General features: G+C 44.7%; 3 protein-coding genes across 6 annotated transcripts; 1 reads left to right on the top strand and 2 right to left on the bottom strand.

Moving 5' to 3' along the window:
• Positions 1–14598: 14598 nt before the first annotated feature.
• Positions 14599–18677, bottom strand: LOC136513593 (uncharacterized). Of its 4 annotated transcripts, none has more exons than XM_066507565.1 (3): positions 17557–18677; positions 16169–16253; positions 14599–14809 (listed from the first exon to the last, which is right to left on the bottom strand). In XM_066507565.1, exons 1-2 carry the CDS (start codon positions 18674–18676, stop codon positions 16201–16203), a joined length of 1173 nt encoding a protein of 390 aa, XP_066363662.1. In that variant the 5' UTR covers position 18677; the 3' UTR covers positions 14599–14809; positions 16169–16200. The 4 variants fall into 4 exon arrangements, 3 of the variants coding, with proteins under 3 accessions (XP_066363662.1, XP_066363661.1, XP_066363663.1); XR_010773389.1 differs by lacking the exon at positions 14599–14809 and adding an exon at positions 14868–15289 and having other exon boundaries at positions 16149–16253; XM_066507564.1 differs by lacking the exon at positions 14599–14809 and adding an exon at positions 14872–15289.
• Positions 18678–29433: 10756 nt separating this feature from the next.
• LOC136512790 (caffeoylshikimate esterase-like) lies at positions 29434–34881 on the top strand. Its single transcript, XM_066506786.1, has 8 exons — positions 29434–29659; positions 29997–30096; positions 30475–30507; positions 33278–33424; positions 33660–33790; positions 33877–34014; positions 34138–34236; positions 34350–34881. The coding sequence occupies exons 1-8, from the start codon at positions 29639–29641 to the stop codon at positions 34761–34763; spliced, it is 1083 nt and encodes a 360-aa protein (XP_066362883.1). The 5' UTR covers positions 29434–29638; the 3' UTR covers positions 34764–34881.
• Positions 34882–34985: 104 nt separating this feature from the next.
• LOC136512791 (UDP-glucuronic acid decarboxylase 4-like) lies at positions 34986–40082 on the bottom strand. The gene is made up of 6 exons (XM_066506787.1): positions 39161–40082; positions 37107–37254; positions 36140–36219; positions 35961–36044; positions 35786–35860; positions 34986–35595 (listed from the first exon to the last, which is right to left on the bottom strand). Exons 1-6 carry the CDS (start codon positions 39785–39787, stop codon positions 35278–35280), a joined length of 1332 nt encoding a protein of 443 aa, XP_066362884.1. The 5' UTR covers positions 39788–40082; the 3' UTR covers positions 34986–35277.
• Positions 40083–71783: the final 31701 nt, after the last annotated feature.

Here is a 71783-nt window from a genome sequence, read left to right as displayed (position 1 = left end):
ATTTACTTTTCTGCATTTGCTTTGCACTTAGAAAATAAAATAAAAAATTCATTATGAAATCCTAAGCCCCATGTGAATAATTCTACCTGCAAGAATATTTACTATGGTGGCATAAAGATAAAAATACCATGCATGCATTATGTCAGAAAATAAAAAAAATGAGATAGACATCCTATTAGAATTCTGTCACTTCAAAAATATTTCCTATCCCAAGAACAACTAATCTCCGAACGGCAGACCGCTAACTCTATTATCATAATCCATTCTACGAGTTTTGGTGTTATTGTTGGTATTTTCGCAGGATGATACATGAGATCAAGAGCAAGTACACCCTACTGTCTTCACCTTGCTCCACCAGGAGTACAACTTCCCGATGGATGAGAAGGACATCCACTGGTGAATCCGCTCTGAGAAGTGCAAGTTTGAACAACCATACCAATAACCAGCTTGGGGAGGGGCATCCCTATGTATCTAGATAAGTATTTCTTTCCTTTTTATTTTACTATTTCTAAGTTTGCTATACAATAGTAAAAACGCATAACTAAAAACAAAACAAAAATTTATCAATGTGTTAGCTATATATAATGAGTGATCTAAACATAAAAATAAAATAAAAAGTGTGTGTCTAGTTTTCTTTAAGTTTGATTTTTAAGATATTAATAAAATAAAAAGAACTCTGAAGATAATCTCTTGGAATGAAAATGATGAATAGTTGTTCTGTTGTAATTCCTTTTAAGTACCTAGTTTCAACCTTTAATTCTCCCGAGTTTTGGATAGAACTATTTTGATATAAGAATTTACTCTGAACTCGAACTCGTGGGTAGCATATGCTTGATCTAAGTCTAGGTAATTGACGGATATGATATAAGATGATCTAAGCTGCTGTTTATCTTGTTCCAAGTGATACAAAAGTTCTAGAGATTTCTTTTGAAAACATAAAAATGCTTCATGATGAGTTTCTGTATGACAAATCTTGAATTCCTACCGGAGCCATATATGTTATTTAGGCTAGAAAAACTTCTACTCATATATGCTGCTTGTTTTACATTGAGTTAAGTCAAGCTTCCCTTATGAGAGGTTTATCATGCTCTTAAAATCAAGATCACGTACACACCACCCACATATGCACTACTCCTACACTAGGGGTAGGCACAAAGACATGTCATTCCATCTAGATCCACGCAAAAATGTTTTACTCCTACACTGAGAGTAAACACCAAAAATATGTTTGATAGGATTTTGCTCCAAATAAATGCTCCAAGTTTTTGTTGCTAGCTCTCGAAAGTTTTGCTGCAAAAGAAAAGAAGCATGGGGCTATGCAAAAGTATTCTTGAAAAAGAAAAGAATTGATTGAGAAAAAAATGGACAAGTGTCCGAGAGATATCTAAAACAATGGGTGCTTAGATGTCCGCTTGAAAAAAGAAGAAGAGATGAATAAGATAGCCTATGTTTTCTTACAAATATTTCCAAGTTTCAAAAGAGACATGTGTTTTTAAGGAGCATTGTAGAATTAGGAGAGCCACCATAAATATCCACCACATAGCCATACACATGCACATCTTGATTTGATTGTATGACTCAATTCTCTTTGGATCCGAGGTTTGACTTTACAATACATGTCTTGCAAGTATGCTCTTTCATGCTTTTTCCACTCCTATGAGCTCCACATAAGCCTTAGTTGTAGGAAAGGGAAGGCATAACATCACTATTACCTTGGTGAGGTTCAACAAATACCACATATATTGAGAGACTTGAGAGTGTCATACAATGGAAGCTCTAAGTTTTATTTTAAAAATCTATAAAAACTCTAGAATAATGGTTGAGCAAATAACTTGAGACATCATGCTTGACTTGATCATTCTGCCTTTCAACTGCTCAAGACCCAAGTGAAGGCTAAGAAGCCCCATGGTTGAAGGTAATATGGGTAAGTTTGAAAGTCAGATAAGTTTATTCTAATCCAGAGAAGAATTCTTGTTTGAACGCATGTGTACTTTTGAGGAGTGAAAACATCGAAGAAACTACTGATCCATTACTGAGTTTAGCATTGCTCAGGGACGAGCAAAGGTTAAGCTTGGGAGAGTTTGTTGATGTTAGTTAACAACCATTATGAACCATCAATATAATTTCTATAAGGGCATAAAATGATTACCAACATAGATTTAGGGGTTCAACTAACAAATTCCATGAGTTTTGGTGAATCTGTATTTTCAGCTAGGTTTATTCATAAATCCATCAAGGTGGATCCAAATGGTAGATTTAATCACAATTATTCGCAATGAAAATAACTCTAGAAGGTTCTAGAGGACTCTAGGAGGCAAACCACCGAAGCAGAGGGCAAGAGGCAGCCATGTGGGGCCGGCTGGCCCCTGGGCCCACCTGTCAACCCCTGTGTTGCTACGTCGGTTCTCCACCGCCTTAGGGTTGCATCTATGCCATTCTTTCAAGTCGGTTTGATCCGATGGCTCAGGATTGACGCTCCCCCTATATATATATCAGCCCTTGCCACCCCTGGGGCATCAATAACCCTAATCATTCAAGAGATCAAGAAACTCTGATCATCCTCAGAGCTCCACCATATTTTAGGGCATAGCTAGCTAGGCCTGATCTTGTCAAGAAGTGTGGCTTGGTATAGCCCCTTGTATCCTCTTTTGCATCTTTCATTATTCATATATTTGCTACAATTGATTCGATATTGTTCTTAATATTATTCATGTTTCTAGTTATCATGTTCATCATTTACTTTGATTATATGCTTAGTATAGCTAAATTATCATTATATTCAAGCATAAGTCCATATAGCACTCGCTCCAATGTACATGGGGTGAGTGGTCAACATTGTGTAAGCGTGGTGCTTATACGTTGTTTACCTGCGGATGCACCCTATATTCTAGGTCATGTGATAGATCATGAATGTGACACTCCCGTTGAGTCCTTTGTAGTCCACTCCCCGAATATAGGACAAGTAGGATCTAGTTACGAAGCAAGACATGCTCTGTTCTTGATCTTCCTTAGTAATATCCTTTATGTGTAGATATGAAGTTGATCTTAGCCATGACTATTAAGTGTAATTGCACTAATCAGTGTATGCTTTGATTTATAATTAAGAATGACTTAGGAATTATTCCTCTAATTTCTACTTAGCAATGCTAATGCTATAGAAAGGAGTACTATGAGCGATCAATATCATTTATCATTTGCCATTCATATATATTTATCTCAATATATTCCAACTGCCCATCCTTCCCTGTGGTAAAAATATAAATAACAATACCTGGAATACTCCCGGATAAAATGCTACAATGGTAAATTATTTGTGCGCTTATAGATCCCCCTTCATATATATATATATATATGTGTGTGTGTGTGTGTGTGTGTGTGTGTGTGTGTGTGTGTGTGTGTGTGGTGTGTGTGTGTGTGTGTGTGTATGTATGTATGTATGTATGTATGTATGTATGTATGTATGTATGTATGTATGTATGTATGTATGTATGTATGTATGTATGTATGTATGTATGTATGTATGTATGTATGTATGTATGTATGTATGTATGTATGTATGTATGTATGTATGTATAATAAAATACTAAAGTACTTCTTAGTATCATTCTATTAATGTTGTTAGGTAGTACCAATTAGCATTTATGGCATCATAGCTAGGGATGACAACTTAGCAAAAGTGATATTAAGAAATGTCAACAACATTAGGTGGCTACTTAAACAAGTGACAAGTTAATAAATACCAACAACTGTTGTTTGGGCCGACATCGGCTTCGACTTTGTGGAAGCCCTGTCGCGCGTCGGAGGGAAATCCATCAATCTAATGGTGGTCGACCGCTTCACCAAATATTGTCACTTCATTCCCTTAGCTCACCCCTACACAGCAGAGTTGGTGGCATAGGCTTTCTTCTCTGACATTGTACGACTACACAGTGTCCCATAGTCCATGGTGTCGGACCACGACCTAGTGTTCACCTCCACATTTTGGCTTGAACTGATGCGCCTCCTAGGCATGAAGCTACATATGACGGCAGCCTTCCATCCCTAGTCGGATGGCTAGACAGAAGCAGCCAACCATGTCATCATCATATACCTGCGGACTGCGGTGCTTCATCGGCGATCGCCCCGATAATGCAAGGCTCCACTGGCTGCCATGGGCTGAGTACGTCTACAACACAGCATACCAGACCTCCCTTGGTGACACCCCCTTCTACGTGGAATACAATCGGGACCCCCGTCCATCCGCTCCTACGAGCCCGGCGAAACCCACGTGGAGGCGATGGCAAGGAACATGGCGGAATGAGATGAATTCCTAGCGGATGTTTGGTACCGGTTGCAGCAAGCACAAGCAGTCCAAAAGCTCTACTACGACAAGGCACGCCGTGTCACTTCATATGCGGTCGACGACTGGGTGTGGCTCCGCCTCCGCCACCATGCCCCAACATCGCTTCCGCAACTGACGACAGGGAAACTCTGGCCTCGCTACTTCGGTCCCTATCGCGTCATCGAGCTCATCAATGACATCGCCATGTGCCTCGTGCTTCCGCCGCATGCCTACCTCCACAACATTTTCCACATCAGCTTGCTCAATAAGTTTGTGGGCACCCCTCTAGACGCCCCACCGTCATTGCCAGGCATCCACCATGGCGTTGCAATCCCAGAACCAAAGTGAGCGGTGCGCGCCCACTTGGCTCGCGGCGTCCACTAGGTCCTCATCTAGTGGAAGGGCGAGTCCCCTGCCTCGGCGACTTGGGAAGACGTGGACTCCTTTGTCGACCGCTATCCCGTATTTCAGCTCAAGGACGAGCTGTTCCTCTAGGGGAGAGAGATGTCATGTGGGGCCACACCTACATAGGGAGAAGGCACGCAAGGGATGAGCGGAGGGCCGCGGCCACAGCAGCACCGTAGCCTCAGTCCAGGCGCATGGCAGTAGATCCAGTCTAGGCGCATGGCAGCAGACCAGTCCTGGCCGCACGAAGTAGTCCAGGAGATTTGCATGGCCGATCAAGGCCTAAACTTAGTAGTTTCGTTCTCAGGCTATTAGAGAACAAGTTCTATTTATATTCCTGTAATGCGAGAGCAAACGCAAGCAATATGAATTACCCAAATTCCCTAATATTTCCCTTCTTCAACAATCGAGCGCTGAGGGGTAAAACCTTGCCCCAACACCACTGATCGAGACTACGAACTACGTAGCCGAGGTCCAGCTACCCTATCCCTCGGCACCCTTGACACTTATGTTTTGGTTCTGCTCCTGGGTTTCTCATGTTTTTATCTTATATAAATATAATATAAACATTAGAAACAATAATAAATGTAGTCTTATGGGCTTTCTAACCTTTGATCCTTCTAAAAACAAAGATTCCTACCACCATACTACTTAATCCTTTTTAGAGACGGCCAAAAACCATTTTTTGAGGCAGGCAAAGCCTCCACCTCTAAATCAACGCCAATGACATGTTAAGAGACAACCAAAAACCATTTTTGAAGGCGGGCAAAGCCTCTGCCTCGAAATCGACACCACTATCAACAAACATTTACAGAGGTGGCCCTAACGTCCGTCTCTACAAATAGGTCAAAAAACACTCATGGGAGCCCGCCGCTACCGCTCCCGTGTAGCACCACCACCGAGCCCGCCGCTGTAGCTCTCATGCTCCTTGATCTGCTACACTCATCTAGAGGGTGGCTTGATCTAACCGTCGCCACCGTGCTCCTCAAAGTAGCCATGAGATCTGACGCCCCCACGCGTCTATCACCACTGGGAGATGAGAGAGTGAGATCCAAATCTAGGAGAAATGAAGAGAGAGCTCAGAGATGAGAAGGAGAGCTGGTTGTGAGAGAGAGAGGAGAAGGAGGAGAGCGTCCATACCCTAACTCACGTATATATACATGAACATAGGTAATGGGCCTCTTAGGCCTCAAGCCTTTTTCTGAGATGTGCATCTTAAATTGATTTATAAAGGCGGATGTCTTTATGGTGTCTCCATAAATGGCCTGACCACCTCCACAAATTATTCAGTATTTTGGGAGATAGGAGCACTTTATGCCCGCCTCTGTTAATCAAAAGGCTTTGTCTCTATCGATGTGGGACCCATGGGATACCCCATAAGGAAGAGAGGAGATCTAGTCTGATTAGGATTCCTCCCATGTAATCCTAGTAGTAATATTACCTTGTAATCCTACTAGGACTCTACATTGTAAACCGACTAGGACTCTAGCCTCCTGACTATATAAAGAAGGGTAGGGCTCCTTAGATCGGGAGGGGCAGAAGAGAGTTAGAGACAACACTTTACAATCAATCCAGCGCAAAGGCTAACGCCGACTGGACGTAGGGCTATTACTCGATTACGGTCGAGGGCCCAAACCAGGATAAATCGACTATCTCTTGCGTTTACCGTCGAGTTCTGTAGACGATGAAGCCCGAACAAACTGCTCTAGGTACCCCCATGGTAGGCTATCGGTGGTGAAACATCGACAGCTGGCGCGCCAGGTAGGGGCTTTCGGTGAATTTGCATCCGAGAGCTCGACAGACCTCGATAACATGATCTTCTCGACGGGATCAACCTTCATCTTCAGTTCATGGATCTACGAGGTAGGCGACGATGGCAAGCTCCAAAGCTGTCTCCTCGAAGATTCAAATCACCATGAAGACCTTTCTATTTCGGCGACTATGACAGATCAACTCACCGGAAGATTTGCGCAGCTCATGGTGTCCAATCCAACTCAAATTTCACGACTTTGCGCATCCAACTCAAACTCAGGCTCCGCATCCAAGATGGAGTCTTACCCGAGTTCTTTCGAGAAACCAAATCCTTTTCCGACAGGGTTCCAGAACGTGGCCTCAACCTATCAAGAATTCAACTCGGAGAACATTCAGAGTTCTCTCGAGAATAATCCGAGTTCTTTTCTGGTGGGGCTCCAAAACGCGGCATCAACCTATCAAGAATTCAACTCGGAAAGCATTCAGAGTTCTTTCGAGAATAGCCCGAGTTCTTTTCAGATAGGGCTCCAGAACGCGGCCTCAGCCTATCAAGAATACAACTCGAAGTACATTTAGAGTTCCCTCAAGAAGTCGGGTCATGGTATGACTACGTCAAGTTGTCCGAGCCAGGGGTAGGCCAGTTGTCCAGCTGCATCTCGAGCCAGAAACAAGCCAGTTGTCTGACTACTCATCACAGTTTCTGACTACTTTGGCTACAGTGACCAACTACTCGACAGCTCATGTCTAAGTACTCGCAAGTTGATGCTCGGGGGCTACAACCACTGGGGTCTCCTGAGCGTAAAATGTCATGATCGCGCGCGGCATCGAATCATCATAGATTTGGGCTCTCCCTTCACAGCTATAGAATTCTAAAGTTGGGCATAGGATTGTGGCTTCGGCATAGATTACGCATCAGTCGTACATCTAGAAGCCAACGGATAGGTAGAAAGGGCTAACAGACTCATACTAGCCGGATTAAAACCAAGATTGTATGAAGAACTAGTGGACCATGGATCCAAATGGATTGAAGAATTACCCAAAGTAGTATGGGGGCTACGAACTCAAATAAGCAGAGCCACTGGATACTCACCTTTCTTCCTAGTTTATAGATCAGAAGCCGTACTACCTATCGACTTGATCTGGACGTCACCAAGGATAGAACAATATGACAAAGGAGAAGCAGAACACACCCGAAGATTAGAATACGATAGTACAGAAGAAGTCAGAGTAAACGCTACCCTTCAATTAGCAAGATACCTCCAAGGTTTAAGATGCCACAACAAGAATACCTAGCCTTGATCACTCCAAATCGAAGACCTAGTACTAAGAAGAATACAAAAAACTGACGAACGCCATAAACTACTCAGTCCATGGAAAGGTCCTTTTATTGTCACAAAAGTCACCGGACCAGGCACGTACAAGTTGATAACTGAAGATGGAAAAGAAGTCAATAATACATGGCACATCAGCCAACTAAGAAGATTCTATGCATGAAAACAACTCAAGGAAGAATATATATACAAGCCACAAGAAATCAACGTTCATGATCAATAAAAATGGTGTTCCTCGACAACATATGTATTATTATGGCTTTCCCAAAGTTGTTTTCACTAAGCATATCAATGTTCATGATCAATAAAGATGGTGTTCCTTGACAACATATGTCTTATTATGGCTTTCCCCTAGTTGTTTTCACTGAGCATACTGGCCGAGAGCAAAAGAGCTGAAAAGATGCTTGAGCCCACCGATGAGGGTAGCTAATAAGCTAACACCCGGACCAAAAAGCAAAATGGCTGAAATTATGCTTGAGCATACCGGTCGAGAGCAAAAGAGCTAAAAAGATACTTGAGCCCGTAGATGAGGGTAGCTAATAAGCTAACACCCGAACCAAAAAGCAAAATGGCTGAAATTATGCCTGAGCATACCGGCCGAGAGCAAAAGAGCTAAAAAGATGCTTGAGCCCACCGATGAGGGTAGCTAATAAGCTAACACCCGAACTAAAAAGCAAAATGGCTGAAATTATGCCTGAGCATACCGGTCGAGAGTAAAAGAGCTAAAAAGATGCTTGAGCCCACCGATGAGGGTAGCTAATAAGCTAACACCCGAACCAAAAAGTAAAATGGCTAAAATTATGCCTGAGCATACTGGCCAAGAGCAAAAGAGCTGAAAAGATGCTTGAGCCCACCGATGAGGGTAGCTAATAAGCTAACACCTGAACCAAACAGCAAAATGACTGAAATTATGCCTAAGCATACCAGCTGAGAGCAAAAGAGCTAAAAAGATGCTTGAGCCCGCCGATGAGGGTAGCTAATACGCTAACACCCAAACCAAAAAGCAAAATGGCTGAAATTATGCCTGAGCATACCGGCCGAGAACAAAAGAGCTGAAAAGATACTTGAGCCCGCTGATGAGGGTAGCTGGTAAGCTAACACCCGAACCAAAGAGCAAAATGGCTAAAATTATGCCTGAGCCTACCGGCCGAGAGCAAAAAAGCTGAAAAGATGCTTGAGCCCGCCGATGAGGGTAGCTGATAAGCTAACACCCGAACTGATCATGAGTTGTTTTCGCAACTAGGGAAAGGGCCAGATGCTGGCCACACCCCAAGTTAAGCAAAAAGCTGAAAACATGCTTGAACTCACCGGACGAAAGCAAAGAAACTGAAGATGCTTGAAATCACCGGTCCTAAGTCTTTTCAATACTAAGAAGAACAAAAAGGCAAAGATCTACATACCCCGAGTTGTTTACATGGTGTAGATGAAAGCAAGACAAACACTCGAGAAATCAAGGGACTCTGACAAGACAACGACCTACATACCCCGAGTTGTTTACATGGCGCAGATAAAAGCCAAATAAGCACTCGATAAGTCAAGGCTCAGATAAAAGCCATACAAACGCTCGACCTATCAAGGAATTATCCTACAACGGATGAAAGAACACGACCACTCTAAACTGCGGATGCACGCCACGCCCAAGAAACGACTACTCAGAAAAAAATTCTGATCACTTGGACAACTCATTTGAAGAATAAACAAGGCGAAGACATCCAGGCAAAGAAGACATCAACAAAAATAAAGAATCTTCATTCAAAAAGAAGTATAATATCCTATTACAGAGGCTGAAGTACAAAGGTCAATTACATCAAGCATCGTCATCAGGAGAAGAAATATCAATATTAAGATTATCCACAATCCTCCTGGCTAAATCTTTAACCTCGGGCTCTACCTTTTCAACGGCATCCAGATATTCTTGACTCTCGGCTTCCTCTGCAATCTTGGATAAAGGCACCTCCGGAGCAAGAACCCGGACCTAGGCAAGAACATTTCTGGTACATAGTTGGGCGCACCTCTTCATGAACTCCTAGAAACGGGTCGGAACTTGAGGAATAAACTGAGCCCAAGATTGACCATCATCTGTTGGAGTCCGGAGGAGATCGGCTACTAACTGAAATGATTTCCACAAAGCATTCCAGTTCTCAGTAGCCGTCGCCAACTTGTCAGTCAAGACTTTAATAGTTTTTTGGACATGCACAAGATCCATGTCAGCTCCACGCCTAATCAACTTGGCAAGCGCGAGTTCTTCTTCAGCACGAGTAATTACCTCCTCAGCCCTGTTGTGACTGTTGCGAACAAGTATCTTCATTTCCTCAATACCCTCCGAGAGCTTCTGTTTGTCAACTTGGAGAGCTAGACCAGGCACCAAAAAACAAGTCAGCAAAAAGGGAAATTTGAATACAAAAGGAAACAAAAAGAACCCGCAATACCATTGCACTCATTCTTCATGGCCTCCACATTTTTAAGGCCTCCTGGACAGCAGCATCCCTCTGCTTTTCTGCCTCAACCACCTGGGCATGGAGAGCCTATTCCTCCCATTGGTGCATTTGACGCTCGATCTCCATCTCAGCCCGATAGAGGTCAAGCTCTGTTTTTAGGGCACTAACCTCAGAAGATAACTTTTTCTCGGTTTCAGACGAGAAAAAGAAGCCGGTATGATCCCGAGAAAAAGACTAAACAAAAAGAAAGAGAGAAAAAAACAAGACATAAGAACAGAAGAAAGACGAACATCCAAAGAAAGAACTTCAGAAAAACTTACCTGGAGTTTTTCCCCAAAAGAAGTCGCAAAGGTTCCCTAGGCAGCGGTCAGCTCTGACAACCAATGAGTGGCATCGAATTGTTGCACCACATCATCATCCAAACAATGACCACCAGTAGTAAGAGGAGCAGAGGGAGAAGCTGGCCGATGTGAAGAAGGCAGGACCAGGACCGTATCCTGGGAAGCCCCGGCTACCCCCTCAGATGGAGCCACCGCCATGGCCAGGGTCACCCTCGGAGTCAGCAAATCCGCAGCAGCGTGATCACCAGGGAACCCTGTCTCCCTCACAGCCACCTCACCGACCGTACATTCTGAGTCCTGAGACTCAGCACACAGGGGCGCACCAGAGGACTGACAAGAGGTCGACTGAGGGTTAAGGGAAGGCGAGGGTCTACAAGATGATAAGGAAACTCGACGATAAGAATATGAATCAGAAAAGAGGAAAATAGAAGCAAAGAAACATAACTAGGATTCACTCACTTAGCTATCTTCTTCTTCATAAAACCCCCAAGACCAACAGAAGACCTTAGAGGGGGAACTATACATCTGACAACAGCAGACTACCAGAGAATATGCCAAGATCCAGTTCTTTTTTAATAAAAGAACTCAGATATATGCTCGGGGGCTGCAACAGGAGAGGTTTTTAGTTCTTTGAACAACTCAGATTCAAGACCCTCCAACTCTTTGTTCCAAATAGCAAGAGGCTCGGGGGCTACACTCAGTGAGTGCACTTTTTCTTCAAAAAAGCGCACATCACTCAGAAGAATTCTTCAAGACAAGAGTTTTAAAAAAACATAAGATTCAAGACCCTCCAATTTTTTGTTCCAAATAGCAAGAGGCTCGGGGGCTACACTCAGCGAGTGCACTTTTTTCTTCGAAAAAGCGCACGTCACTAAGAAGACTTCTTCAAGACAGACCACTTCAAGGCCTCAAGACAAAAAGAACCCAGACCGAGCTATATCCGAGTTCTTTTTTATAAAGAACCCAGGTATATGCTCGGGAGCCCTTCGACGAAGAATCAGAGCAATTTCAAAACAAGACCCTCCAGCTCCTTGTTCCAAATAGCAAGAGGCTCGGGGGCTACACCCAGCTAGGTGTGCTTTTTTCTTCAAAAAAGCACACACCACTCGAAGATTCCAAGAACCGCTATATGGTTTCACTCAAGAAAGCACTCAAGCGACGCTTTTTTCTGCTCGGCAAGACCTGGAGGAACAAGATAAGGTTTCTAGAGTTCAACCATGAAGTGCTCGGGGGCTTATCGATGCGGGACCCACGGGATACCCCACAAGGAAGAGAGGAGATCTAGTCTGATTAGGATTCCTCCTATGTAATCCTAGTAGTAATATTATCATGTAATCCTACTAGGACTCTACATTGTAAACCGACTAGGACTCTGTCCTCCTGACTATATAAAGGAGGGCAGGGCTCCTTAGATCGGGAGGGGCAGAAGAGAGTTAGAGACAACACTTTACAATCAATCCAACGCAAAGGCTAACGCCGACTGGACATAGGGCTATTACTCGATTACGGTCGAGGGCCCGAACCAGGATAAATCGACTGTCTCTTGCGTTTACCGTCGAGTTCTGTATACGCTGAAGCCCGAACAAACTGCCCCGGGTACCCCATGGCAGGCTATCGGTGGTGAAACATCGACAGTCTCCTGAAATCATTTTTATATTAGTGTGTTGATATAGTTTTGATGAGCTACAAATTTTATTTTTATTAGAATTTGGATCAGCTGGTGGTCTAACTAATCAAACCATACAATGAAATTTTAAGTGGTCTATTGTCCAATCCCGTCCAAATAAACGTGTCTCTAAGTTGTACTAATATACCACTGCAATCATTGATGAGTAGAAAATCTTGATATCTTTTGTTATACTCCATCTATACTAAAAAAATAAAGTCGTTTTGGATAAGATTTGGGTCAAACATTGAGAATATAAATTATAAATAACTTTTAAGTTGTTGAGTTTGGAAATATGAAAACCATATGAATAGATTTGTCTTGAAAAATAATTTCATAAAAAATACATATATAACTTTTTGATAAATATTTTTATAATATTAAGGAGTTAAAGTTATGCTTTGGAGACCGTATCGTTATCCAAAACGACTTCATTTTTTTTAAGTACGAAGGGAGTAGTCATGAGCGAACAGACCAATCTTGATATAATTATCTTCTTGCCGACTTTATTTAGAGATTAGAATTACATATTTGCTACCGAAACAGAATATGATAGGAGATCTGCTCGACTTGTTGCATCTCCTATATCAGAGAGAGATGATATCTTGCTCTAAACATTGTATAAAACGCACGAGGCAACGCCCTTCGTCCACAGGATCCACATCGCGGGGCCTCTCTACTGCCAAGGCGACGGCTCGAATGCGGGGGCATGGCCCCAATGTGATTGGGCCCAATTGATTTCATCCTCTCTTATGGTGATTTTGTTTAGCAAAAGAGAACGCAAACGTTATTGCGCGCGGGGTCGCGCTACTGCCGAGCGAGCGACCCCCTGGCACGCGGCCTGGCCCACGGGAGCGAGCGACCCTCTCGGCCTGGCCACGCTGTGCTTTTTTCTTTTTTTTCGTTTGTGCGGCAATTTTTTCCTTTTTTGTTTTATTTGTTTTTTTAGTATTCTTTGCATTTTTATGTTTTTGGTGTTTGTCAATTTCAGTTACAAGTTTCATTTTTTCATTATGTATTCTTTTTTTAGTTTCATTATTTCGCTTTTTTTTCATTGTCTCTTTTAGTTTCAGTTTAATCAGTTATGTTTTTTTTATTTTCATTTTTCGGTTAATTTTTTTGTTTCGGTTTTCAGTCAAGCTTTTTTTAAAATATTTTTTATTTTCAGTTTTCAGTTACCCATTTAGGTTCGAATGCATTCCTAAATTATACATATTAGTTGTATAATAACTTACCTTCTAAATTGGCACATTTATGCAATGTTTGTTCTAATAATTTGCTCTAAATTGGCACCTTATGCAATGTGTGTTCTAATAATTTGCTCCTCAGGGTGCCGCTTGCCTTATTTTGGGTCGCTACTCTTGTCTTTTCAATAAATGTCTCACTAATTTTCAGCTAGTCATGTTTCTCGCTTCATATAGTGGGTTTTATAATAACTTGCTCCTCTAGTTGGCATCTTATCCAATGTTTGTTCTAATAATTTGCTCTCAAGTTACAGCTTGTTTTGTTTTGTATCCCTACCCTCATTTTTTAATAAATGCCCACAGTTGACAGCAAGTCATGTTTTCTGGCATTTTATAATTTGTTGTATAATAACTTGCCCCCTAATTAGCAGCTTATGCAAATGTTTATTAAATAATTTGCCTCTCCATGTTGCAGCTTATTTTGTTTTGGTCTCTCTCTTTATAGGTTAGTACCTTTATGTATATAACAAATTTATATATTTCCCTGGTAATAATCGATATGCATACCATGTAAAAACTTTAGTATATTTTTGAGTAGCAAGTTTAGTATTACATAGTAGCAACTTCTTTCATAAATCTCCTAATACATTTTTACACATAAATTGCTACTAAAATAAAATTATTTAAAACATAGGCAAGTGAGGTCTAGTTTTGGCAGACATCATGCAGATGGAAAGGAGTGGCTGCCTATCTGTCGATGGATGGTTGCGTGGAGCGAAAAAGGAAAGGGTGGCCAGGGGAGTGAAGCCGGTCACGCCGGTGGAGGGGGGTCGTGCGATTTGCGACAGCACGACCCGTCGTGCTTTAACCGCGTCAAAAAAAAAAAAGAAACAACTATTTTAAAAGAGTACGTCTGGAACTACCATCATGTTTGCTTGATCGTTTCTGTGGCTTTATAAACTGACTGATGCTGTTTTGTTATAAGAAAAAAACAATGTATTATGACTGATAAGCATTGATACAATCAAGCGAACAGGGTGTACATTTCTACAATAAGGTAGGTCACACCACGTGTACTGGTGTGATTTAATTAACACGCTAGCATGTCCCACGATCACTTTCCACGTGCATTAATGTCATAGCGTGACTCAACTGGCACGTTAGCATCTTTGCCGATGTATGCTCAAGATGAGCAAATAGACTAGCGAGTTGTTCTTCGTTAGCATCCATGTCTTTTTTATCCTTCTGCTCTTCCATGTTTGCTAGAATCCAGCTCACAGCTCAGCTAGCGTGGAGCTAGACCCTGAGACGCCCTAACCATACCCCTGAGCCTAGCGCAAGGTGGAAGAAGCACCTGCGAGAAAGGGCCACCTAGTAGCGACAGAAGCGGGCTATGAGAATTGTCAGAACAACATCCATCTGAAATCCGGATTGAACAACCTGACATTGTCAGGTACAAGCACGAACAGGCTGCCAAAGCTGATCAAATTTGGATAGCAGGGCAGACCACCATTGAATTGAACAAAATCAGTCATCACTGAACACTAATAATGCAATAACCAAATAGAGCAGCAGTTTCCGTAGATTATATATCACTAAATGTAAATTTAATGGATTCAGTAAATGAGACTATGACTCTGTACATCGAACACAAGTACATCATTGATACATAGGTATCAGTGCAGCAGAAAACGCTGACTAGCAACACAACATACACGTGGGAGAAAATAAATTTGCATCAATTGTTCAGCCAACATGACAATTCACCAATTTAACGGGGGGAAAGAATCTCATGGTTGTTTGACATTACGTTTCATTTCAGTTATATAGTCTCTACCACCAATTCCATGCCTGGAAGAAGAACTAATCGAATGAACCAATGAAAACAAAGAAAATCCCAAACAATAAGAGAGTAATAGTCTCAAGTCTTAAACCTATTGTCATATGAGAAAATTATGTGAACAGTAGTCATATAACTGCTAACCTAGTAATGAAGAACATGTATAAACTATGCAGCCATCACACAAAACAAAGTTATCCACAAGTACTCTGGAGAAGAGTGTTTCACTAGTTCCCAATGAAATTAATTCAAATAATCATAAAAACTGAGAAACATCAGTGAAATATATAAGGATTACTGGTTAGAAGAAATAAGTGCCTTGTGAAACATAAACCAAGCAGCATCTCCAAACCAGTAAAAGTGCAAACATCACTTGCAGCATGTAGTCCACAAAAAAAGTTTTAATTACAGCACTGCTACTACATAAGTTAATACGCAAGCCTCAGTTACAAGTTTATGATTGCAGAAGATAATGATAAATGAATAAACTAAAACAGCAACTTGAATTGACCTACTCATGCCCTAATAGGATGTTCACACTACTGGAAAAAAAAATAGAAAAAGAAAGCACCATGGAATGATTGCACACAATGAAGGCCAAGCAACGAACAAAATAACTTGATCACTAAACACTTTTTCTCAGACACAAAGGAGAGCTGTGTATTATTTCACCAATATAAGAAATAAACTTGTAGGTTAAAGGCCCTAACAGCCTGAACAATTATACGAAATGAAGCCTGTTTACAACTGAAAGATATTGATATAAACTACAAATAGGTGATGGATTTCCTAAGCATTTTGAACATATATTCTACTAACATGCTGACAAGAAAAATAACAAACACAAAGCAAAAGATAAATTAACATCACCTGTTCAAGAAACACCTCACCTCAGTTTACAAGATATATTGGGACAATCATCTCATGTATTGTTCAGCATTTCAGCTCTATAATCTCCATCATCAATGCCCAAGCCTATGAGAAGAACAAGTCCAATGAACCAATAAAAAATAAGTAAAGCCAAATTGATAAAATAGAGAAAAGGTTTGCTAATTAGATTCAGCTGTGTAACCTATTAGCTTTTATTACAAGGTTAGAAATGGGCAAGAAAACGGGCCACATCTAATGTCAAGTACACTGTACACAGTAAATCACTCTGAACAATAATACTCACCTACCTAATGTGCAACATGTTTAGCCAGATAAACATTAAGGCAACTACAACTACTTTGTTCTAGCCATTTCAAATGAACCTTAACTAAATAAGTTCAAATTAAGAAACTTCAGAGAAAAACAAATGAGAACGACCACGTAGATGTAACATGTTACATCAAGTAAAAATTTGCCCTGAAGATCAAAACATTATTTAGTTCTAATCTAACCCAGTAGAAGTGAAGACATCACCTGCAGAAGTATTGCTCCACAAGCTAAAATTCATGTAATTCACTAAGATTTTTTAAATTTGATTATAACAAGATGAATGTACAACAACAACAACAACAAAGCCTTTAAGTCCCAAACAAGTTGGGGTAGGCTAGAGTTGAAACCCAACAGAAGCAATCAAGGTTCAGGCACGTGAATAGCTGTCTTCCAAGCACTCCTATCTAAGGCTAAGTCTTTGGATATATTCCATCCTTTCAAGTCTCCTTTTATTGCCTCTACCCAAGTCAACTTCGGTCTTCCTCTGCCTCTCTTCACGTTACTATCCTGACTTAGGATTCCACTACGCACCGGTGCATCTGGAGGTCTCCGTTGCACATGTCCAAACCATCTCAACCGGTGTTGGACAAGCTTTTCTTCAATTGGCGCTACCCCTAATCTCTCACGTATATCATCGTTCCGAACTCGATTAATCATAAATATATATTGCAAGAAATATAATGAATGAAAGAAACAATAAGCTTTAAGCTTCCAAGTGTGGCAATCAAGCTACTTATTTAGCACATTGACTTTACTTAAGTGCTAGTATTGCTAAAAAATTCTTAACATTTCGAAGCTGGTACTGAAAGCAGCAATTCAAGAGAGCAACACTGAATCTCTTTTGCATAATTAAATAACCTGGCAACAATAAAATTCTCTACTAGGTTCATGTAGTTCAAAAGTAATAATTGTACCAAATTACTTTACTATGAGTTCACTAACTTGAGAAAGCGATAAAAGATCACAATGTATATGTTCAAACTGCTAGTGAGCTCTTAAGCATATGAGCGATAATTCAATTGCCATATAGCAAAAATGGTTGGATCTCATTACTTGTGCAACATAAAGATAAGCTTACCTGCAGTATATAAACTTGTGTAGGGATAATAGGCAGTAAACGAATCGCCTTCGAAAAGTTTCGTGAACTGTGTTGACTCAAGCTGGATCATGTAGATGCCAACACTTGTACAAATAAAGAAAGCATTGCTATCCTCATCAAACCCCAGAATCGTTGTTGGCCATATCCTCATTAACCGACTTAGTGGAAGGAGCTTGTCTAGTTCAATAGTTTTCCATGGCACCCACCTGCCAGCAGCATCTGAATTGGTCTCTCTCTGCCACAATTGGATGCTCAGCTTTGACAAAGTTGCAAGGCCAAGCTTGTTACCTTCTACTCGCAGGGCCTGAATGCCTGAATTGTTTGTAACACGGGGGTCCTCTGGCTTCTGAATCATGGCTAGACTCTGGCCATCCAAATCAAACTCAAGGATGTCACTGGTACCCAAAAGTATCCAGTAAAGTCGGTTTCCAACTAGGACAGCAGGCTGATGCAAACGAGACCATGGAATAGCTACTGAGCTGATATTGCCCCATTTACCAGACTCCGATTCATATAGGCACGCGGACGCAAGCGTGTCGTGGAGGTCAGTATGATGCACCAATACCAATTTGAAGGGGATCAAGCGGCAATCAGCGTGCACGTGGCCGTCGCCGGAGGAGCTCAACACGGCGCCTTTGTAGTAGACTTGTCTTTTGTTGAACTCCGGTGGGAAAGGCACGCGGCACTGGCTGCCGGTGATGGGGTTCCACACCACGGCCTCGGACCGCGCGCGGTCGACGAGGAGGGCGAGACCGTGGCGGCAGCCGAGGAAGCTCAGGTAGTCGTCGCGGCGCCGCGGCAGGGAGAAGCGCGCGCCGGGGATGCGGTCGGGCCGGCGCAGCGTGGGCACGAACTCGATGTCGCCGTCTTCGTCGGCGAAAAATCCGAGGAGGGGAGGCGCCCGGTGGTGGGCGCGGAAGCGGCGGAGGAAGGCGGGGTCGGAGAGGAGGCGGCGCCAGCGCTTGCAGACGAGCGAGGCGCGGGGGAGCGACGAGGGGAGCGGCGGGAGGCGGAGAAAGATCTCCCAATGGATGTCGTCGTTGTCCGGCAAAGGCGCCACCTCCGGCTCCAGCGCCGGCGAGGTGGCACCCTCACTCATCTGGACTACTCTCCCTCTTTTGCTCACTTTTAGTTTAGGTGTTTGGTTACGTTTGCCAAAAACATGGGCTCAAGTGCATGGCAAAAGTTTTGCCGCTGGAAATAAACCGGGCCTGAATTTTACGAAAGGATATTAATATTTATTATATCCCTCTATTTTAAGTTATAAGACGCTTTGGTTTTTCTTTGCTATGCACTTAGATATATTATGTCTATATACATGATAAAAATAAGAGGCTTAAGCGTTTCACCTCTGTTTTATAGCGGAATAGTGATTTTACCCTTTTTTTTAACTTTGTGATTTTTCCCTTGTGTTTTTAAAATGAAGGAAGAGTGTGCCCTCTGTTCCGTGAAGTCACAATGTTAACTTTTAGACAAAAGACAAGTTTGCCCATGCAATTTTACCTCGGTTTTGTTAGAGATTTTTGTGATTTTACCCCTATTTCATGACCAAAGTTTTGATAGATTTGCTAGAGATATTGGCAACAAAATTACACATAATTCTATGTGTTCCTTTCATTATTATAAATATGTGCAAAAATTTGATAGCATTTATGCCAAAATTCATACAAACACAAATTATTATATCACACAATTCGCATATCTGCATGCGCTCAACGATGCCTGGCCTCCTCTGTGCTTCAGCAAGATGATTCTGCTGCTGCTTGCCATTGCATAGGTGCACCATAACTGGCAACACCAGCAGCATTTTCCTTGTTCCTTGGAGATCCGTTTCTGATTAACTCCAACAAGTCCAGATATTAACTCCAAGTACATTGCTATGCGGGGACACCGGGTCGGGGACGCCGCGCGCCCAGCCGAAGATTTAAGCAGTATATGTTCCTAGAAATCTCCGCTGGATACACATGCCAGGCATAAACTGACTACTGAAGATTACAACGAAGTGCAATACAACTAGTGGCTGTTTTGTCAACCTACACGAACATTTTTTTGCATTACAAGTGAACGTCTCCGGTCGATAAACTCTTCAAATCTGTTTATTGATGAAAACGAATCATAAAAATGCATATTCAGTTTCATCTGAAAAGACAGATACAAAACCAACATTTTGCCAAACAGATACAGGACCGGAATGACTGATCATCGCGCAAAGCCACAGAAGCCGGCGGCGCCGTGCCGGGGCTAGCCGTGCGCCGCAAGGTGCTCGCCGCATGCCACCCGCGTGCCGCCGGGGGTGGCCACGCGCCCTCCCGCTGGTCGCCGGGGGTGGCCACGCCCTCCTGCGAGCCACAGGGGGCTCGCCGCGTGCCTCCCGCACGCCGTCGGGGGCTGGACGCGCGGCCTCCCGCTCGTCGCGGGGGTGTGGCTGCGTGCCTCCCTAGCGCCCACAGAGGCTCCCGCACCCTCTCCCCCCTAGCGCCGCCGCGGGTCTTCGCCGCGAGCTGAGGAATGAGGAGGGCGGGGAGATGGGGAGGGCAACGGGGAGGAGGCACGCCGCCGGGAGCCGGGCCACCGCCAGGAGCCACGCCGCTCGAACCCTAAGCCAGCAACCGTGACTTGCGAACCAAGACCGTGTCGTGCGACTTTGCCGAGTAGGAAAAGGCCCCAGGGGCATTTCTGTCTTTTCGGCCACCTATCTTTTTTTCTATTTTTTTTTTGTTATTTAATCCGACCATTACCAATGGTGTTTACAAAGCAGGGGTAGACAAGGCTTCACGTAAAAATAACGAGAGTAAAAACACAAAGTTAAAAAAGGACGGGTAAAATTGCCATTGAGGCTTGGAATGAGGGTAGAAACAACAAATTCTCTAAAAATAATGTGTCTAGAAAAGATAAAATATCTTATAATTTGGAACGGAGCGAGTATCAAATAAGTCTCGTTATATTAGTTATTATGGAAATATATTTTCATACTAAATCAATTTAAAATTGTAAATATTGACATTATTTTCTATAAATTTTGACAAGCTATATAAAATTTGACTTGTCCTAAACATAAAATTGCATTTTTTTTTGGAACAAACGAAGTAAGGGCAAAGTAAAAAGGAAAAAATACAAATTTGTTTTTACGTATTTAGAGAGATTGCATCGTTACCAGGTTTAGATTGTTACAAATGAAACACGTAAGTGACAAGTTAATGCTAGAATCCACACTTACAAGTTAGTCATATATATATTAAGATCATATATATTTACAACTTAATCCATCTTTTATACCAATTTATATACATAAAAAATGCTACACATAATACTTTCCTTTTTTTACAAAATACGTCATACTTACTACAGACGTAAATGGTCATATATGCTCACTCCTGTGCCATCCTACCTCTATGAGAATCATCAAGAGAGTGAGATCTTTCAAATTAATGAAGCCATCACATATGCTTCACTATTTCGACTTGTAATGAAAGAACATCGTCTTTAATACATGCAAAGACGTATATTAAGTTGAGGCCTTAAACTTAGATGGATAGGTTTGACCGCAAGAAATTCAACCAACTTAATTACGCTTGCTTTGTAGGTAATTTTACCAGCTATAATTGTATGGTTCTTAGACCTAGCTCCACTTAGTACTAGGCAAATTCTTTCTTCTAATAATATTACGAACAAAACTTTTGACGTACGTTTAGACGAAAGTTCTAGAACCAGATGAATTTACAATCAACGATAGTATTAAAGGATAAGCTACCGAGACAGAATTTACCTAGAGCATGTTTGTTTGCACTCAGTGACGAAGCTAGCGGTGGAGCTAGGGGGCCTCTAGCCCCCCCCCCCCCCCCCCCCCCCCCCCACCGATCCTGGGCACGTGGAGCCCTCTAAGCCTTCTCTTAAAATTTTATGCATATATGTATTAGGTAGGAGGGGCTAAGGTTAAGAGAAGATAAAAAAACCTCTATTCTTTTGTTCAGCCCCTCCTAAATTTTTTTCTGGCTTCGTCACTGTTTGCACTGAACTTATTATAACAGGAAATTGCTGACGCGGCGGACGTTCGATGGGATAGGATTCCATCGGACAGTGACCTAGGCACTTCCACTGAACAGCCTAGCATAACGGCCATCAGAAAACGTCATCGCACGACCCCCGCTTCGGTCGTCAACCCGCATGTTTGTGCCTGCTGTTGCGCCGTTCGCTGCTGCACGAGCATGTCTATCCCCATCCACATCCTCCCCGCCCCGCACCCGCACCCGCCACTCCTTCCCCTGACCCCCTCCTCTGTCTCCGCGCGAGTAAGGCCCGGGAGCCGGTATGAAGATGAGCACGCCCCATCCGCAGGACCCCAGACACGCTGCACCCCTTCCCGACGCCTAGACCGTACCCCCATGACTCTCTGAACATACATTTGAAGCACGAAAACAGTTGCAACAAGAAACACTTAAATGCAACATACGTCTGAAACAGATAAAACAGAACATACACTTGCAACATGTGTGTGAAACATATGCAACATTCAAATAGAACACTTGCAACTTGCAACATGAAAACACTTATTGCAACATAAAACTGAAACAACTGAAACATTTTGAACATACTCTTGTAACATATGAGTGAAACTTGTGCAACATCCAGCTCAAACACGCTTGCAACATACATTGAAACAGATGAAACATTTTGAACAAACACTTGCAACATATGCAACATTCCGACCTACTTTTGTAACATCCATATTAAACACTTGCAACATACCTCTGATAACATTTGAAATAGTTGAAACATACATTTACAACATAGGGAGACGGAGAGGCTAGGGACAATTGATTTTCTGCCTCAGAGTGGGAGCCGGCGCTGAGCAGCACCAGCAACGCATGAGCGCCACCAACATGGGCTACGCTCGTGGGTGCCATTGGCTCTGTGGGAACCGACCTGAGGCGCGCGATGGCACCACCACCGGTCACCGCAGAGGTGGGCGACGTGTCCGACTACGCGGGTGGGCACATGGCGGGTGGGACTGCTAAAGCAAGAAGCGAGAGACGCTGGTGGCGCGCGACGGGTAGTAGCGAGGAGCGAGCAGCGCAGGATGAGGGCGCGCGTGGGGAGATGGTCGCTGCGGCGAATGCAGAGTGGGGCGGGCTAACGGCCGCACGATGTTGTGAAGCATGTGATGGGTGAGCGAGTAGGAAGATATTTTTGAGAGAGATAGAGAAGACGTACAGAGGAGGAGACAGGCTTATTAGGCCAGTAGCACGCGCATGCTCGAGAAGCGGACCCCGAGCATTACCGATTATTATTATAATATAGCTATGTACATGCTGGGTGGCCTATAAACTAAGCCAGTTTTATAATACTAGCCTATACTTTGGCTCTTTGTGTTCTATCACACTAGCCATGACATGTAAAGTAAGGTAGTTTATATAAGCCATGGACAACTAGGATAATCACTAATCTAATCCGTTACGTGTAGCAAGGGAAATATATCAACATTAAAGAGTGGAATTCTTGCGAAATTTCTAGGTGGACTCTTGACTGGACTAATGGGCTCGCGTATCAGAGTCAGGATAGCCCATTGGCCTAGTCGTCCAATGCCCGTCGCCTATTGTTGAAAACAGTATGAATATTTTCCGAATATATTCAACACCAAATCTATTTAGAGAAGTTCACCCATACATATTTAAGTCTGGATAGTGATATCCAATCATATCCTATCTAACATAGCTAACACTATCTACATTCAAATCTGAATCCGAACATAATATGAAAACAAATATCAGTGATATCCGATCATCCATTTACGTTAGTGTCGTCCCCATGACCCCATCTGCATGCGGCGTGCAGACAATGTAGGACTAGGCGAAGGCGACCCTGCTGATTTTGTCCTCCACCCAATGGCCCATCCGATTGCTATCCGCCGCGCATGTTATCGGTGACCATCACCATCCACAAAGCCTACTTCATCTTTGATCTTATTAGAAATAATAAGACCATCGTTTGCTTGTTATCGGTGGTTTGAAGATCCTTGTGTTTGTTTGATTCTAAATTTGTTGGGAGGGGTGAGAATGATCAGAGACCACAACCCTTGACATAGATGTGGTGACCAAAGGTATTTCATTATGTCTCCCAATTTGTGACTCTTCAGCTATCTTAACAACATCTGCACATTTTCACAAAGAAAAAAATATCTACACCTGGATGCTAAACTTCTACTTTACTCTTATTCTAAACTTAACACCTTATTATATACAATAATAAAGGAAATGGAATGTAACTGTTCAACTCACTACTAAGGCATATAATGGTACAAAGAGTATGTAACAGAACCGACCAAATCATAAGAACGTAAGTACAAAAACAATCACCGAAGTGATCAAATTCCTGTACTTAAGCTCCCATAATCCCGGTAGTCCGGAAATCACGAAGGATTTCAACCAACTCTCGACATACAAACCAAGACCGTAGTGATTCAACACAACACATCATTCATTACAACATTTCACAAGTAGCATTCGGATTACATCCATCAGAGTTCAAATAAAATATTACAAACCAAGTTCAAATTTACGGAAGCAACATAGTTTAGTACATAACTTCATAGTTTCAAATATATTGCCAGTTCTGAGTCATGTTCCACAAAAGCATCATCAGGTACGAGAACTAGGAGAGACCGCGCCCAATGGTCTAGTCTTCATCCCCAGCCGGGAGAAGGCAGTACTTGCAGCAACCAAAGTAGAACTGGTCATCTGCAACAGGTGGGAGATAAACCCTGAGTACAAGAAGATACTCAGCTAGACTTACCCGTCAAAACCTGAAATAAAAGACACCAAGGGTCATGCAAGGCTTATGAGGTGGGCTAGCTTGACACAGTTGCATAAAAGAGCTTATGAATGTAGTGCCCAATTTAAACTTAGCATCAAGCTTATCATCATTACCTATCCACTAGATTTGCACCTGTACTAGAGCACTCACATATTAGGAGCAAACAATATTAACCATAGCAGGTATAATCAGGCTGTCATCATCATATCATCATTTCCGAACCATCATGTTATTTAGTGTATCTACTTTGGAGATAAGCCCGTCAAGTTCTCACTAACCGGGAGAGACGACGACTCGAATCAAATTACAACTCAGCTGAGGGGGTATTCCTAACTCTCACCCTGGCATACTTTGCAAGGGTAGCCGTGGGTCACCTTTGGAACAACTCAGGAACCAAATTCATGGGTTCGATCAGCGCCAGCACTCTCAGGGATTACCCTTCTGCCAGGACAATCAGGACTTTTAAATCACCTGCCCTTGGACTCACGCCTACGGCTCTCTTCCGAGGCGCACTTTATACTTATCGACTCCCGGCCTAAGGTGAGATACTCGGCTTCGTGGTCGGTCTCCAGACCCAGCCAACTAAGAGAGAGGCATGCGTTCAACATGAACAAGAAAGGCTCTAAGATTTAGTCCTTAAGCGACACAGACGGAGTCACTATAAACCGACAAGCCTCCGCCCGGTCTTCATTTCAAATTAGGACAGGTTCTTTTCCACGATAGCAAATATAGCCAACCGTGCCATATGTATATTCCTATATCTCGCAGGTGACAGGAAATCACCTGACTTCTACCGCGTTTAAGCAGGGCTAAGCACTACACAAACCTGAGCTACATAGGATTCAGGGTATCAATATCTGGACAAGGATTGGGTAACCAATGCAGCAAGTGTTTGCATCCAACACCTAAACTTAATGCAACAATATATATATGTAACCATAATACTTTAACTGTATTTCAAAAATTAGGAGGCTTAATATGCTCCGGGGCTTTCCTTTCACAAAGTTGCACGGATGGTGATCCGGGCACTCAACGGCGACCTCGTCTGGCACTTCTCCTGAAGGCTGCACCTCCTGAACCTCCGGTGTTGGCTGCTGCTGCTCGCTCGGTTCCTCGAATTCCAGCAGTGTCACACCCTCCGGTACACCTATTGCATGCCGATGCACAAGATAAATATCATGGATGCATAAGGAATGACATGATGCTCATGATGAATGAATCACAGTAAGTGTTTAATGAAAACATCACTAGACACTCGTTTACCGATTAAGAATAGCTCTATTCAAATCACTTTAAAACATGTATCTAACTTAATTTGAAGAATGAGATCAACTTACCTAACTTGCATAACCTAAGATAAAGATGCTCATCTTCAGTTAAAGGCCTAACACCTAGGAATATTACCACAAACTTAGAAATAGTAAAGGCATACTTAAAACAACAGTTAAAGTTTCATATGCACACGGGTAGTTTCTTAATTCAATCACAACAAGAGTTCTACAAATCCAAATGACTTGCATGAGGACATTCTGGAAAGCTTATGAAATTCTCTACAATTCATTTGTAAACATCAAAGCATGATTCTTACGTTAACCAAATCGTATTCAAGTAAACCTAAAATCTGTTCAGAAATGACAGGTCTACTAAATTAAATATTTAGTGATGATGCAAAAGCATAATTGGACCAAACCAAGTTTACCAACTTGTTGCACATACCAGAGGAACATCAGAAAGTATAGTGCCAACTTCTAAATAAATTATTTAATGCCCTTTTCTAATTTATTTAGTTAATTAGGTGATTAGAGCAATATATAGTAAAACTGTTCAGAAAAATCTACAAAAATTACAGTAGCTATTTCATGCTTCACATAGATTACCATAAAAATTTCAAAGTAATTGGGCAAGCATAACTTGCTGTATCCAAAATAACAGATGGCATGTCTATTTCGAGCATAATTAGGAAACCCTATTGAAAAGTGTCAAGCAACAGATTTCTTATTTTTCCTAGTATCACTCTAGCATAAGAATAGCACTCACCAATTTTTACTTTTACTGGATCTGTAGAAAAATTATGAAAATTCACACAAGATCCATCCATGTAAACAAGAGAATTTTATAACTCCTACATACAGTGTCCAAAATGTATGAAAATTTAACTACAAGCTATTCATGATATGAGAAGTACACCATAAAAATTTCATGCCATTTGGAGCTACATAGAAAAAGATAAATTATCCCTATTTCCTTCATGATTAAAAGAGATAATTAGCAACTCCATTTTTCATAACAGAACATGGTATAAATTATATTTTTAATATAAACTAGACATTATCATGAACTCAACAAAATTGGAACCACATCATTTGAAGCTACCAACTAGGAGATACACATTTTTGAACATGCACACAATTCTGTAAAAAAAAAGAATAAACAAAACAATGTTGAAACCCTAACTCTACTGCTAGGCCGGCCCGAATAGACTCGGCGGCCCACGACGCATGCGCAAGCGCAGCCCAGCCACGACGCGGCCTAGGCTGGCTCCCGCCTGAGCTTCAGCGACTGACAATGGGACCCGCGACTAACAACTCCGGCGAGGTCATCGGTGCTACGGTGTTCGCCTCACCCATGCGCATCTAGCGGTGCCATCAATTGAAGCTATTGCTGCGGCTAAAGGGGGTGGCGACGGTCATGGCGGCGCACGGCCACGGCTTGGCCGGCTCCAACGAGGCTACTGCGTCACGGCCCTAGTGGCCTCCTCTACGAGCATCAGTAGCATTCACAGTACCTAGTGCAAGGGAGAGAGGGGATGGGAAGGCTGCGGTGGCAGTTGGCCGCGTGGAGCGCCAACTCCGGCGAGGTCCCGCCATGGCGGCGGTGGAAGAAATGGCGATTACGCCCTTACCAAACCCCAATCGACCCGGCTGAGAGGTGGAGGTGGTAGAGGAGATCACGGCGAAGCTAGGAGCAAGATGGCCGACGCGTTTTTGCGATGGCGAGCGCGCAAGGCGATGGCGACGCTCGGTCGGAAATGGAGGAGCTGCTGCAGCTTGTCGCTGCGCGCGGTGGAGGCGAAAGAGAGGCAAATGGAGCAGGCGAGTGCGTCGGGTAGGCGCTGGCTTTCATCTGGAGCTTGGACGCGCAACGTGGAGACGTTGGCCGAGCATGCGCGCCACACGGCGATCAGCTCCTGAGCCGGTCGGCCACGGCGAGCTCTGTCAGTTTTCTGAAACGTTGATTCAGTGTTCAACGACGACGACTGACAGCACAAATTCGACGATCCGTAACTCCCAAACGGTGGCGATCTGGTTCATGGTATAGTTAACAAAATTGAAGACCTAAGTGAGTACAACAACTTCGTCAATTGGAGCTCGAGTTGGTTCGGCCTGGTTAGGGAGATACAAGCCTCCAAACATTGGTACACGAAACTGTAAATCAACTCTGGGACTTAGAAAATTTCTAAATGTGAATTCAGCATGGAAATATGACTTGTAGGCCTTGTTTGAACATGTTCTAGCCATTTTCATGAGTTGATCATAAAACAACTTTTGTTCCTTCATAAATTGGCTACAACTTTGGTAATGGGTGCACAGCCATGCAAGGTCTCTAAGTTGGTCTTTTGAATCAGTCAAACAATGGCACTCTAAGGGTCATTCAAAGTCAAACCTCCACTTGAAGGGCAATTTAGTCATTTTGATCTACATGAACAATGTTCCAACAATTACCCTAAGTGTAGTTAAGGTGTATTAGACCATAATCAACCACTTTACACAAGTGCTATACCAATTTCTAATGATCACATGTGATGAAGCACAAAACAATCAATTCACTCAAATGTTGCAATTTCATGTTTCACATGTTTCATGACCTTGTTGTTATTTTATACTTGTCATATTACTACCATGTTGCCATGTTTCAAGGTATGAGAAACTCATGTTGCATTCACATGTTGCACTACTACTATTCACAAGCAAATTAAGTATGAAACAAACAGAATTGCGAATGTTGCATATGTATGTTTCAGTGACAATGGCATGATGAGATAGATGATGCATATGTGTATGAAATGAAATGCACTTTTGTGGAAGCCAAACACCTAGGGTGTTACAGAGTACATCCCATGAATGGCAGGCAACACAAATTGAGAGCTTAATTAAGCTTCTAACTAAAACGAGACATTGCTATGAGTTGTGGAAAAAAGCTATTATAAGTTATATGTTATAAAAAACGTAAACTATTTGGTTGAAACAAGTATAAACACATACCTCCTCTCTCTATCTCCCTTGAAAGAACCGTAAAAACAACTCTCGATTTACGCCCACTTCGAAAAGCAGAAAGTCGAAAGACAAAAGCATGATCCAGAGTGCTTCTATAAAATTATACTACGAGAAAGTAGTTGTTTTTACAAAAGCAACTTCAGGTTTCACTTACTTAGTTGGCTTTCTATTTTTAAACAGCAGAGACTCTAATCTTATATCTTCCAAAATCCAAACCTTCTCCTCTGTTAAGTTAGTTAGACCAGCTGCGAAAAGGGTTTAGTTGCCATTCGATCTGTTCCGTTATGCGCTCTGTTCGTTTGTCTTATAAGTCATACTTTATCAGCCAACGAATAATATTTTTCTCTCACAACAAATCAGTCCATAGTATTTTTAGTCAGCCGAGTGAACATGGCACGTTGACAAAGGTATTATTGTTAGTAGCACTAAAATAAGCGAAGATACTCGTCATCTGATCTGTAGTACTAAAACTATTGGCTGCCTGCCGTTGAGCATCTCGATTCCCGAGAAGAAGGGGGAGGTCGTAGTCGTAGATATGTTGAGCCTGTTATAAGCTCGGCGGACGTTGATTTGTTGTGAAAAAAAATACTGTTACTTGTGCCAAGCGGTTGCCGGGAGATAACGCTTGAGCGGATCAGATCAGATCGGCAGACACGACCAACCCGGATCCCATTCCCATCCCACCCCACCCTGACCTGACGGACGCCCGCGTCTCACCTCGTCTCCCTGTCTATAAAGCCGGGCCGCGTTCATACGGCACGTGTTGCGCCTCCTCCACACGCTTCCCTTCCCTTCCCGTCCCGTCCGTCTCCCACCGCTCTTCGTCTTCCTCCACCTTCCTCCTCTCTCTGCTAGCGACATCTGTAGCTGCGCATGCATGCGCTCTCTGTAACATTCCTCCCTGCGTACCGCGAGCCGATTCTTCTCCAAGCTTTGATTCTGAGGACGAATTAAGGATTAGCTGATTATTCCAGAAGATGGACGTGGAGTACCATGAGGTGAGCAAAGCTAGCTGCTGCGTGCTGAAGTTTTCTGTTCTTGATCTTCGCTCGGATTGCGTCGATGATATCGTCATGGCGTTTCATCAATCTAATAGTTTGCTTGTTGTTGACCTCAATCAATCAAAAAGAAAAAAAAAAAAAACTGTGTAGCCTCGCTATCATCTCCTTGGTTCATCGATCGTCAGTTACTTGCTTCAATTCAATTCCTCCTAAAGTATTCTGTTCTTCTTCATTTCCATGCTAGCGATTCGATTTAATTTCGATGGCCTCTTCTCTTATCGCGGTCGACTATTTGATTTGATTCTGATGATGGGCCGGGCGGCGCATGCTGCAGGAGTACGTGAGGAACCCGAGGGGCGTGCAGCTCTTCACCTGCGGCTGGCTGCCGGCGTCCTCGTCCTCCCCGCCCAAAGCGCTCGTCTTCCTCTGCCATGGTACGTAGCTAGCCTGCCGCCTGCTTTGCTTCCTCTACACTTCAATTTCTCTCATCATCCGCACAAGTTCAACGTACGCCTTGTAGTTAAGCTCCGTTCCGAACCAATGCGTTGGTTTGCATTGGTCAAGTTATCATCAAATCGATCGATGCAAGACCAATGCGTCGGTTAAGTTTTCTTGTACCAAGTTAAAAGTCTGCAAAGTTTTCCGCGGTACTTATGACTATAATAATAATAATAATACATAGCTAGCATGGCATCATCAAAGCAAAAGAATTTGATTCTAAGGATGGTTTTGTTTGTCATGGATTAGTGGATAGACAATATATAATGACCTTTAATTTTCTTGTTCCTGTGTGTGACTGTATGTTGCTTCAGGCTACGGGATGGAGTGCAGCGACTTCATGAGAGGTACGCCCCAGTTTTTATGCCCGTGATCATTGTCTTCTCCTTTTCGGGCGCACAAATAAACCACACCCATGATCGGTAGAAAAGCGAAATCGATGTCTCAGTTCCACACTAACTCTTGGTGTGTGATGTGCCTAGGACATGTAATAAGCATTTATTAATTAACTTGCTTTTTTGCCGTGCATTCGTCACCATGACTCCACATCGATCCTACCTATATATCACAAATCCAGACCTCACGTTAATACTTTGGTGCTCGCTAATACATTTGACGTACGGACGTGTTCTTCTAGATGCATACCTGTTACTAATTACTCCATCCGTTCCAATTTACAGGTCGTTTTGGTATTTCTAAATATACAACTTTTATTACGTATTTAGACAGGCACCAACTACCTTTTGCCCTGACATGTCCGTACACTTGTTCTTCATGTGTTATCTACTCATCTAGAACAAACTACTAACAGAGCTAACATTGCAACTACACACTCCTCATAACATCAGGATATATTCGTGGGAGTTCAGAAGGTAGCTAGTGAGGCTTTGAATTATTATCAGGAGCCTTGAGAGTTACGTAACAGTCTCAGTGGCATAGCGTAAATGATAGTAAAAGACGGAGCATTACAAGACATCAAGAACGAGCGAGGAGTGGTTAGCATAAAAGAGAATGAGACATATATAGGGAGCTGTTAATTAATAAGCACCAGAAAGCATGAAACCACCTTGCGCTCTTTGGAGGCTTCTCTAGGTACAAGAGAAAGGTGTAAAATTGATACTACAAACGCCGATAGTGAACCGAAATAAATGAAGAGAAACTTCTAGTTGTAGATGCAGACATGCAGTGCTCTGATGAACTGAACTGAAATAAAGGAGGGAGCTGCATGCCCTGGTCTACTAAATGGTATACACATACACCCATATTTCTGAACGCATGGACACCCACAGCCCGGCCCATATTTCTAATTAATTCGTTCCCTAGGTTTTATCGTAACACCTTGTCGAATAGGTTCCTTTTCTCCTTCATCTTTGCTCTCTTCAATTTGCAGATATGAGCTCATCAGTTTGCTGGTAATTAGACCTGTTCAGGGTTTTACTCAGTCCTGCGTTTAGAAGAACACGTCCACAAAGGAGAGGACATTAAATAAAATTTCTCAATAAAGTTAGTAGGTGGTAATTACGTATACTACTCTTCTGGCCACTAATAAAAGATACTTTTTCATAAAGAGGTCTATGTTGATGGCAATGTGGCACCTTTGTGTTATTTACCTCTAATATCTTTTCCAGTTGTCAAAGCCACAAGCTGTGAAGTGACAATTATCCAATAATAAGAAATACTTTTGGGCTCCAACCACAATTATTCTTATTCCCTAGCTTAAGCTTAATTGGAAAGCTTCCGATGTTCTTTGTATCATTTGGCTCATAAAATTTCAATAAGTAAGAACTGAAATGTCTCATATAATTGTTTCACTTCATGGAAACTACATCTCCATATTGCCCAAATAAAGATAGATGACATAGATATCTGGAAACTATGGTCCTTTTTTTTAACGCAAGGAAACTATGGTCCTACTTTGGCATCAAACTGTTCTGTTTTCTAGTTATTCTACAAACAGAAAATAGAAAGGTGATTTTATATTGATACTTATGCTTATTTTACAGTGCTAGTACAATTTAGTTTAGTATCGTTTTTAGGACATCCTTGAGAGAACTGTGCTGGATAAGGAATGCACATAACTGACCTGGTAATTGGGCCCTACTATAATCAGCGACAGTTTTCGACGCAAGTCACTTTCATGCTCAAAAGAAAGGCAAGGACAAATCTGACTAGTGAGCTACCATCCAACAGCATTTCCTGATCACTTCAAGAAACAGGCATCTCGTTTTTAAATGTTGACGACGTGGTCCTTTCTTTCTTTCTTTCTTTCATCATCTTTCTTACGTCAACTGCACAAATTTCAAACTCTAGAATTCATCTATCAGTATCCTCACATTGCTGAGACTTTGTGCATCGTCTCTCCTGGTTCCAGCAAAGATAGTTATTTGTTGCGTGCGTTCAGTGACCAAAAGCTAGTGGGGTTTCATGTCTGGATTAATGTTGTAAGAAATCAAGTTACTTTCTTGATGGGTATATGCCCATGGACCATCAGGCAGTAAGTGGTGGTTCTCCTGAAACATCCTCTTCCTGCGGTTCGCAATAGAACAGGTGCACAGAAGCAATGAAACTTTCACACTAAAATCAGAGCTGACACCGTACCTACTGGTCCCCCTGCACTTGGCATCTAGTTTTGAGTCATCAGGCTTTATTGAACAGGGATTGTGATTGCATATGCTGTATATGTATCTTGAATTCATGGCATTCCATAGGACTCGTGTTTCTTGAATTCATGTTGGGACCCAAAGCTGTTAAAATTTAACAAGTTACTTCTTAGTCTGGTTATGGTAACTTAAACATCAGACAACATAACCATATTCCAAACAATGTGCAATCACGTGCTCAAGGCTTGAGTTTTCTCTTATGTTCTGCGGAACTCTGGTGTGTTTCAAGTCGAAAATACAATCGCTGAGAATAGAATTGTTTGAGTTGGTCTGTTTCTTTCTCTGAAACCTTTTTTCCGTGAACGTTCTTTCTCCGAAATGTGATGTATTGACTTTATCGATCATTGATGTTCATGAATCATGAACGCTGTTGTCTGCCTTGCTACTACTTTCACTTAAAAATTGCTGGGTGGCATGATGCCCTGTCTAATGGTGGGGGAACATGATTTACTGGCAGCATGTGGGATCAAGTTGGCCACAGCAGGGTATGGTGTGTTTGGTATCGATTATGAGGGCCACGGCAAGTCCATGGGCGCCAGGTGCTACATCCAGAAGTTTGAAAACCTCGTGGCTGACTGCGACAGATTCGTCAAGTCCATCTGTGGTAAAAAACATATTTCTAGCATTTTCAATTATTTTCTTGAAAAATACTGCAGAGACATTACAGAAGTATATAGCATATTTACCGCCAAAAAATGTTACCACAAGTATATATACTAGTTTGAGAGTTTATAATGTTACGTTTGATTCTCTATATATCCTTAGATAATGGATGATAACTCAGTTTGGTATCTCACTAAACTTGGTTTGAATATTGGGAAAATAAACTCCTTGTGCAGATATGGAAGAATACAGAAACAAAAGCCGGTTTCTATACGGCGAGTCGATGGGTGGAGCCGTCGCTCTACTGCTGCACAGGAAGGATCCGACCTTCTGGGATGGTGCAGTTCTTGTGGCGCCAATGTGCAAGGTGCTGTTTGAACTTTGATACTAAACTGCCATGAACAAACTCTTGCTGCTTGGTTTCTGAAGCTTGAAATGTAAGCAACGTTACAGATATCAGAGAAAGTGAAACCGCACCCGGTGGTGGTCACCCTCCTGACTCAAGTGGAGGAGATCATCCCAAAGTGGAAGATCGTCCCCACCAAAGATGTCATCAACTCCGCATTCAAGGACCCCGTCAAGCGAGAAAAGGTCAGCAGATAAACATGTGTGTTCTGAATTGCTATTTGTGGAACAACCATTTATAGGTGACCAGTAACATATCGGAAGTTCGAGACTGGTCTCTGAATTAACTTCTTGTGCAATCATGAACAGATCAGGAAGAACAAGCTCATCTACCAGGACAAGCCCCGGCTTAAGACAGCGCTGGAGCTGCTCAGGATCAGCATGGATGTGGAAGATAACCTGTCAGAGGTATTCCATTCTAACCTCAGGGCTCAGGCTAATGCTTTAGCTAGCTGTTTCAGTGGGACAGATGCAACAACTGCTGGTCGTCCTTCATTTTGTTTCTTGATATGTTTCCACAGGTGACGATGCCATTCTTCATCCTGCACGGTGAGGCCGACACGGTGACCGACCCCGAGGTCAGCCGCGCCCTCTACGAGCGCGCGGCCAGCACCGACAAGACCATCAAGCTCTACCCTGGGATGTGGCACGGCCTCACCGCCGGCGAGCCTGACGATAACGTGGAGCTGGTGTTCTCTGACATTGTCTCGTGGCTCGACAAGCGCAGTCGCCACTGGGAACCCAATGAGCGGGTAAGGACTCCACCGGAGCCTGAGAACAAGCACCGCCAGGCGGCGCCCACGAAAATCACCCGCGTCACCAGCAGCAGTGGCGGCACCGAGAGTCCGGTGCCGGCACACGGTCGGCCTCAACGGCGCGGCAGCTGCCTCTGCGGACTAGGCGATCGACCACACCAGCAACAGTGTAGAATGTAGTAGATGGAAAACATTTGCATTTTCCTTCTTCAGTTGTTGACTAAGAACTGTACATGACATAAGAAACAAGCCTGACGGTGAATGAAATAAAACATGTCATCTTGTTTCATCTTCAGAACTGTATGTTTCTTTCTTTCTTTGTTCTAGTCTATCTATTTTCTGAGAGCAGGGTAGGCATCCTCTGTGTCTCAACAAAGACATCAAAGCAGGCATACATAACACTTGCAGAAAAGGTGATTTATACCATATATATGATGCTATGCTCTCAACAAAGAATTAGATCATCCGGGTTTATCTCCAACGGTTCAACTGAAATTTTTTGTATAGCTAAGGACTGAGAGAACTGAGAAAAAAATACAGGAAAAAGAATAGCAATACAGCATCAACCAAGGTATTTCAGTAACACATTCCCAACGAACTACGTGGCCATATAGCTTTTGTCAGTAAGGAGAGCACAACCCAAGCAGCTAGAAGCAGGCCACCAAAAATTTCCCAAGTCTCGTGCGCCTTCATCCTAACCTTGCTGGTTTCCAGTGGTGGCGGCGGTGTCTTGGTCGCCGAAGATGCGCTTGCGGAAGTCGTTGACCATGAGGGGAAGGCCCTCACGGAGGGGGATCTTCGGCTCCCACCCAAGGAGCTCCTTGGCACGGCTGATGTCAGGCTTGCGCTTGTGTGGGTCGTCCTGGGTGTTCTGACGGAACTCGATCTGTGCATTGGGGTCGATGGTGTCCTGGACAACCTTGGCAAGCTCAAGCATGGTGAACTCGCCAGGGTTACCCAGGTTGAATGGTCCTACATGATCGCCTTCCATCAGCTTCATCAGACCCTCAACCTGGAAGAAGACCCAAATCAGTACAATGAATGCAAAGAACAAAATTCCTTGTAATGAATACTTCAAGCATCCCACTTGCTAGCTAAGCCACTAAGCCACAGGAAAAAAAAAATCAAATCTGGTACTCTGGCATTGATGTTGTATCAAGTGTTTCTTTTTTTCAATATATGTTGGGTACAGATAGACCTACCAGATCAGAAACATATTGGAAACTCCTGGTTTGCTTTCCATCACCATAAACAGTCAAGGGCTCCTTCCTCAGTGCCTGCAACCATAATCGCACGTAGTTAATTTCAGTGCTACAAGACCAATTGTCATTTCTTTTGGGTTCTGTAACTAGAATAAACAGTAGTGTGCATATTTACCTGAGCAACAAAGTTACTAACAACACGGCCATCGTCAATGCACATGCGAGGGCCATATGTGTTGAAGATACGTGCGATCCTAACCTGAAAACAGCAAGAAATCACCAAGATGAATTTACTTAGTCGCAGATGAAATGGAATTCCATCCAACCAAACCGACATTTTGGATTGCAACTTACCTCAAGGTTGGCACCACGGTGGTAATCCATGGTCAACGTTTCAGCTGTACGCTTGCCCTCATCATAACAGCTCCTGACACCTGTCATTCAGAAATTGTACCCATCAGTAAAACTCGCAAAGAGCAGGCAAGAGCTTGCCTACTTTGTAAACAATCCAACGAGTATCCAACAGCCAACAAATACTACGTAAATAGCTCAACAAACTTCATTCATTATTTTAGGTGCAAAGGTTGGTGGATGTTTGGTTAGGCATAATTGGTCAAGTATAGTTGTGTTCCCCTCTTGCTTTATTAAAAAGGAATCCACAAAGTGGCCCTCTTGGAGCAAATTCCACCAACCAACATTGTCCCTTTCCACCAAAAAGAATCAAAGCATGCAATAGACCACGAAGCTAGATTCCATAGCCAGCATCTCCAGAGAGTAAGATTCCAAATACCTTTCTGCATATTGCTTATACAAGACTTCTTTCATGCAACAGTAAGCTTCAAGTCTGGACCAGCACTATTTTCTGAAAAGGGCTCATTCCTGCTTTCTATGGCTCGGGGTAAAAAAAAATAACACAGATTTGACAACTTAGAGCTTTCCTCTTTGCAACAGTACATTGTCCAGCTTGCATTTCCCTCCTTCCCTCTCCTTTTCATGGTTTTGCTCATCCCAAAATCATGTCACTAAAAGACTATGGCTGCAGGGTAACATATTTAGGATAACCCCTCAGTGGTCTATGCTCTCTCGAAGGTCACACAAAAGCATGACAAAGAAAGAATTCGCATGAGAGATCATTTATTTGGTGGCTGACCGTTCCCTGCTAAAAGCAGGATCCAGCTAATTTTTTGCCATATGCATGACCCAACTAACAATTAACTAACCTCATCATGATAGATCCAAGAAACATGAATGATCAATTGTCACTGCAAGAAATTAATTTCAAGAGATGAACAAAGAGAGTATAAACGAGAAGAGTTATTACCGATGGGATTGACATTGCCCCAGTAAGTCTCCACCTGCGGGTGCTGGAGGGGATCACCATAGACCTCACTGGTACTGGTAAGGAGGAACTTGGCGTTGATCCTCTTTGCCAATCCGAGCATGTTCAGAGTGCCAACCACATTGGTCTTGTGCTATCACAAAGGTTAAGGCTAACATAAACCATCTCAAGAAAGCAAAACAAGCAGGAACTGAAAGAGTCAGCCACCCTTTTGACTTTGTCACATTGCTACTCCACAATCAGTTCCAAAACAAGTAAAGCATAAGGAAATTACGTGAAGTGAACAGTAAGCAAAGTTGCTTAGAAAGTGTAAAGGGCAAAAGTCACTTGGACGTCAACTTTTGTGTTGTTGAAAATTGACGTGCGCCCTTTATGTGGGCGGATTTGGGCCTGGGGCAACTAGGGCCGTGGCCCTAGGCGTGGCCCAAAACATCCCTTATAATACAAGTAAATTTGTAGCCTGGCTTTAAGAGTTGGTCCAAATGTTGTAGCGTTCTGGCCCAATACAGAGAGGAGAGAAGCACGCCATTCGCGAACGCGCGCCTGTCCGATTCCCCGACCTCGTTCCTGCTTTAATCTAAAAAAAAAAGACCTCGTTCCTGCTTCTCTCTGAGACTCCGACTCTCCGTAGTACAAAGTCTGGACGCCATCTCGGCTGCTATGCTAACCCTAGCCGTCGCGCCGGCCGTAGTCCTCCATGGCTCCGAGGCTCTGACGCTTTGCTTTGGCCGAGCAGGCAGCAACGGCAGGCTGCATCTCAGCCTCGGCGTGGCCGCAGGCCGCGTGGGCAGGCATCACCGCAGGTCCGTAGCTGCCTGCAGGCAGCAGCCTATGTGTTGGTGTGCTGCCTTTGTGGCTCTGTTCGTTGCCGATTGCAAAATGAAGAATAGAAGAGTACAGACTGAGGCTTGGTATTGGACTATTGGTAATTCCCCATTCTCAATTTGTACGCCAATTATACAACCAATGTCACAAACCGAATCTTTTATATAAGCAGAATCAGTAGTAGTAGAAGAAACACGAGTAAACACTATGAAATTGAGATATTTATATTTATGCATTTATATTATTTATATTTATGCATTTATGAGCTAGTTTTTTTTTTACCTATCGATATTGGACCCTATGTTAATGGTATTTTGACCTGATATTGGTGATATACAAATTTGATTGTGGCCCTAGGCTTCAAAAGCGATGAGCTCCGCCACTGGTCAGAACTAAGCAAAGTCCACAACTAACCCAGATCCAGGCATACCGTGCGCTTACTTTTTGCTTCCATTAACAGATCATGAAGCAAAGTAAAACGGTACGGAGTAATTGAGTTCAGATCACAGCTATAACTTCTGCTAGTACGTTTTTCCTATTTGAAACGCACGCGAAAATGCAGTCAGCATTCGGAAGCATAAAAAAACAGTTTTTTTTTTTTTGAAAAACACAAATGATTTCGACAGAGAAATGATGTGGGATTTGAGATCTTCAGTTGCATCTCAAGAATCTGAGTTCAACTGAACATCTAACGCCAGATTTCATGGATAGATAGATGAAAAAAAGAGAGAAGAAATTTCTTGTTCGTTGAATGAAAAGGAGGGATTGCCCTTGACCTTGAGCAAAGGGCAGCCTAGCAGACAGAGATCTGAAACGGCCAAGCTCTGCCTCTGCTTCCCCTCAGCTCTGCAGAAAACTCCAAAAATCAGAGTGAAACGTGGAACAAATCCCGAGCTCCGGACAAAATTCTCCTTCCGTGCCATATTCCCATTTCAGGGACGCACACGGCATCTCAGGGAGCAGTGAATCGGTCCTCCTCCTCCCCAGATGCATTGCGCGTAACCGATAAACCCGCAGCAAGGAACAAATTCCCCACCAAAAAGCAATAAAAACCAAGTCCATCCCAATAACAATATAAAATATTTTTGTTTGGCACCAAAAGAAGAAGAATAGAAGCGATCGCGATCCAGGCATTAATCATGAATCATTCATGGAGGAAATGAAAGGAAAGGAACGCAACGGAACTGAAGGAATTCGCAGAGGAAGGATATGATTGTCTTGATGGGGTTGTATTTGTAGTGGACGGGGGACGCCGGGCAGGCGAGGTGGTAGATCTGGTCGACCTCGAGCAGGATGGGCTCCACGACGTCGTGGCGGATCATCTCGAAGTTTGGGTCGTTGAGGTGGTGCAGGATGTTGTCCTTGCGGCCGGTGAAGAAGTTGTCGACGACGATGACGCTGTCGCCGCGCTCCAGGAGGCGGTCCACCAGGTGGCTGCCGACGAAGCCGGCGCCGCCGGTGACGAGGACGCGGAGCGCCTTCCGCTTGAGGCCTAGCGGCACCTTGCCGCCGACGAAGTGCCGCGTGGCCACGTCGCGGTGATGGGCGGGCTCGACGGAGAAGCGGGCGAGCGGGTTGTTGTTGTTGGAGTAGGACGAGGCGAAGGCGCCGGTGGAGGAGGTGGAGGAGGAGGAGGCGGACGGGGAGGCGATGGAGATGACGGCGGCGGCGATGAGCATCCCGGCGAGCGCGAAGAGCGGGCGGTGCTCGGCGACGGCGTAGCGGGCCGCGCGGGGCAGCCACGCGAGCGGCTTGGACGGCTTCGGGGAGTATCCCCCGGCGCCGGCGCTGGCGGCCGTCGACGCCCCGCCGCCGCGGTAGGTGAGCTCGGACGCCATCTCCGTCGTGAATCTAGGGGGAGGCGTGAGGGCCCTCGGCGAGACTCCCAGCGAGGGACCTGGGCACGATTCGGACAGGTCTGTCTCGCGGGGGTGGCAGCGGCAGCGGCTGGAGCGGAGAGGTATTTATGGGCGGTGGAGCGGTGGCTCGCCGGAGGAGGGATGCGGGGGCCGGGGCCCTTGGATACGGGGCGGACGGCGGGGGATCGAGTCTTCGGGGGTGGTGGGGAGCTCCCTGGACGGGAGGTGGGGCGGTTTGACTGGCGGTGCGTGTGATCTGGTGCGCGAGGGAGGCCGCCGGGACAGGTGTGCGACCCGGAGGAGGCCGGGGGTGGGTGGCCACTGCGCCCACTGGCTTCGTCGGCGGCTACCCTCCTCTCTCTCTCTCCCTCCACCAGTGTACTAAGGACGCGTTTGGTCGGACTTCCGTCGGCTTTGGCTATCACACTGTAGCACAACTATAACGCACAGGAGCTGGAGCCGGAGGAAAAAAACGAGCTTCTCCGGCTCCGGCGCTATCAGTAAGAGAGGAAATGATGAGAGAGAAAAACGGCTCCGGTGAACAGTGTCACTACAGGAGATGAACAGGGGAGGAGTCAGAGGAGCCGGAGCCGCTCGGAGCCCGGCCAAACAGGCTCTAATTGTCACTCACAGGTTATTAGATTATCTTCGACAACTCACTAAAAATATGACACCTTTGAATTATGCACACTGAAAACATCCCCACCCAAGACTTACCCTTCTCCGACAGCGAAGAGAAATAGGGAGAACGCAAATCCCCTCCCCACCCCGTCGAAAGCCCACGGCCTCCCCCTCCGCCTCGCCGTACTCCTCCGGCCCTACACCGCCGCGCCTGCGCGTCCGACATGCTACACACGCGCGCTCTTCCTCCTCTCGCCCGCCATGCACGCGCTCCCCTCCTTGGCCCACGCGCTCGCGCTCTCCTCGCCCCTCGCGCTGCTCTTCTCCGGTGGCTCCACCTACTCCCCTGATGGCGAGCGTGACTCCTCGGCGGTCGTGGCTCCTCCCCTCCACCAGCACCACACCATGGCGGCCGCCGCCACCGCCGCCTCGGTGGCTGGGCTCATGGTCGTCCCGGCGCTACCGGCGCCGCCCATAGTGCGGGTGGTGCCGGAGTCGTTGCCATGGGAGTGCGGGCCAACCGCGGCCGGCCGGAGATGCAGCGGCCAACTGGCACGCCGACGGTGCGGGCGTCCCCCGCCATCTTCTCCTTGGCCCGACGAGCGGCATGTCGGAGATGGATTTGAGTCGTGGAGAGAGAACGACGTTTTTTTTAGTTCCCTCTCTCCTCATATGCAAAATAGGTAGTTGCTTTGCCTACTTTATTGGAGGGATTTTTTTACTATGTATTACGCATTTTGGATTTAAATAGCCTTATGCATAGGCTGTTGGAGACGGTCTTAGACTCAGTGTCATTAGCGTGTGACTACAAGGGTCCCTCCTCGTTGTTGGACCTGGACTGACGTTGGGGGCATGTGCTATACGATACGTGCTGCCAGTGCCAGGTGATTGGAACTGAGGTGTTGTCTTGGTTAATTAAAAACTCACAAGTGCAACAACTATGGTGATAGTGATATACACGGTAAATGGGAAGAGGGTCCGGTGAGTGAAGATTTGGTTTGGTCTGCGAGTGGTCGGATGTACGCTTTAAATACGGATAGCACTATTTATAATATTTTAATTTGAATATGATTATTACCGGATAGAAATACAAAATATATGTTTTGAATTCATATTCGTATTCAAATATCTACTAGATTTTAACAATAGCATAAGCTTATAGATAGTTTTAGTAGAACAAAATTATTATGTATGTAGAGATTTAAAAATATGATTATATATATAACACATATACATAATGACAACTCATAAAATAACATATGTATATATATAGTAGATATTTCAATAATTAAATATATGAAAATCAATAATGCTATAAGTAAAATTTATCAGTAAATTGTTTAAAATATATAAGCATAATTTTATTGGTATATGAATGACTAAATTACTTGAAATAATATGATTAGCAATATTAACATTAATTAAAGTTAACCTTTATATATCATTAGTAATACTAAAATTAATATAATGCCATTAGCCATAGAGATAAGTTTTAAATAGTTTAAATGATGCATATTATTTTGTTATATCAAAATTAATATCATTTATATTACTAGTTAGTCATATATATAAGTTTTAGATCGCTTTATTGGGTACATTGGTCAGGATGACAGAGAGGTTGTGAGTCTCTTGCGCGTCGTGCGGCTAAGGCAGAAGAGAGGGGTCGTGGCTGACCCTGGCCTTGGCGTTCGGTCTAGTTCACTTGACTTAGCTGGGCCTCGATCGTTTAGGCCTTCGTTAGTTGATGTATTATGGGCCGCTTGGCCTGTTAACTAATCGGTGCCTTGAGACACCCGGGAATTATGACCCCAACAGTAGCCTCCGAGCGTTTTTGCGATCATGAAGTGATCGTGAAAGCACTTTGATGCGTGCATGCTGAGTGTTGGTTCGTAGTTCGTGGTTCTTTCGAGCTTCGTCGCTCGACCCTTTGTGGGCTGGTGCGTTCAAAGCGGTAGGTGGCTATTGTGTTCCGCCCCGTCAAGATGCCCTGACGATGTGGTACGTGACCGCTAAGCCCTACCGTGCCAGTCTGCTGTGTATTGAGGTTCGTGACCCAGACGGGACTAAGTGGTCTCGTCGACACTATACCGGCCTTGCCTTTATGAGAGTCTTGATTTTCGCGGCCTCACGCGGGCATCTAACACTAGCTGTGACCTCCCGTGGTTCACCACGTGGCGCGGGGATCTCTAGCTGTTTAGTTCGTCTCTAGCCTATAAATGGATGTCTTTCTACCATTTGAAGCACTCATGCCTGTGACTATAATAAATCGTTCCTTGCCTCCCCGAATGGCTAGGTGTTGAGGGAGTGAGAAAATGGAGAGAGAGGTTTGAGGAAAATCGTGTGGTTCCCATTATACATCCCATTGGGGGTCGTCTGTGGTGGCCGGAGCTAGCATCGCCCTTTCTAGCAGCTGGTGCTAGAAGGAGATTTACGAGCAGGAAAGGACTAGGGAGGTGTTCAGGCCATTTTTCTAGGCTTAGTGGCTTCAGCAGCTCCCAGTCCTATAAGGTTTGGGTTCGCTGAAACACTAGTCCTAGTGGACACGATCAGCTTTCCTAGAAAACTGTGGGTGTCATTTCCCTCCTATTTTCCGGGGTGTGATGGTGGTGGTCTCTAAGACCACTAACCCTGACCTCTCCTACATGCTTTGATCCGGAGGTGCAGTGAGGAGGTTCGTGAGGGACTCCTTGTTGCTCCTCGCGCTCGTGTTGTTCACCTCTAGACGTTTTCGTAGTATCACCTTCGAGGTGATACCTGGTTTTGGCACCTCGCGGGCGGTATGTCCACCTTTGTCTTCGAAGGTGCTGAGTCGGGAAAAGTTTCTCTCGAGTTTCAGGCTTCCCTAGTGGCAACGAGCCCCCGAGCCTTGAGGCCAGGGTCGTGTCTTTGCCTGGGTTGTTGGAAGGGCCATTTTGGCCTAATGGTTCGAGGAGTTGTTTTCCCAACCTCTCTTTGCGTGGTCGTGAGGTTTTTGGCGACTGTGCGGTGGCTCGTAGACTTTGTACCTTTTATTTTTTTCCACATGACCGAGTCATGATCACGTTTTGGGCTCCGTATTACTTCATATGGAAGACACTATTGCATTACCCTAGCTATATGTCTCGTCGATTTCTCCTGGGGAGGTCGTGGACCTCTAATGGTTTGTGAGTCTCTGAGGCTAGCCTCAGGTCTTTAGACCTAGGGACACCGGGATGAGTTTTGTCACGGCTTGGCCTTGACCCATTTGCGAGTTCACGGGGACCTGACTCCGCTTTTCCCCAGCGTGCTTGCTGACCTCGAGAGGTCGTGTTGCCATGTTATAGGCAAGTTTGGTTTCGCCCCATATGGGGAGAGGCATGTCTACCATAACCACGTGGTCAGAGCGGTGCGCCTCGTCGAGGTCGATGAGTAATTCGAGCGGAACACAATATCCTCCCCAATAGACATGGAGTTTGGTTGTGCCTCATCGAGAGACGTCCCATAAATCATCGTCCATCAAACCCGTCGGTCCCCAACCACCTCCGCATCGGTTAGGCAGCAAGAAGCCTCCCCCCAAGAGGGGTCCACCCAGGCGACTTTGAAGCGAACGACTCGAACATAGAGAGAGATGATCGTGTGGCTCCGCACCACTAATTAGAGACACAGGGGCCCATCTCCTCCCTGCCCTTATCTCTTTTGTGGCCTCGAGAACTTCTAAGGGCTGGCCCAAGAGAGGTTTTCCTAAGTACGACGCGGGGTCGTGGTTACGATGGGTTGCTCTGCCCACGATCTTGGGAGCAGTTGGCCTCTCTGGTCACGTCGTGGCTATGGGTATTTATTAACTTATCACTTATTTTAGTAGCAACCTATTGCTTACCTATATCTCCTAACATTACTTTACTAGGTTGTCATCTCTAGTGATGATGCTAGATATGCTTGTTGGTATTACCTAGCATTACTACAAGAGTGATACTAAATAGTTCTTCACAATTTTATGTGACTAGAAAGAATATATTGATATGAATAAAAAGGGATATGCAAGCGCATAGATAATATACCATTGTAGCACTTCACCCGGGAGTATTCTAGGCATCGTTATTTATTTTTTTTACCACAGGAAAGGTCTATCATAGACATGTATTGATAACTTATACTATTGATGGAGAAGTAAATCACAACCAATATTCTACTTATAATAGGGGTAAGTCATAGGATAAGATATATACATGATAAGTATTGATCAATGATAATGATAAGTCACTCAGAGTACTCATTTCTATGGCATTAGCATGCCCATGTAGAATATTAGAGGAATAATTCCTAAGTCATTCTTAATTACAAGACACAACATACATTGATTAGTGTAATTATACCTAGTAGTCATTGCTAAGATCATCTTTATATCTACACATAAGGGATATTACTAAGGAAGATTAAGAACAGAGCTTGTCTTCCATCGTAACCGCATCCTACTTGTAAACCTATATTCAGGGAGTGGACTACAAAGGACTCAATGAGAGTGTCACATCCGCGATCTACCACATGATCCGGAATATAGAGTGTATCCATAGGTAAACAACGTATAAGCACCACGCTTATATAATATCAACCACTCACCCATGGTACCTTAGAGTGAGCGCTATACGAACTTATGCATGAACATGATGATAATCCAACTATACTAAGCATATAATCAAAGTAGACCATAAACATTATAACGAAAAACATGAATAAGATAAATATTAATATTGTCATAACAATTATAACTAGCATATAAAAGTAATGGAGATACAAAGATTATACCAAATCACGCTCTTAACACGATTGGGAATACAAGCGAAGCCTGCTTGCCTCCCTCTAGACCTAGCCTAACTAGCTATGCCCTAGAATTGATGGAGCTCTAAGGATGATTAGGGTTTCTGTCTTCTCAAATGACTTCTCAATGCCTCAAGGGGCTGGTAACGGCTGGTATATATATAGGCCGGAGCGTCCAACATGAGCCCTTAGATCAAACCGACTTAAAGAACGGCGTAGATGCAACCTAGGAGGCGGTGGAGAACTAACATTACGACGTGGAGGCTAACAAGTGGGCCCAGGGGCTAGGTGGCCACCTGGTAGACTCTACCCCTCTACCTCGACGTGGAGTCCTCTTGAGTCTTCTAGAACCTTTTGGGTTTGTGTTTTGCTATGGATAAGCGTGATTAAGTCTGACATCTAGGTCCACCTTGACTGTTTTCTGGATAAACCCTATAGAAAATATAGATTTACCAAAACTCATGAAATTTGTTAATTTAAACCCCTAGACCTTTGTTGGTGATTACTTTCATGCCCTTATTCATGTTTTATTGATAGTTTATAATGGTTGTTAACTACCGTCAACAGTGGCATAATGGTGCCCACTCACGAGCAGTCGTGCGCTGCTGAACGTGGGTGCATAAATCGAAATGGTATGGAAAAACTAGGGACACGCAAGGCTTACTTGGTTCACGCCACTGCATGGGCGACCGTCATTCCGCCTCCCTTTCGATCGCTTTGCCTGCTCTATGGGATTTCTCAAACAATTAGTAAATGAGAGTGAATACGCATGCTCCTGAGGTATCCATCATGGCTGGTTATTGTGGCTATAAATTGGGAGAACTGGTATGGCGGAGGGAATCATCTATTCCTCGGTGCTTGCCCTGTTGCTTCTTCCTCCTCGCCTTCGTGTGCTTATAGCTTCCCTTCCCCACCGAGATGATGGATCGAGCAAGCACCCATGGGAGGTATCACCGGAGGCTGGTGGTCCACCGCCGTGCCTCTGAGCCCTTTGTGTTGTCTCATTGTTAGCACTGGAGGAGTAGTTAGTGGCTTCTCGCCATGAAGAGGAGGTGGCTTGCCTTCAGGGGTTCATCATAGCAGAAGATCGTGAGCGGGCGGTGGTGGCGGTAGTTCGGCAAGGGGCTAGTGTTGCTCTTGCCACCATGCAGCTGTGAGTCAGGATGGACCTCCGTCGGGTGGCACCTAGGTTTCCAGAGTGCATCGAGCAGAAGAAGCAGGCAGAGTTGGTCATCAACTTTGTCGCCGCTTCAGCCACTATTGTAACATCCCAGCCTAGGGCTTAATAGGAGTAATAGGATACTCATACCAATAAGTTGCAACTTCTTTTCCGGAAGCCCATCTGCAAATAACTCTGAGGTTAAACGTACTTGGCCTGGAGCGATGGGTGACCGACCGAGAAGTTCTTCCCGGGTGCGCACGAGTGAGGACAAAGTGCGCAGAAAAGACCTGTGTTGGTCTGTGAGGGCAGTCTATGTCCTAGAGAAGCTGCCAGATGTAAGCGGGCCCGGCCTCAGAGAGGCGGGACATTACAGAATGGTATTAGAGCCGACTCTCACGGTTTCACAGGCGCGTGTGTCGCAGTTGCGCAGGCATGGTGCACATGGCTGGTGTGGATCCGGCGTGGTCACACAGCATGGCACATGCGCTGGCTGTGGACACACGGACGTGGCCAAGAGAGGACGCTCCTGGCTTGGGATTGATCGACGAGGACGTCGATCTCTTAATGGGGTGAGGATGTAACATCCCAGCCCAGGGCTTAACAGGAGTAATAGGATACTCATACCAATAAGTTGCAACTTCTTTTTCGGAAGCCCATCTGCAAATAACTCCGATGTTAAGCGTGCTTGGCCTAGAGCAATGGGTGACCGATCGGGAAGTTCTTCCCGGGTGCGCACGAGTGAGGACAAAGTGCGCAGAAAAGACCTGTGTTGGTCTGTGAGGGCAGTCTATGTCCTAGAGAAGCTGCCAGATGTAAGCGGGCCCGGCCTCGGAGAGGCAGGACGTTACAACTATCATGGCTACCATGGATGTTGAGGGTATCATCCATGGTGCTGATTAAGAATTAAGGATATGTCTAGGGTCTTCAAAAAATTTCAAGTAAAGATGCTCTTTTCAGCTTGTGTCCCTTGATTTCATTTCCTTTACGCACTGTCGTTGTGCCATGACCGCTGTCGGTCTGATCGCTCGAATGTCACAGCCATGTAGCCCCACCTAGGGATCGACCCATGAACCTTGACTCAATGTGACCCCGTTTTCACAACCGAAGTGTCTATAGGGTAGGTTTGGCGGCATCACGCCTTTCTTGTTTTTTCTTCGAGTTGCACGGACACTTTGCTCTCCTTGCTTTCACGCAGGCGTGAAGTCTTGCCTGGATCAGGTTATGCAGATTTAACTTCATGTGGCCCTTTATTGCACATGAGCTCATGACATGTTGTGGTGTGGTCTCTGTGAGTGAGCCGTGTTGGCTGGTTTGCGTCGATCGACGCTGGTCGTCTAGGCGTGGATGCGCTAGCAGAGAGTCATTTTTGGCGTGCTTATTTCGACGCGCCGCGCCCCTTGCTAGTTGGCTGACACAATCATTCATTGTTTGGCTACCCTAGAGTTTGAGGGCCCATGCTATGGTGGCACCAACCCTGACATCATCATCCGAGGTCACACGCTGGGAAGGTCAGACAGCAACATCCTTGTGATGAGTGATGACGCTGCTTGTGGAGCTAGAGTCCTTGTAGGTAAAGTGTTAGTGGCCTGCATATGCCACCAGTTCCAAGCATCTAGTGTATGATGATCCTTGTGTAAGGATTCTATGTTACACGGGTGTTCTTGTTGTGGTGAACATGTTATGGGTTTTGTGTATGTATGGCATGCGGTTGGCACATTCGCTTTGTCACCTTGCCATTTCCTCACTTTCTTCTAGTTTGAGTTAGGAATGTATGCCTTCTTCCTTAGTCCTGTGCGTGTGGGTGTGTGCTTTAGCTTGGGGGCTGGCCCATAGGGCTACAGAGGCACGTGACCTGATCATGCAACAAGACGTTGAGAAAGGTCACAGACTCACAGATACGGTGCGATGCGAGAAGAAAAGCGAGCGAGCAGCTAGAGTTCTCTTTCCTTTTGTTCCTCCTTGAGCGAACGAGTTTCCCATTTCCTTTCAGTCTCGTGTGTAGGTTCCTAGCCTTACCTGGGAGCTAACCCATAGGGCTTAGCTAGGGGTGACCCTGGTGCGAATGACAAATCAAGGTTTAGGTCATCGGTTCGTCATGATTTGAGGAGTGATTAGAAAGAGCATGAAATGAATGAGTCACTGGGACGATAAAAAGCAGTGCTACGCCATGGATCATGTATGTGTGTCTGTATGTGCTGCTCCCGCTGAAAGCATCTAGGCTCCTTATTGGGTTTCGGTGATTAATGACAATACAAGATTACTATGACTAACGTGTGTTTTGCATAGGCAATTAAGTTAGGTCATGGTAATGGAGATCAATTGGGCAATCAAGGTGGTCATGCCCCTACGATGAAAATCATTTCGGTTTTCAAAGGATGGATGATAGGGTTAAGGATGACTAGTTCTAAGTGTCGATTGGAGTTGAAGAGACACTTAGAGTAGTTTAGGACTTTGTTTTTTCTTTGGCCGTACTATTAAGGGGGGTATGAATGGGTAGCTTGACCTAGATGAGTCTAGTGAGTTAGGTGTGATGCACACTTGTCAAAACTAGCACTAGGTAGCTCCACAACAGCCCTATGATTCTATGGAGCAAACTTCATTCACATATGATCGAGAGTTGGAAGTGAATGGAGGGTCAAATGCTGACCGGACGCTGGCTGTAGGGTCCGGTCAGTTCATTTGATCAAGAAGATTGTGTCTGGCGTGACCAGACGCTGAGTGGTCAAGTGACCGGATGCTGAGGGCCAGCGTTCGGATGACTCCAGTAAGGTTCTAGAAGAGTAAATCTATGACCGGACGCGTCCGGTCAGTACTGATCGGACCCTAGGGGTTCAGCGTCCGGTCGAGTACAGTAAGGTTCCAGTGAGGGTTAAATGCGACCGGATGTGTCCGGTTAGTGATGATCAGACGCTGCGAGTGTCCGATCAACACTTAAACACTGGTGTGCGGGTTGAACTGACTGGAGCGTCCGGTCAACATGACCGGAGCGTCTGGTCACCCCGTAGAGGCACATAACGGTTCATTTTTCAGCCCTTGTTATAAATAGAAGCTCCACTCGTGTGTGGAGTTACTTTTGCTCATTCCAATAGCTGAGAAACACATTTGTGAGTGCCAAGAAGAGCAAGGTCCTAGTGAGGTGATTGAGATTTGAGAATCCAAGAGAGTAGCCTCATTAGTGAATCAAGAGTAGCAAAGTGTGCATCCACCGTTCTCATTAGGCTTCGCGTGGTCAAGTGAGAGTTCATGCTTGTTACTCTTGGTGATCGCCATCACCTAGACGGCTTGGTGGTGATTGGGAGCTTGGTAATCACCCGGCGGAGCTTGTGGGTGACCTAACTCAAGTTGTGAACGGTTGTGGGTGATTCACTACGATGGAGTGTCGAAGAATCAACCCGTAGAGAGCACTTGATCCTTGCACGTTCAAGGGGGAGCTACACCCTTGCGCAGGTGCTCCAACGAGGACTAGTGGGGAGTGGTGACTCTCCGATACCTCGGCAAAACATCGTCGCGTTCCTCTCTCTCTATTTACTTTGAGCATTTACTTCGAGCAATTCAATACTTGTTTTTACATTCATGGAATTGCCATGCTAGAGTAAGTTTGGAACATAGGTTGCAAGTCCTTTATGTATTAGATTAATAGAAACACTTTTCTAGGCACAAGGGGTTAATTGGACTAACCGTAGGATTTAATTATTGCAAGAAAATTTAGAATTAGCCCAATTCAACCCCCCCTCTTGGGCATCTTAATCCTTTCAATTGGTATCAGAGCCTCGTGCTCACATTTTTTAAGCTTAATCACTTAGAGCAAGATGTCTCACGGGGATGGACCTCCTCCTATCTTTAAGGGAGATGATTTTCCATATTGGAAAATCCGCATGGAGGCATACTTAGAAGCTCTAGATGTTGGTATTCTTAGAGCCGCCTCACAAGGCTTCCCAAAACCTCGGGATGCTACACACTTACAAGGCGATGAGGTTAATTATGAAAAGTGGAATGCAAAGGCTCAAAACACCATCTTTAGAGGCCTTTGCAAAGATGTGTTCAACCACGTAAGGAACCACAAAGATGCCCATGCACTATGGTCGGATGTTTGTGCGCTCCATGAGGGAACCAAGAGTGAGCGTGAGGAACGCTATCATCTTGTGATTAAAAAGCTAAATTCATTTGAGATGCTTCCCAAAGAATGTGTTAATGAGATGTATTCACGTTTGAATGTTCTTGTAGAGGAAGTCAATGGGCTTGGACTTACTCAAATGTCACCATCCGACATTGTGAGAAAGATCTTGAGTGTCCTCTCCATTGACAAATATGGGCATATTGTGACCATGCTACACCAAGGTGATCTTTCCACCACTACACCGACACAAATCTTGGGAAAGATCAATGCTCATGAGATGTACATGCACATCACGCCACAAGATGGCTCATCCTCTACCAAGAAGAAAGAGAAGGACATAGCATTCAAAGCTAGCCAAGATAAGGGCAAAGCAAGACTTGAGTATGAGAGCTCAAGTGATGAAGAAGATGAAGATGAAGATCTTGCTCTCATGGTGAAGAAAGCCACCAAAATGCTAAAGAAGCTAAACAAGAGTGGCATCAAATTCGATGGCAAGAAGAAGTTCTTCACAAGCTCTAGAAGAAAGCCAATCTCCAAAATGGATTGCTTCAATTATGGTGAACTTGGTCATCTAGCACATCAATGCACCAAGCCCAAAAAAGACAAGTTTAAGAATAAGAACATGGGCAAGAAAGATGACTCAAGTAACGAAGATGAAGACGAGAAGAAGAAGAACAAGCCATACAAGAAGAGAGATGGTAAAAAGAGGGACTTCTACAAGAAGAAGAAGAGTGGAAAGGCCTACATCGTCGGTGATTGGCTCACAGACATTGATTCATCTAGTGGATCATCTGATGATGATAGTAAAAATGAGAAGGTGGTCGCCATTGCTATTGATCTTTCATCTTCACCGCCACCATCGCCATCATCCTCTACACACCTATGCCTTATGGCCAAGGGTGAACGCAAGGTAACTAATAATGATGATAGTAGTGATGATGAGCAAGGTAGTGATGATGATAGCAATAGCGATGATGATGATTCACCTTCATATGATGATATTGTCAAAATACTAAGACAATACACTAAGATCATTAGAAAGAGTAGAGCTAAAAATGAAAAGCTTGATGCTAAAAATGATTCACTCTTAGCAAAATGCGACACATTGGAAAAGGCTAATGTTGATCTTAAAGAGACAAATGATGCTATATCATCTAAACTCAAGGAGCTCAAATCTTCTAAGAAAGAGCTTAAAGATAAACATGATAAACTTGAGTGGGTGCACAATGAGCTCATCACTAGCCAAAACAAGCTAAAAGATGAACATACAACTTTAAAGATCAATTATGATACTCTTGTTATTGCTCAAGAATTTTTACCAAATGAGCCACATGATGCTACTAACCATGTTGTTAAGATTGATATAGCTACATCATGTGATGATTTGATTGATGAGAGCATTGAGCAAGGATCTAGTAGCAAAGGCAAGAAAGTGGTTGAGTGCAAAGACTGTGATGAATATATCAAGCTCAAGAATGCAAATGAAAAGCTCATGAAAAATCTTGAAGAGATGAAAAGCCACAACACCATTGTGCTAGAAACTCTTGATCATGATGAAGAGTTGATCCTTGAGAATGAGAAGCTCAAAGAAGAGAACAAGAAGCTCAAGGAAGAGAAGAACAATGATATTCTCAAGGAAGAGAACAAGAAGCTCAAAATGGAGAAAGAGCATCTTAAGATGGGATTGAGCAAGTTTGCAAGAGGCAAGCATCTCCAAAGTGAGCTACTCATGAACACCATCATGAAGATGGATAGAAGTGGCATTGGATATGTGGCAAGTGTAGAGAAGAAGAAGGCTCAAGTTCAACAACAACAATCAAAGCCAAAGCCAAAGAGATGTTTTGAGTGTGAATAAGAAGGCCACTTTGCTCATGAGTGCCAAACTCCACCACCACAACCTTTGCCCAAGCATGCTAGACCATTTGCCTTCAATGCTCACTACATGCTTAGAAAGGATTCTAGTGGAAAGATGAAAGCCATGTTCTTATGACCCCCTAACAAGAATAGGCCTAAGAAGATTTGGGTGGCTAAGTCACTTATTGAGAAGGAAGGGCCCTCAACAAGTTTGGGTTCCTAAAGCTTGAATCTCTTGTATGTAGGTCAACTATAAGACCGGTGGAAGTCATTGGGTTATTGATAGTGGTTGCACTCAACATATGACCGGTGATCCTCGTATGTTCACCTCACTAGATGAAGAGGTAGATGGACAAGAGAGAATAACATTTGGAGATAACTCAAAGGGCAAGGTCAAAGGATTGGGCAAAGTGGCAATATCAAATGATCATTCCATCTCCAATGTGCTTTATGTTGCTTCATTGAGCTTTAACTTGCTATCCGTTGGACAATTGTGTGATCTTGGATTCCAATGCTTGTTTACCGAGAAGGAGGTTGTTGTATCCAAGGTAGATGATAATCAAGTGATATTCAATGGATTTAGATACAACAACTTATATCTAGTGGACTTCACCTCCAAAGATGCAAATTTGAAGACTTGCCTATTCACCAAAACAACACTTGGGTGGCTATGGCATAGAAGACTTGCTCATGTTGGGATGAGCTCACTCAAGAAGCTAATGAAAAATGAGTTGGTGAGAGGGTTGAAGGATATGAAGTTTGAGAAGGATGAGCTTTGTAGTGCATGTTAAGCCGGCAAGCAAGTTGCAAATACTCATCCAACCAAAGCTTTCATGTCAACCACAAGAGTGCTAGAACTCCTTCATATGGATTTATTTGGACCAACAACATACAAGAGTTTGGGAGGAAATCTTTATTGTCTTGTGATTGTTGATGACTATTCAAAGTATACATGGGTATTCTTTCTTCATGACAAATCTAAAGTTGCATTTTGCTTCAAGAAGTTTACCAAGAGAGCACAAAATGAATTTAAAGTGAAGCTCAAGAAGATAAGAAGTGACAATGGGAAAGAATTTGACAACACAAACATAGAAGCTTATTGTGGTGAAGTTGGAATCAAATATGAAGTCTCTGCAACTTATACTCCTCAACAAAATGGTGTAGTTGAGAGGAAGAATCGGGCATTAATCACCCTTGCAAGAACTATGCTTGATGAGTACAACACCCCCAAAGCTCTATGGGCGGAAGCAATCAAGACCGCATGTTATGCATCCAACCACCTATTCCTTCAAAAGTTCCTTGGCAAGACACCTTATGAGTTGCTCAATGGGAAGAAGCCGGACGTCTCCTTCTTTAGGGTATTTGGTTGCAAATGCTACATCTACAAGAAGTAGCAACACCTAGGAAAGTTCCAAAGACGTTGTGATATTGGTTTTCTTGTTGGTTACTCATCAAAGTCCAAAGCATATAGAGTATTTAATCATGCCACCGGCTTGGTTGAAGAAACATATGATGTGGAATTTGATGAATCTAACAGCTCCCAAGGAGCACATGAGAATCTTGATGATGTAGGTGATGAACCATTGAGAGAGGCTATGAAGAATATTTCGGTGGGAGACATCAAGCCAAAAGATGATGAAGATGATGTATAAGTCATTGATCAACCTTCTTCATCAAGTGTGCCACAAGATGGTGAAAAAGATGGGAGAATAGAAAATGAAGATACTCATATATACCATGAGCAAATGGTGGTACAAGCACAAGATGTTGATGCTCCACAACCTCCTCCTCAAGTGGTCAATAGAAGAAATACACCTCTTCTACAAGATCATCCACAAGATCTTATTATAGGGAGTCCATCAAAGGGTGTAATGACTCGATCTCAAAAACTTACTTCATTTATTGCTCATCACTCTTTTGTCTCTTGCTATGAGCCTACCAAGATAGAAGAAGCTCTTAAAGATTCAGATTGGATCAATGCCATGCATGAAGAGTTGAACAACTTCACTCGCAATGAAGTTTGGACTCTTGAAGAGCGACCAAAAGGTGCAAGAGTCATTGGAACAAAGTGGGTATTCCGAAACAAGCAAGATGATCAAGGTGTTGTTGTGAGGAACAAGGCAAGACTAGTTGCAAAGGGGTTCTCCCAAGTTGAAGGTTTTGATTTTGGAGAGACCTTTGCACCAGTTGCAAGATTAGAAGCCATTCGTATCCTACTTGCATATGCATCACATCATGAAATGAAACTATATTAAATGGATGTGAAAAGTGCATTTTTAAATAGCTTTATTAATGAACTAGTCTATGTTGATCAACCTCCTGGGTTTGAAGACCCTATATATCCTAATCATGTTTATAGGTTGTCCAAGGCATAATATGGGCTTAAGCAAGCCCCAAGAGCTTGGTATGAGCGCCTTCGAGACTTCCTCATTGAGAAGGGCTTCACCATTGGGAAGGTTGACACCACACTATTCACCAAGAAGCTTGATGGGCATATCTTCATTTGTCAAGTATATGTTGATGATATCATCTTTGGATCATCAAATGAAGACTCATGCAAAGAATTTGGTGAATTGATGTCAAAGGAGTTCGAGATGTCAATGATTGGTGAGTTTATATTCTTTCTTGGTTTTCAAGTCAAGCAAATGAAAGAAGGCATCTTCATCTCTCAAGAGAAATACACAGAAGATCTTCTCAAGAGATTCAAGATGGATGAATGTAAGCCAATCAAGACATCAATGCCTACCAATGGACATCTCGACCTAGATGAGGGAGGTAACCCGGTTGATCAAACTTTCTACCGTTCCATGATTGGTAGCTTGTTATATTTAACCGCATCTAGGCCCGACATCATGTTTAGTGTGTGTATGTGTGCTAGATTTCAAGCTAATCCTAAGGAAACACATTTAATTGCCGTAAAAAGAATCCTTAGGTACCTTAAGCACACACCAAGCATTGGCCTTTGGTATCCCAAATCAGCTAGATTTGAATTAGTTAGGTATTCCAATTCGGATTATGCCGGTTGCAAAGTTGATAGAAAAAGCACATCCGGAGGATGCCATTTGCTTGGTAGATCACTTGTGTCTTGGTCCTCCAAGAAGCAAAATAGTGAGCTTTGTCCACCGTCGAAGCGGAATACATTGCCACGGGTGCTTGTTGTGCACAAATATTATACATGAAACAAACTTTGCTAGACTATGGTGTAGTTCTAGAAAAGGTACATCTTTTGTGCGATAATGAAAGTATGGTAAAACTTGCAAATAATCTGGTTCAACACTCTCGCACAAAGTACATAGATATCCGCCATCACTTTCTAAGACATCATGTTGCTAAAAATGATATATCACTAGAAGATGTGAGAACCGAAGATCAATTAGCAGATATTTTCACTAAACCGCTAGATGAGGCTACATTTTGTAGATTGCGGAATGAGCTCAATGTGCTTGATTTTAGCAACTTCACTAAAAATTGAGCTTGTGTTGTCCCTTGCATTGCATTGTAATATACAACATGTTTAACGCTTTATAATGCATATAGGGCTTGTCTAACATGGTTAAGATAACTATCGAAAAGCGTGTGAAGAAGCTTAACCTTGGATCAAACTTGACAAGCAACTAGATTTACTTACAAGTATTGCATATGCATGAATGTTGTTTTGTCGTTTTGTTCCATTTGCCCTCTTATTGCCTATTTTCTTAAAAAGAATTATAGCCTAAGGCAAAATATTTTGAAAAATATGAGGGTTTGAGAGAGGTCACTCACATCAGTCCCAATTGGTGTTCATTTGGATCTTATTTGAGTTGGGACTTGATTGGGAACAGGCAGCACGGAGGAACATTGAAGATTTGCTAGAAAAGAGTGACCGGACATTGCACCGGACTCTGCAGTCCAGCGTCCGGTCAGTTCATAGGTGGTGAACTCACTGCGAAGGAGTGACCGAACTCTGTCTATCAGCGTTCGGTCAGAAGACGTCTCAGCGTCCGGTCGTGTGAAGAAGATGAAGGCTAAGTTGATCGGACTCTGGCTGCGTCCGGTCGGTGTCCACCGAACGCGTCCGGTCATGATTCCAGAGGAATTGGACCTCTCTGGAATCAACCGGACGCTGGGTGGTAGCGTCCGGTCACTACCACTAGAGCGTCCGATCAGTAGATTTCGTGTGGGTTTAGAACTCTTTCTTCGATTCCTTTTTCTTATCCACTAGGGGCCACTATATATTGTCGCGTGCTCTTGACCTAACCTATCCACCGTCATCACCATATGCCTGTGCCCCAAGCCGAACACCATCGTGCTCGCCCCTACCCTAGCCGCCAGCCCGCGCGTACGCCACCAATGCCTCCCAGTGCTGTGCTGTGCCCTAGCCTCCACAAGTCTCACCAGCGCCGCCCTCCACCGAGCCAAGCTCCACCATAGCAGCATTGCCATTACACTTGCCCCAATCACCGAGCTCATGTCCTTCATCCTCTCGGCCATCGATTGACCGCTTACGTCGCCAATCTTTGTTGAGTCGAAACTCTAACCCTAGCCGAGTTGGTGGTTCCCCATGGGTCGCTTCTCTTCTTCTTGGATCGCCAGTTCATCAGGTAGCAAGCCACTCACTTCTATTTTGCATCTAAATTGCTTGCTCTCATAGGGTTTCACATCTATTAGATATATCGTATTTACTTGTATATCCTTCTATTGCATCGTGCAGCGAGTCGGTGCCATTGAGGTGTCAGTGGCAGTTGACAGTCAACTTGGAGCCAAGCCTCAAAAGTGCTAGTGGACTGTTGATCTTGTCAGCGGTAGTGGTTCTAGTCAGATCAGATGGCTCGCACCAAGAATGTTGGTGGTGGTCTAGGAGATGATGATCGAAGGCCTCCGCCTCGCCTGCCTACAGGTCCTAAAGGCAAGATGACGGAGAAGGTTGCATCAAAGAAGCGCAAGTACCCTGATGCAGAGATAGCAAGAGCAGCTGCAGTTGCTGAGGCCGCAGAGCGTGCCGAGAGAGGAGGTGCCCGCAGTGGAGTTGTCATTACAGATCATCTGTCACCAGAGGCACAAGGCAGACTTGAGCATATTGAGCGTCTTCATGGTAGTCCACCTGGGACTATCATGATGGCAAGACGACATCTTCCCATTGTGGATCCTCAGCCTTAGGGGGAGTCACAGCAGGAGTCACAGTAGCAGCCCTCCACCAGTAGAGCCTCAGCCAGCTCAGGAGACATAGCAGGGATAGCCGTCATAGCAGACTCAGGAGGGCCAGCAGGCCGAGGAGGCCGAGGAGACTAAGCAGGCACCCTAGCCATAGCTACGCTGCTCTGGTCATACCCGTGTTCTAGTCTCACCGAGGCCAGCTACTCAGTGCAGGGGATCACGCCCATCGCCTAGACCACAGGGTCCGCCTCTAGTGACCCACCTTGACTTGAGGGCCGCCACGGCCAAGTAGGTTCAGCAGTTGAGGTTTGTAGAGTTTGATGTATGGTTTCCTCCGAGGAGGGATGAGAGAGCATCTGCAGGATTCTACACACCGCTCCAGGAAGACTTCTACAATGCATATCTGAATAGTGGGGCAGTTTTTAGATCTCAGTGGGTTTGCAGCATTGAGGCTATAGTCGCAGCAGCTGGAGAGCATATTCACCCCTATCTTGCATATCTACTGGGGCTAACAGATTTGATTGGCCAGACAGGATTGTATGTTCCATCTTGGGTTTGTCAGTTCTATGCTTCTCTCTTTGTTGACCCACACTATAACTTTATTCACTTTGCATTTAGAGGCAGAGACTATCAACTGACGAGTCAGAGGGTTAGGGAGATACTGAGGCTATAGGAGCAGCCTGTCAGGTTACATGAGGTCTGTTATGGATAGACAGAGCCTCCCAGGTGTCCTCTTAGTGGTTTGGTGCCCCCTATAGATCTTGTGCGCCATTGCTTTAAGGAGCCCTTTGGTGAGGGGTCGAGGAGGAACCCTAGTGACCTTACTCCTATAGCTAGAGTGCTAGAGGCTATTATAAGGAGGACACTACTTCCCAGGATGGGATACAGAGAGGGCTTGACTCGCCTCCAGCTTTGGCTCCTCAACGCCCTGATGCAGCAGACAGTGTTTGATATTTGGGACCTCCTTCTATCAGAGATGGAGGATACTATAGCTAAGGGCTTCAAGGGTCGTAGGAAGCTTCCATATGCACATTGGATCACATTCCTTATACTCAAGGCTGTGCAAGTTAGGTCACCAAAGATGGTTGCAGAGTACAGAGGTGCCACCACCGAGTTTCCTACTTATAACATGGCACAGAGGATCAGGCATAGCACGCCATAAGCACCCAGTTAGCCTCGCCATCGTCTAGATATACCAGAGTCTGTAGCTTAGCAGGACAAGATTATTAGAGGCATAGCAGCTACTAAGGAGGAGCAGCTTGAGGCACCTCAGGAGGAGAGGAGCGAGTCTAGTGACAGTTTGGATGACGACTACCTGCCTATTCCTCAGATGCCTCCACATAGACTTGATGCAGAGGTTGGCAGTTCCAGCTCTGCTCCACCTGCACCGTAGACAGACCTCGCTTTGATTGCTATCCTTGAGCGGACGTAGCAGGATTAGGCTAGATAGGCTCAGGAGACCACTGCCAACTTTGCATAGTTTCAGGCTCATCAGGATGAGTTCCAGCGATAGCATCAGGTCCTCTAGCAGTAGCAGCAGTAGATGCATTAGTAGCAGCTTTTGGGATTCATGCAGCATGTAGTGATAGCCATTGGGGCCCCACAGCCACAGCCTTTGCCCCAGATTGGTCAGCCTACTACCACTATAACGACTCCAGCAGTACAGCCCAGTGGGCTTCAGAGTCAGGGACAACCTCTAGCTCCATTTGCTTCTCCCATAGTATAGATGTCCTAGTGGTTATCCTCGCCAGTGGTAGCCCCACAGTTCACACCACTTCAGATGAGCTTCACACTGGATCAGTCACCCTCGCTATTTGTGCCTGACACGTCAGTCTCTAGGAGTCTTGGAGCATCTTTTAGCGAGTTAATAAGGATGCCTACACCACCACATATGTATGCCCTAGGTCCTTCTACAGCAGCTCCCGTCACTGTGACTACTCAGAGGCTCCCTTCTTCTATCGCATCTTCAGATCCTACGATAGACATACCAGCAGCATCACAGGCAGCACCTGCCCCAGCTCAGACCTAGACCACTTCAGCGATGCTTCTAGCCACAGAGGGTTAGTCAGTATAGAGCTCAAGGTCACATGATGATGGCGCCTAGTCCCAGCTTGCCCCTCGTACCTTAGCGCCCGGCTTGTCTGCTGTAGCCCCGCCGACCGACCCTTAGGTTTTGGTGTTTGACGCCAAAGAGGGAGAGGGTTCGAGTATGTAGACTCAGGGGGAGCGACTTTTAGGGGAGCCTAGTTAGCTATTAGTCTATTATATACATTTGGAGTTTTATTTGTGTGATACACTATTACTTTTATGCATTCGTGTATTTACTTTTATGCATACTATTATATCTATGTGATAGTGATATCTACGTGATTGTGATATATGACATGTGTGCTCTCTACTTTGAATTCCTTTATATGTCATATCACTTATGTTATGCTCATTTTCTTTTGCTTCCGCGCTTTACTCCGATGCAAATGAGCTTCACCACTTGTACTCATGCTTATTTCATATCTTTTGAGTACATCGTGTTGGCTTGGGTCATATAAGCTTGCCTAACTACTTTGTTCTTATTGACAAAAGCTTATATGAATCAAGCATGTAAAAAACCTCACTCTTTCACATACTCGAGATGGTATTGTCATCAATCACCAAAAAGGGAGAGATTGAAAGCATCTAGACCCCTTGTTGGGTTTCGGTGATTAATGACAATACAAGATTACTATAACTAACATGTGTTTTGCAGAGGCAATTAAGTTAGGTTATGGTAATAGAGATCAATTGGGCAATCAAGGTGGTCATGCCCCTACGATGGAAATTGTTTTGGTTTTCAAAGGATGGATGACAAGGTTAAGGATGACTAGTTCTAAGTATTGATTGGAGTTGGAGAGACACTTAGAGTAGTTTAGGACTTTGTTTTTCCTTTGGCCAAACTATTAAGGGGGGTATAAATGGGTAGCTTGACCTAGATGAGTCTAGTGAGTTAGGTGTGGTGAACACTTATCAAAACTAGCACTAGGTAGCTCCACAACAGCCCTATGATCCTATGGAGCAAACTTCATTCACATATGATCGAGAGTTGGAAGTAAATGGAGGGTCAAATGCTGACCAGACGCTGGCTCCGGTCAGACCGGACGCTGGCTGTAGGGTCCGATCAGTTCATTTGATCAAGGAGATTGCATCTGGCACGACCGGACGCTGAGTGGTTGAGTGACCGGACGCTGAGGGCCAGCATCCGGTCAACTCCAGTAAGGTTCTAGAAGAGTAAATCTGCGACCAGACGTGTCTGGTTAGTACTGATCGGACCCTGGGGGTTCAGCGTCCGGTCGAGTACAGTAAGGTTCCAGTGAGGGTTAAATGCGACCGAACATGTCCGGTCAGTGATGATCGGACGCTGCGAGCGTCCAGTCAACACTTAAACACTGGTGTGTGGGTTGAACTGACTGGAGCATCCGATCAACATGACCGGAGCGTCTGGTCACCCCACAGAGGCACACAACAGTTTGTTTTTCAGCCCTTGTTATAAATAGAAGCTCCACTCATGTGTGGAGTTACTTTTGCTCATTCCAACAGCTGAGAAACACATTTGTGAGTGCCAAGAAGAGCAAGGTCCTAGTGAGGTGATTGAGATTTGAGAATCCAAGAGAGTAGCCTCATTAGTGAATCAAGAGTAGCAAAGTGTGCATCCACCGTTCTCATTAGGCTTCACGTGGTCAAGTGAGAGTTCATGCTTATTACTCTTGGTGATCGCCATCACCTAGATGGCTTGGTGGTGATTGGGAGCTTGGTAATCACCCGACAGAGCTTGTGGGTGACCCAACTCAAGTTGTGAACAGTTGTGGGTGATTCACCGCGACAGAGTGTCAAAGAATCAACCCATAGAGAGCACTTAATCCTTGCGCAGATCAAGGGGGAGCTACACCCTTGCGTGGGTGCTCCAATGAGGACTAGTGGGGAGTGGCAACTCTCCGATACCTTAACAAAACATCACCGCGTTCCTCTCTCTCTATTTACTTTGAGCATTTACTTCGAGCAATTCAATACTTGTTTTTACATTCATGGAATTGCCATGCTAGAGTAAGTTTGGAACATAGGTTGCAAGTCCTTTGTGTGTTAGATTAATAGAAACACTTTTCTAGGCACAAGGGGTTAATTGGGCTAACCGTAGGATTTAATTATTGTAAAAAAATTTAGAATTAGCCCAATTCACCCCCCCTCTTGGGAATCTTGATCCTTTCACCCATGAGTGAATCATGCCAACGCAAGCTAGATCGAGTCGCTTAGGAGTTTGGACATTGCTAGGGTGGAGTGTACAGACATCATGTTCCCTGGTTGGCTCTATGGGTCGGCTCTAAGTTTGTTAGAACTATAGGTGAGCCTACATGTGTATGTGAACGTGCTTGGGTAGAGAGACTAAAGTTAAGGTGGATGTGATGGACCGATGTACTAGAAGCTATCATGAATCTGGTTGTTGTTGCTCGGGGTGCACCAAGCCCCTGAGCGCTTGCTTGTGGTGGAGTTGTTGCAGTTCCTAGGCGTTGGGCTGGTGAAGGCACTTCTTTATTGCTTGGAGCAGTCGTAGCTAACACGAGTCGACCTCTCAGGCTACCTTGGGCCAACCTTTGCCTGCTCAACGTCCTTGATGGGCTCGTGAGCCCTAAGGATGACTTCTTCATATCTGGCCCGATGTGATTTCTAGTCGGGAAGGCTCATACATTCTAGTGCTTGAGCCCTCGTGGCATCATGATGTTGTGGTCATCATGCCTTCGCTTCTGCATGTGGTTGCCACTCTTGACGAAGAGCCGACATGACCTATCGATGCAGAAGCAGGCTTTGAGGGCAACACGAGTTAGTCCGCTCAGCACGACACGTGGTGCACTTAGGGAGCCCACTTCCTCAGACACACGTGCCCCCGATCGAAAGCTGGCAGTTCGCTGAGACGTGATGGATGGTTTGTCCACCATGTGGCACCGGGCCTTGGTTCTAGGCTTAGCCTTGTGAGCCATGGCGCCGAGTTTCCACCTGATCACTAATGATGACGCCGCATGGCGGTGGGTGATTTTGTCGTTTGTGCGTGCCCTGACACGCTACACTCCGCTGGTTACGGAGATGCTGCTGGGGGCATGGTTCTACAGCCAGACCCAAGCTTCCCATGTTGTTGGCCTCGATGAGGTAGAAGCTAGTGATGGGCATCATCCCATTAGTGTGGATGACCTTGTAGTTCCCCAAAAGGATCTAGCCGATCGAGGCCATTCCCTAGGTGAACTCGCCTTGAGCCCTGGGCATTTGGCTCCTAGGTGGAAGATTTGGCCATGGTTGGTGGTGAGACAAGGTACTGGCCCCCCTATATAGGTGAACTCTAGGATGCTGCCACCATGGGTAGTTTTGAGAGTGTGTCTGCTGTAGGCCATGAGATCTAGAACTCCTAGGCAGAGGTTCGGGCCATGGCTAAAGGCGGACGTGGGCACTGGCCCTTCGACGTCAATGACTCGTAGTTTTCATGGCGGATGCAGCCTCTGTGGTCCATTCCATGAGCAAGTCCACCAACGGTGTGAGGAGCCACTACTTCTTTCTCAACAATCAAGAGTGTGTGACTGTCCCCTACATGGCACGCCAATTATCGGTGTTTCCTAAACTGGACTAGTAAATTTATACGATTGCGACGCTGCTCTAGGAAGACGATGGTAGCATCCAAAAGACATGAGGATTTATACTAGTTTAGGGTAGAGCCCTGCGTCTAGTCTCAGAGGTGATAGAGTGCGTGTTCCTCGCTTGAATGCTCTGATGTTCTTACAATGGGGGGTGCAAGAATGGTGAAAGAGGTAGGAAAGCTAGAGCTATGAGATGGACTACCTAAAGAGAAGCCTCAGAGGCCCTACTATGGTGTCGAATGAGAGAGTCTGTCTCCCTAGGATGGTGCCCTGGCTGCCCTTATATAGAGTTCAGGGCCAGGGCATGTACAAAGAAGAAGGTTCTCCCGATCGAGGGGTCATGAGTCTAAGAGAGGAGCCTAGCTAACTTGGCTTACAAGCTATGTTGTTTTGTGAAGTACGCCTAGGCGTGGTTGTCATCATGGTCTTGTGCCCATGTCATGGTAAGGGGTGGTGTGGTGCTACTATGCCGGTCGTGGTGGCACTATACACACGGTGGTGGTGTGCTAGTCGTCCTTTGCGACGTGTTCTCCGTTATGTCCTTCGTCATCGCCTCCTGTCTCCTAGGGGCATTGTAACAGAGTTGGTAGCCATCACCATGACACCAATCGCCTGGTTGTCTTGAGGAGTAGGTTGCCATGACCCCGAGCTCTGGGGTCATGGCTCCCGCCAATTTGGATGGCCTCTAAGTCAAGGCCTCCATCATGGATCCCATCTCGCAGTGGGTAGAATCGTACATGCATCTTGTCAGGCCATATCTAGCTGGTGGGCACCGTATCGGCCATCACCGCTTGGGCGATGTTGTCTTGCCTGTGCTGCGTGGCACAAGGATGGCGTCTAACTAGACCAAGGTGATTGCTGTCCCATCGATCCTTGCGAGGTCAGTGCAGCGTGCTCACTCCTATCAGCACGGGCATGCTTGGCTAGGCTCGACCTCTCCTCGTCCCTCCTAAGGGTCAGGACAGCAGAGAGGTTGTGAGTCTCTTATGTGTCGTGCGGCTAAGGCAGAAGGGAGGGATCATGGCTGACCCTGGCCTTGGCGTCTGGCCTGGTTCACTTGGCTCCGCTATGCCTCGGTCGTTCAGTCCTTCGCTAGCTGATGTATTATGGGCCGCTCGGCCTGGTAACTAATCAGTGCCTTGAGACACCCAGGAATTATGACCCCGATAATAGGGAAAAGGCTAACATCATATCAATGGTGCCTGCTATATTTGGCATTGCAATATTTTTAGCTCTTCCTTGTTTCCTCTCCATAGTCATGCGCTGCCACCGTATTTGGTCCGTATCCCATCCCATCCTAGCACCTTCGTGTCTGGTCCTAGTCGTGTAGTGATTCTTGCCCCGTCCCTAGTACCTACGCCTTCGACCATGCACGTGCGGTGCCTCCAACCCCATCCTGGTGCCACCGACCTACGCATGATGCCTCTTGTCCATCCCAAGTGTTGTTATCTTCTCGATCTTCCACATGCTATCTCTAGCACCGGATCAATCCCTTCCCTACACAAGAGCCAAATCTCTAATGTGTCACTGTCGCTCAAGTGGAGCTCAGATCTTCGTGCCACTAGAGTTCAAGAGTCACTATTAGTGATGTGGACCCAACATACCTCATCGCGCACAGAAGAGCCCATTCCAAATAAGGTGGGCCGAGGATGTTGGATATAAGGCCCAACCAAGATGGGGTACAACATCGAACTTGGTGGACAAGAAACTAGTTGAATGGAGCTTGGAGATCAAGATATACTACAGAAAATCAATTCTATGCGATAGATTTCCTTGTAACTGAATAGGAAACTTGTATATCAACCGAATGCATCCAATCTGTAACCCTACCTCCCAAGCTATATAAAGCGAGGTAGGGGCCCCATTCGGCACCTAATCATTGATCATAGCAACCCTATGCAATTAGTCATCAGCACCCTATAAACACTGTGCATACGAGACAAAGAGATCTACTCTCCACTGGACGTAGGGTACCCTATACCTAAACCAGCTTACATTTGTGTCCTATGTGCTAACCACCTAATTCCCTATGCATGATCTACTGATCTATATTGCCAGAGCCGATACCTCCGATAGTCACAGTCGTAACTTCCTCACCTCCCACCTCTAACACATCGGTCTTATTCTTCCTCAACAAATGTGAGTGGAGCTGGCATCATCGTTGACCTCCTAATTGTGAAGTTTCTCCTCATTGATGAATCGTTTATTCGTTGGGCCCGGGTCCTAAGTCTAAAGCTGGGTCTTAATCTTTTGGGCTATTGTCTATAGGGATCCCCCGTGGCATCCCCTTGACAGACCTGATTTAATTAAGCAATCAACCTTGGTGATTCCCAGAAGAGGCCATCCACATCTCCACTACATCAAGACACAAGATCCTAGATACGTATTATACCAATATAGCCGCCATAAATCAAGATTGCATCTTAACAAAAGATCACACAAATCAGTGGAAACATGTATTACAAGTCTTGTCAAGTTAACAAATTAATTGGACGACATTAATGAAGGCACTTTACTAACCTATGTGTAGTGAGAACCAAAGGGCTATCCTATCATGTATTTCCTATGTTGAGAGCCCTACGATATGAATTAAACTTAAATAGCATTTTGTGCAAAGTAAATATTATCTACCAACTACATATAAGCATAGAAAAGTATAACATATATGGGCATTAGGCATGAAATGAAGCTCGATCTTCCTTTAGTCATTCACCATAACAACTACTCTGAATCTAGGAGTGAACAACCGAATTCGTCTAAAGATTTATGTTACTGCTCTGAATCTAGGAGTGAACAACTAAATTCGTCTAAAGATTTCAGGCATCCAAAGAAAACTATACAACTGTAGCCACATTGAAGACTAGGATGAAGTTCCATATATGCGCTTGGATAAGGATTGTCCCAAGTCCCCAACCTTTCATAGTGTGGCCAAATCACCCATGAATGGTACGGCGATGGGCCGAGGTACTAGCTTGTTCCAGCTACCCTGCGCCTCACCTCGAGCCGAATCCATGTGGTTATGCGATCACAACCAACTACTTGGCTTACCACACCCATACATGACATGTGGTCCGTACGAGGGTTATTCTAACTCACTATGACAGGGATACGGTCCTTAGTCGGCCTAGGGAGCTATGTCATTCAAGACCTCTCTCATCATGCCATAACCCAACCCCTCATCGGTCCTCGAGTCAAATTCATATATAGATCAAGTTTTAGCCCATTGCTCAATTTGATGTTTGATTAGTGGACAAGCAATTCCTAAATCAGCGGAAATGAGAACAATTCTAGAACATTTGCGCCACTTATCTCACATATGTGCTAAAAGATCTGGGTTCAATTCTTTCACATATGTGCAGGGGCGGATTTGGGCCTAGGGCCACGGCCTTAGGCGTGGCCCAAATCCTCCCTTATAGCCCCTTTATTTTTTCATGGCCCAACTATGTATATCATGCAGCAGGGGCGGATTTGGGCCTAGGGCCACGGCCCTAGGCGTGGCCCAAATCCTCCCTTATAGCCCCTTTAATTTTTCATGGCTCAACTATGTATATCATGCAGTGGCCCTAGTCGGCCCAGCGAGAAAGCATAAGAGCCAGGTGCCCAGCCCAGTGTGTCATTGCCTGGAAAGTGCAAACTGCTTTCTCTCCGCCGCGCGTGGCTGTGTCATACCGTTTCACCTTTTCCTGCTCCTGTGCTCCATCCTTGTACTAATTCACAGAGGAGGAGCAAAGCCCTAGCCGCCTCTAGCCAGCCTCTCAGCACCGACGGCCGGCGGAGCCTACGCTCAGGCACGTGCTCGATGCTCGACACCTTAGCGGGCTGCAGGCCGTACAGCTGCATCACCACCTAGTGCAAGGGGCACCACACTGCCGTGTGTCGTATGGCACTAGGGCGCACCGCCGCCTTAAGCGAACGCCAGAGCCGGACGGCCGGGGCCCAACGGTGAGCACCCAATTAATCACAGTATAGGCCTCGTTCGGCTTACCCCATATTCGGCTTGTTCGGCTTCTTTTTTCAGCCGGAACAGTATTTTTCTCTCACAATAATTCAGCCAGAACAGTATTTTTCAGCCAGTTTCAGCCAAAATTCTACCAGCCGAACGGGGCAGTCTCAACTAGAATCATATTAAATGCAAGACCGAACAATCCTTGTCGGCTAGCTAGTCATAAGGCTTTTCTCGTCATTTTTTTTGCATGAAAGGAAAATAGCAAAGGGCAAGCCTGGTGCAGTGGTGAGAGCTGTCTCACTGAGCCACCAGGTTGTGGGTTCAAAGCAGCCTCTCCGTAGATTTTACGAGGGGAAGGCTTACCTCGGTTTTTCCCTTCCCCAGACCCACTCATGTGGGAGCCTCTGGCACTGGGTCTGCCCCCTTTTTTTTGCATGAAGGGAAAATCTGAATGAAGAGACATCAAAATTAGGCACTATTAATTTTGTTTCTCTTATCAAAATAAAACTTTGCTTCTCAAATTTTATCCAGTCACATACCCAATTAAGTGTGTAAATTTTGAGAAAATTAAAACATAATTATTCTTAACTATGATATCTATCTAATGAGCATTTTTAAATAGTTGATTCTAAATTAGATCACGGATGGTTTACATACTTATATATAGTGGCCCTAGGCGTTAAATTTGACGAGCTCCGCCACTGTCATGCAGTGGCCCTAGTCGGCCCAGCGAGAAAGCATAAGAGCCAGGTGCCCAGCCCATTATGTCATTGCCTGGAAAGTGCAAACTGCTTTCTCTCCGCCGCGCGTGGCTGTGTCATACCGTTTCACCTTTTCCTGCTCCTGTGCTCCATCCTTGTACTAATTCGCAGAGGAGGAGCAAAGCCCTAGCCGCCTCTAGCCAGCCTCCCGGCACCGACGGCCGGCGGAGCCTATGCTTAGGCACGTGCTCCATGCTCGGCACCTTAGCGGGCTGCAGGCCGCACAGCTGCATCACCACCTAGCGCAAGGAGCACCACACTGCCGTGTGTCGTATGGCACTAGGGCGCACCGCCGCCTTAAGCGAACGCCGGAGCCGGACGGCCGGGGCCCAACGGTGAGCACCCAATTAATCACAGTATAGGCCTCGTTCGGCTTACCCCATATTCGGCTTGCTCGGCTTCTTTTTTCAGCCGTAACAGTCTTTTTCTCTCACAATAATTCAGCCAGAACAGTATTTTTCAGCCAGTTTCAGTCAAAATTCTACCAGCCGAACGGGGCAGTCTCAACTAGAATCATATTAAATGCAAGACCGAACAATCCTTGTCGGCTAGCTAGTCATAAGGCTTTTCTTGTCATTTTTTTTGCATGAAGGGAAAATAGCAAAGGGCAAGCCTGGTGCAGTGGTGAGAGCTGTCTCACTGAGTCACCAGGTTGTGGGTTCAAAGCAGCCTCTCCGTAGATTTTACGAGGGGAAGGCTTGCCTCGGTTTTTTCCTTCCCCAGACCTACTCTTGTGGGAGCCTCTGGCACTGGGTCTGTCTCCTTTTTTTTGCATGAAGGAAAAATCTGAATGAAGAGACATCAAAATTAGGCACTATTAATTTTGTTTCTCTTATCAAAAGAAAACTTTGCTTCTCAAATTTTATCCAGTCACATACCCAATTAAGTGTGTAAATTTTGAGAAAATTAAAACATAATTATTCTTAACTATGATATCTATCTAATGAGCATTTTTAAATAGTTGATTCTAAATTAGATCACGGATGGTTTACATACTTATATATAGTGGCCCTAGGCGTTAAATTTGACGAGCTCCGCCACTGCATATGTGCCACTTATCTCAGAAGATCATGGGTTAGGGCCTCGTTTAGATTGCAACTTTTTTCAACCCGATGAATAGTACCACTTTCGTCTTATTTGGTAAATATTGTCCAATTGTGGACTAACTAGGCTCAAAAGATTCATCTCGTGATTTCCAACTAAACTGTGTAATTAGTTATTTTTTTACCTATATTTAATACTCTATGCAAGCAGCTAAAAATTGATGTGATGGAGAGAGAGTGAAAAAACTTGGAACTTTGATGAGATCTAAACAAGGCCTAGATAGGATTAGTACCAACAAGACCTTGGACCGTTGTGGCCACCATATTTGCATGGACTTACAGCAAAAACCACTTGATTCCTAGGAGCCGGAGCCTTGTGGGCGCCAACGCCGATTCATGACAACTCAAAAAGGTGAGGTGAGGCATTCCTAGGAGCCGGAGCCTTGTGGGCGCCAACGCCGATTCATGACAACTCAAAAAGGTGAGGTGAGGCAGGTGGTAGTAGAGTGTCAAGTCGATTAAAAGGAAGGTGAGGGATGTAGGGGGCTGCCAAATTTTTTCTATTTTTGAAGTAATTTGTTGGATACTATTAGAGACGTGCAACAATATCCTCTCTACTTTTTGTTACTTGGAATAATCATTGATTTACTAAATGTAGATAAATGGGAAAAATCATAGGAATGAGATGAAGGTGCAGTACCAAAACAGATGATTAGAAAAATACAGGAATAGATAAAAAGATATGTTTGAAACATAGGAATTCCAGTCACAGGAACTTGAAACATGCATAAGCTAAGAAACATATTAGTGCTTAATACTGACTGATTAACTTCATCTTAGCACATTTGGGCATGGTTTTTTTTATATTATATTGTATTTTTTATTTAGAAGTACTATGTCCTTATCTCTTTGTGGCCGGGTCGCCTCTTTCGTCCAGTCATCCTCATCTCCTAGCTCTCTTTCGTTGCTCCCTCTCTCTCCTCTCGGCAAGGCCATGGCGAGCGACTAAGCCAGTGAGAGCAGCGGACTGGGAGGCTACGGCCTTCGGACTCCTACGAAGGACGTCAGTGAGAGCAGCTGGTCGAGTTCTTCGGCGCCATGCTCGTGACCTGGGAGCTGCTCGGATGGGAGCTCGTCGAGGTTCCTTCGCGGCGCCATGCCCATGACCTGGGACCTACTCAGATGGATTTGTTTGATTCGTTCAAAGGGGGTCTTTGGGATTTTTGGCGTGCGCTTGCTTAAAATTTCTCTCTGCTCTTATGACCTCTTCGTTGCAGAAAACAGTTTTGATTTGAGGAATTTTCCACTGCTAACTCCGACGAGTCGGCCATTAATCCTCCGTTGTCGCCACAAGTTGCCTCGGGCTGAAGAGAAAACAGGGGTCGGAGTGGATTCTTTCCTTCGGAGTGGATTCTTTCCTTGCCGTGAAATCAGTATCTAAAGGAAAGGGATCGTTGTTTCATCCGTTCCAAACGATCTTCTTCCGTTCCTTTCCTTCACTTTTCCTATGAAAATTCTTTGAACCAAACGGAGCCGTATTTTTTTGGAACCGGGGGAGGTGCAAAGGCGCATAGCGTGTGAAAGCAAGGAACATTCGAAATAATGAAACATAGGCTCCGTTAGCTTCGACGAAAAAAAACGTCGAAATAGTGTTTCGGTTGATTTAGTGTGTAAAAAATATTATTTTAGTTAAAAAAATAATTAAAAAAGATGAATTATAAGAGAAATGAAAAGAGCTATAAGTATTGCGTCGTACACTATTTATGCTCTAAACAATACATAATTGAACCCACCGAAAGCATAAATACTTAATATTTGTCTTTTTAAAAAAAATGGACGGTCGTCCAATTTTTTGACGCCACTGCTTGGTAATTCGAAAGAGTAGCCCCGGATTGCTCGAGTGACAACAAGGACCGATTTTCTAGAGCTTTCTTTGCAAATGGATTCTAGAGGAACTGGAGATGCCATGTGTTACGTGGTTTTATCCTTTTAATAATAAAAAAAACAGTCTCCTTAATAATGAAATAGGTACGGTGCTGTACAGTATTTTTAATCACTGAATAGACAACGCATAACTGAATAGTACTAGACAGGAAGCATAAGTCCTTAATATTTTCAACATTTATAAGTAATTATATGAATAACAACAAATAGTACTACTGCCTGTGCTGCTGTAGTAGCCGGGCCCGGCGGCCCACGTGGCGCGGCACGTGTGCACGTGGACTTATTCCGGTTCACGTACGCGGCGGGTTCCATTATTCAGCGTGTTAGCTTATTAATTTCAGTCAAATTTTTTTCTCATAACAAATTAGCATCATTAAAAAGGTAAAAAGGGTTCGTTCTCTTTCCTGCCACGTTGGACTTCCTTGCTGAAACCTGAAAGCTGGATCCATGATCCATCCACCGCAGCCGCAGCACCACGCTGCCTCCTTCCTGCACGCCTTCGCGGAAGCTGCTGCTGCTGACGACGAGTCCATTGGGTCTTGTACGCTAATCATCTGTTGTCGTAGTACAATTCTCTTTGCCTCGGTCAAAACATCAGATACACGCGCGCAGGCCGTGCCGCCGGGGCAGGTGGGCCCGCCCGGTCGATCAATTCTCTTTGCCTCGGTCTTCCCTTGTTCCGTTATTCGGCCGGTCAGTTGTGGAGTTACTCCGAGTTCGCAGTCTTGAGCAGACGAGCCGGCAGTATCTGATGTTTTTACCGTGTTATTTAAGTTGTTATTAGGAGTATATCTCTACAACTAAAATATTCATAAGAGAATCGTTGACAGGCGTGCGAAAGAAATCTCGCTTACCTCCGCTCCTTTCGTGCGAAAAAATGCGCTCCCCACCCCATCTCCACCGCTCTCCCCGCTCGGCTTCAGCTCCGCACGCCGCCGCCGCCGCTACTGTCGGCTTCTCTCCCCACCCCCAC

This window comes from Miscanthus floridulus, chromosome 16, assembly GCF_019320115.1.
Source record: "Miscanthus floridulus cultivar M001 chromosome 16, ASM1932011v1, whole genome shotgun sequence".
Lineage (NCBI taxonomy): Eukaryota > Viridiplantae > Streptophyta > Magnoliopsida > Poales > Poaceae > Miscanthus > Miscanthus floridulus.
The sequence above is the reverse complement of the archived record's forward strand: the minus strand, read 5'-3'. Positions and strand labels throughout refer to the sequence as shown.

Excerpts from the sequence above, each read along its gene's own strand:
- LOC136513593 (XM_066507565.1), bottom strand. The coding sequence starts at position 18,676 with ATGAGTGAGGGTGCCACCTCGCCGGCGCTGGAGCCGGAGGTGGCGCCT. Across the intron at positions 16,254-17,556 it reads CACAAGTTTATATACTGCAG|GCTTGGGCATTGATGATGGA; the intron begins GTAAGCTTATCT and ends TTCTTCTCATAG.
- LOC136512790 (XM_066506786.1), top strand. The coding sequence starts at position 29,639 with ATGGACGTGGAGTACCATGAG. Across the intron at positions 30,097-30,474 it reads GCTCGTCTTCCTCTGCCATG|GCTACGGGATGGAGTGCAGC; the intron begins GTACGTAGCTAG and ends ATGTTGCTTCAG. Across the intron at positions 33,425-33,659 it reads ATTCGTCAAGTCCATCTGTG|ATATGGAAGAATACAGAAAC; the intron begins GTAAAAAACATA and ends CTCCTTGTGCAG.
- LOC136512791 (XM_066506787.1), bottom strand. The coding sequence starts at position 39,787 with ATGGCGTCCGAGCTCACCTACCGCGGCGGCGGGGCGTCGACGGCCGCC. Across the intron at positions 36,220-37,106 it reads GGGCAATGTCAATCCCATCG|GTGTCAGGAGCTGTTATGAT; the intron begins GTAATAACTCTT and ends TCTGAATGACAG. Across the intron at positions 35,596-35,785 it reads TCCAATATGTTTCTGATCTG|GTTGAGGGTCTGATGAAGCT; the intron begins GTAGGTCTATCT and ends GTCTTCTTCCAG.